This window comes from Salmo salar, chromosome ssa01 (assembly GCF_905237065.1).
Source record: "Salmo salar chromosome ssa01, Ssal_v3.1, whole genome shotgun sequence".
NCBI lineage: Eukaryota > Metazoa > Chordata > Actinopteri > Salmoniformes > Salmonidae > Salmo > Salmo salar.
In genome coordinates, this window is record NC_059442.1 from 166,824,318 (window position 1) to 166,896,406 (window position 72,089).

The window sequence follows — 72,089 nt, forward strand, 5'->3', positions numbered from 1 at the left end:
AGGTAGAGAGGGGTGGAGTCAATGTCATAGTATAGGTAGAGAGGGGGTGGAGTCAACGTCATAGTATAGGTAGAGATGGGGTGGAGTCAACGTCAGAGTATAGGTAGAGAGGGGGTGGAGTCAATGTCATAGTATAGGTAGAGAGGGGGTGGAGTCAATGTCATAGTATAGGTAGAGAGGGGGTGGAGTCAATGTTTTGTAAAGGTAGAGAGGGGTGGAGTCAATGTCATAGTATAGGCAGAGAGGGGTGGAGTCAACGTCATAGTATAGGTAGAGAGGGGGTGGAGTCAATGTCATAGTATAGGTAGAGAGGGGGTGGAGTCAATGTCATAGTACAGGTAGAGAGGGGTGGAGTCAACGTCATAATATAGGTAGCGAGGGGTGGAGTCAATGTCATAGTATAGGTAGAGAGGGGGTGGAGTCAACGTCATAGAATAGGGAGAGAGGGGTTGGAGTCAACGTCATAGTATAGGTAGAGAGGGGTGGAGTCAATGTCATAGTATAGGTAGAGAGGGGGTGGAGTCAATGTTTTGTATAGGTAGAGAGGGGTGGAGTCAATGTCATAGTATAGGCAGAGAGGGGTGGAGTCAACGTCATAGTATAGGTAGAGAGGGGGTGGAGTCAATGTCATAGTATAGGTAGAGAGGGGGTGGAGTCAATGTCATAGTACAGGTAGAGAGGGGTGGAGTCAACGTCATAATATAGGTAGCGAGGGGTGGAGTCAATGTCATAGTATAGGTAGAGAGGGGGTGGAGTCAACGTCATAGAATAGGGAGAGAGGGGTGGAGTCAACGTCAGAGTATAGGTAGAGAGGGGTGGAGTCAACGTCATAGAATAGGGAGAGAGGGGTGGAGTCAACGTCAGAGTATAGGTAGAGAGGGGTGGAGTCAACGTCAGAGTATAGGTAGAGAGGGGTGGAGTCAACGTCAGAGTATAGGTAGAGAGGGGTGGCGTCAACGTCAGAGTATAGGTAGAGAGGGGTGGAGTCAACGTCATAGTATAGGTAGAGAGGGGTGGAGTCAATGTCATAGTATAGGTAGAGAGGGGTGGAGTCAACGTCATAGTATAGGTAGAGAGGGGGTGGAGTCAATGTCATAGTATAGGTAGAGAGGGGGTGGAGTCAATGTCATAATATAGGTAGAGAGGGGTGGAGTCAATGTCATAGTATAGGTAGAGAGGGGTGGAGTCAACGTCATAGTATAGGGAGAGAGGGTGGAGTCAACGTCATAGTAGAAGGAGAGAGGGGTGGAGTCAACGTCATAGTATAGGTAGAGAGGGGTGGAGTCAACGTCATAGTAGAAGGAGAGAGGGGTGGAGTCAATGTCATAGTATAGGTAGAGAGGGGGTGGAGTCAACGTCATAGTATAGGTAGAGAGGGGTGGAGTCAATGTCATAGTATAGGTAGAGAGGGGGTGGAGTCAACGTCATAGTATAGGGAGAGAGGGGTGGAGTCAACGTCAGAGTATAGGTAGAGAGGGGTGGAGTCAATGTCATAGTAGAAGGAGAGAGGGGTGGAGTCAACGTCATAGTATAGGTAGAGAGGGGGTGGAGTCAACACCATAGTATAGGTAGAGAGGGGTGGAGTCAATGTCATAGTATAGGTAGAGAGGGGTGGAGTCAATGTCATAGTATAGGTAGAGAGGGGGTGGAGTCAACGTCATAGTATAGGGAGAGAGGGGTGGAGTCAATGTCATAGTAGAAGGAGAGAGGGGTGGAGTCAATGTCATAGTATAGGTAGAGAGGGGTGGAGTCAATGTCATAGTATAGGGAGAGAGGGGGTGGAGTCAACGTCATAATATAGGTAGAGAGGGGTGGAGTCAACGTCATAGTATAGGTAGAGAGGGGGTGGAGTCAACGTCATAGTATAGGTAGAGAGGGGGTGGAGTCAACTTCAGAGTATAGGTAGAGAGGGGTGGAGTCAACGTCATAGTATAGGTAGAGAGGGGGTGGAGTCAACGTCATAGTATAGGTAGAGAGGGGTGGAGTCAACGTCAGAGTATAGGTAGAGAGGGGTGGAGTCAACGTCATAATATAGGTAGAGAGGGGGTGGAGTCATCGTCATAGAATAGGGAGAGAAGGGTGGAGTCAACGTCATAGTATAGGTAAAGAGGGGTGGAGTCAACGTAATAGTAGAAGGAGAGAGGGGTGGAGTCAACGTCATAGAATAGGGAGAGAGGGGTGGAGTCAACGTCATAGAATAGGGAGAGAGGGGTGGAGTCAACGTCAGAGTATAGGTAGAGAGGGGTGGAGTCAACGTCAGAGTATAGGTAGAGAGGGTGGAGTCAATGTCAGAGTATAGGTAGAGAGGGGTGGAGTCAATGTCAGAGTATAGGTAGAGAGGGGTGGAGTCAACGTCATAGTATAGGTAGAGAGGGGTGGAGTCAATGTCATAGTATAGGTAGAGAGGGGTGGAGTCAATGTCATAGTATAGGTAGAGAGGGGGTGGAGTCAATGTCATAGTATAGGTAGAGAGGGGTGGAGTCAATGTCATAATATAGGTAGAGAGGGGTGGAGTCAATGTCATAGTATAGGTAGAGAGGGGTGGAGTCAACGTCATAGTATAGGGAGAGAGGGGTGGAGTCAACGTCATAGTAGAAGGAGAGAGGGGTGGAGTCAACGTCATAGTATAGGTAGAGAGGGGTGGAGTCAACGTCATAGTATAGGTAGAGAGGGGTGGAGTCAATGTCATAGTATAGGTAGAGAGGGGTGGAGTCAACGTCATAGTATAGGTAGAGAGGGGTGGAGTCAATGTCATAGTATAGGTAGAGAGGGGGTGGAGTCAATGTCATAATATAGGTAGAGAGGGGTGGAGTCAATGTCATAGTATAGGGAGAGAGGGGTGGAGTCAACGTCATAGAATAGGGAGAGAGGGGTGGAGTCAACGTCAGAGTATAGGTAGAGAGGGGTGGAGTCAACGTCAGAGTATAGGTAGAGAGGGGTGGAGTCAACGTCAGAGTATAGGAAGAGAGGGGTGGAGTCAATGTCATAGTATAGGTAGAGAGGGGGTGGAGTCAACGTCATAGAATAGGGAGAGAGGGGTGGAGTCAACATCAGAGTATAGGTAGAGAGGGGGTGGAGTCAACGTCAGAGTATAGGTAGAGAGGGGTGGAGTCAACGTCATAGTATAGGTAGAGAGGGGTGGAGTCAATGTCATAGTATAGGGAGAGAGGGGTGGAGTCAATGTCATACTATAGATAGAGAGGGGGTGGAGTCAACGTCATAGTATAGGTAGAGAGGGGTGGAGTCAATGTCATAGTATAGGTAGAGAGGGGTGGAGTCAACGTCATAGTATAGGGAGAGAGGGGTGGAGTCAACGTCAGAGTATAGGTAGAGAGGGGTGGAGTCAATGTCATAGTAGAAGGAGAGAGGGGTGGAGTCAATGTCATAGTATAGGTAGAGAGGGGGTGGAGTCAACACCATAGTATAGGTAGAGAGGGGTGGAGTCAATGTCATAGTATAGGTAGAGAGGGGTGGAGTCAATGTCATAGTATAGGTAGAGAGGGGTGGAGTCAACGTCATAGTATAGGGAGAGAGGGGTGGAGTCAACGTCATAATATAGGTAGAGAGGGGTGGAGTCAATGTCATAGTATAGGTAGAGAGGGGGTGGAGTCAACGTCATAGTATAGGGAGAGAGGGGTGGAGTCAATGTCATAGTAGAAGGAGAGAGGGGTGGAGTCAATGTCATAGTATAGGTAGAGAGGGGTGGAGTCAATGTCATAGTATAGGTAGAGAGGGGGTGGAGTCAACGTCATAGTATAGGGAGAGAGGGGTGGAGTCAATGTCATAGTAGAAGGAGAGAGGGGTGGAGTCAATGTCATAGTATAGGTAGAGAGGGGTGGAGTCAATGTCATAGTATAGGGAGAGAGGGGTGGAGTCAATGTCATAGTATAGGGAGAGAGGGGTGGAGTCAATGTCATAGTATAGGTAGAGAGGGGTGGAGTCAATGTCATAGTATAGGTAGAGAGGGGGTGGAGTCAACGTCATAGTATAGGGAGAGGGGTGGAGTCAATGTCATAGTATAGGTAGAGAGGGGGTGGAGTCAACGTCATAATATAGGTAGAGAGGGGTGGAGTCAACGTCATAGTATAGGTAGAGAGGGGGTGGAGTCAACATCATAGTATAGGTAGAGAGGGGTGGAGTCAACGTCAGAGTATAGGTAGAGAGGGGGTGGAGTCAACGTCATAATATAGGTAGAGAGGGGGTGGAGTCATCGTCATAGAATAGGGAGAGAGGGGTGGAGTCAACGTCATAGTATAGGTAGAGAGGGGTGGAGTCAACGTCAGAGTATAGGTAGAGAGGGGGTGGAGTCAACGTCATAATATAGGTAGAGAGGGGGTGGAGTCAACGTAATAGTAGAAGGAGAGAGGGGTGGAGTCAACGTCATAGAATAGGGAGAGAGGGGTGGAGTCAACGTCATAGAATAGGGAGAGAGGGGTGGAGTCAACGTCAGAGTATAGGTAGAGAGGGGTGGAGTCAACGTCATAGAATAGGGAGAGAGGGGTGGAGTCAACGTCAGAGTATAGGTAGAGAGGGGTGGAGTCAATGTCAGAGTATAGGTAGAGAGGGGTGGAGTCAACGTCAGAGTATAGGTAGAGAGGGGTGGAGTCAACGTCAGAGTATAGGTAGAGAGGGGTGGAGTCAACGTCATAGTATAGGTAGAGAGGGGTGGAGTCAATGTCATAGTATAGGTAGAGAGGGGTGGAGTCAACGTCATAGTATAGGTAGAGAGGGGGTGGAGTCAATGTCATAGTATAGGTAGAGAGGGGGTGGAGTCAATGTCATAATATAGGTAGAGAGGGGTGGAGTCAATGTCATAGTATAGGTAGAGAGGGGGTGGAGTCAACGTCATAGTATAGGGAGAGAGGGGTGGAGTCAACGTCATAGTAGAAGGAGAGAGGGGTGGAGTCAACGTCATAGTATAGGTAGAGAGGGGTGGAGTCAACGTCATAGTAGAAGGAGAGAGGGGTGGAGTCAATGTCATAGTATAGGTAGAGAGGGGTGGAGTCAACGTCATAGTATAGGTAGAGAGGGGGTGGAGTCAATGTCATAGTATAGGTAGAGAGGGGGTGGAGTCAATGTCATAATATAGGTAGAGAGGGGTGGAGTCAATGTCATAGTATAGGTAGAGAGGGGGTGGAGTCAACGTCATAATATAGGTAGAGAGGGGTGGAGTCAATGTCATAGTATAGGTAGAGAGGGGGTGGAGTCAACGTCATAGTATAGGGAGAGAGGGGTGGAGTCAATGTCATAGTAGAAGGAGAGAGGGGGTGGAGTCAATGTCATAGTATAGGTAGAGAGGGGTGGAGTCAATGTCATAGTATAGAGAGAGAGGGGGTGGAGTCAACGTCATAATATTGGTAGAGAGGGGTGGAGTCAACGTCATAGTATAGGTAGAGAGGGGTGGAGTCAATGTCATAATATAGGTAGAGAGGGGTGGAGTCAATGTCATAGTATAGGTAGAGAGGGGTGGAGTCAACGTCATAGTATAGGTAGATAGGGGGTGGAGTCAACGTCATAGTATAGGTAGAGAGGGGTGGAGTCAATGTCATAGTATAGGTTGAGAGGGGGTGGAGTCAACGTCATAGTATAGGTAGAGATGGGGTGGAGTCAACGTCAGAGTATAGGTAGAGAGGGGGTGGAGTCAATGTCATAGTATAGGTAGAGAGGGGGTGGAGTCAATGTCATAGTATAGGTAGAGAGGGGGTGGAGTCAATGTCATAGTATAGGTAGAGAGGGGGTGGAGTCAATGTCATAGTACAGGTAGAGAGGGGTGGAGTCAACGTCATAATATAGGTAGCGAGGGGTGGAGTCAATGTCATAGTATAGGTAGAGAGGGGTGGAGTCAACGTCATAATATAGGTAGAGAGGGGGTGGAGTCAACGTCATAGTAGAAGGAGAGAGGGGTGGAGTCAACGTCAGAGTATAGGTAGAGAGGGGTGGAGTCAACGTCAGAGTATAGGTAGAGAGGGGTGGAGTCAACGTCAGAGTATAGGTAGAGAGGGGTGGAGTCAACGTCATAGTATAGGTAGAGAGGGGTGGAGTCAATGTCATAGTATAGGGAGAGAGGGGTGGAGTCAACGTCATAGAATAGGGAAAGAGGGGTGGAGTCAACGTCAGAGTATAGGTAGAGAGGGGTGGAGTCAACGTCAGAGTATAGGTAGAGAGGGGTGGAGTCAACGTCAGAGTATAGGTAGAGAGGGGTGGAGTCAATGTCATAGTATAGGTAGAGAGGGGGTGGAGTCAACGTCATAGAATAGGGAGAGAGGGGTGGAGTCAACATCAGAGTATAGGTAGAGAGGGGGTGGAGTCAACGTCAGAGTATAGGTAGAGAGGGGTGGAGTCAACGTCATAGTATAGGTAGAGAGGGGTGGAGTCAATGTCATAGTATAGGGAGAGAGGGGTGGAGTCAATGTCATAGTATAGGTAGAGAGGGGATGGAGTCAACGTCATAGTATAGGTAGAGAGGGGGTGGAGTCAACGTCATAGTATAGGTAGAGAGGGGTGGAGTCAATGTCATAGTATAGGTAGAGAGGGGGTGGAGTCAACGTCATAGTATAGGGAGAGAGGGGTGGAGTCAACGTCAGAGTATAGGTAGAGAGGGGTGGAGTCAATGTCATAGTAGAAGGAGAGAGGGGTGGAGTCAATGTCATAGTATAGGTAGAGAGGGGGTGGAGTCAACACCATAGTATAGGTAGAGAGGGGTGGAGTCAATGTCATAGTATAGGTAGAGAGGGGTGGAGTCAATGTCATAGTATAGGTAGAGAGGGGGTGGAGTCAACGTCATAGTATAGGGAGAGAGGGGTGGAGTCAATGTCATAGTATAGGGAGAGAGGGGTGGAGTCAATGTCATAGTATAGGTAGAGAGGGGTGGAGTCAATGTCATAGTATAGGTAGAGAGGGGGTGGAGTCAACGTCATAGTATAGGGAGAGAGGGGTGGAGTCAATGTCATAGTAGAAGGAGAGAGGGGGTGGAGTCAATGTCATAGTATAGGGAGAGAGGGGTGGAGTCAATGTCATAGTATAGGGAGAGAGGGGTGGAGTCAATGTCATAGTATAGGTAGAGAGGGGTGGAGTCAATGTCATAGTATAGGTAGAGAGGGGTGGAGTCAACGTCATAGTATAGGGAGAGAGGGGTGGAGTCAATGTCATAGTAGAAGGAGAGAGGGGTGGAGTCAACGTCATAGTATAGGGAGAGAGGGGTGGAGTCAACGTCATAGTATAGGTAGAGAGGGGGTGGAGTCAACCCCATAGTATAGGTAGAGAGGGGTGGAGTCAACGTCAGAGTATAGGTAGAGAGGGGGTGGAGTCAATGTCATAGTATAGGTAGAGAGGGGTGGAGTCAATGTCATAGTAGAAGGAGAGAGGGGTGGAGTCAACGTCATAGTAGAAGGAGAGAGGGGGTGGAGTCAATGTCATAGTATAGGTAGAGAGGGGTGGAGTCAATGTCATAGTATAGGGAGAGAGGGGGTGGAGTCAACCCCATAGTATAGGTAGAGAGGGGGTGGAGTCAACACCATAGTATAGGTAGAGAGGGGGTGGAGTCAACACCATAGTATAGACAGATGAAAGCATGAGGCAGGGAAATGGAAAGACATGGAGGATGGAGAGAGAAATTGATTTAAGCCTGGGCTCAGTAAATGTGTCCTGTTGAGGGATTAGGTCTAAGTGACAAGCTAATATGGGTACCCGCATTCAGGGGTGTGTGACGGGTGTCATGATGTTTATTGTTTGGCCTATATTTCTGAATGGGGGGGGGATCATCCGTTGTGATTTGTGCGTGTCAGTCTTACTCCGCTTACAGGTGCATTGTTCTCCTGACACTATCCATCTCCCTCCATTCGTTTTATTGATCATGTTTCTATCAATCATTATAAAGGGTTTTACATTTCTGAAGGGCATGCAGTGTAGATGGATTGGGACATTTATGCATTCTATACTATAGCCTATCTATTCAACCATTGTCTCAGAGTAGGATGCATACTGTTAATAGTGCTGTAATTATAACAGTACCCAGCTAGCACATTTGATTCCTTGGAAGTTGTGGGAACGTACGTTTTTGGTTTCCCATTGGTATTGGGAACGAAGCCGTACGTTTTCTGACGGTTAAAACTTTCTATTTAATCTCTGGGATTGTACATTTCTAGGTTGCAGGAAGGTTCTGAGAATGATTTTCTATGGTTCCCTGAAAGTTTTCCTTGGAGGTCTTTAGTAACGTTCTGAGAAATGAAATTATAGGTTATTTGAAGGTAATTAAAATAACGTTCTGAGAACATGTTTCAATAAGACTTTCTATTACACTGCTAGCTTAAAAAACACTGCTAGATGGAAAAAGTACCCAATTGTCATACTTGAGTAAAAGTAAAGATAGAACAAGTAATTGGTTTTAAATATTTTTTATTTATATAACTAGGCAAGTCAGTTAAGAACAAATTCTTATTTTCAATGACGACCTAGGAACAGTGGGTTAACTGCCTTGTTCAGGAGCAGAACGACAGATTTTTACCTTGTCAGGTCAGGGATTCGATCTTGCAACCTTTTGGTTACTAGTCCAATGCTCTAACCACTAACCACTACATAATTTACAAACAAAACATGTGTTTAGTGTGTCCGCCAGATCAGAGGCAGTAGGGATGTAGGGTGTAGGGACCCAGGAGGGACCAATGATGTTCTCTTGATAAGTGTGTCTGTGTGCTGTTAGTGTTTTTGTTTTGTATTATGTTCCGTTTATTTTATTAAAACACTCACTCCCTGAACTTGCTTCCCGACTCTCATATCGTTACAGTATCTATTATTTGCAAACTTTGCCATTTGTAGGCCGTCATTGTAAATAAGAATTTGTTCCTAATTTGTTCCTAGCTGACTGCCACATTAGACAGCACATTACTCTCTCTGCTAGATGTGCAATTAAAGGGCCATATGTGCAATTAAAGGGGAATTACACTCAAATCAAAATGTGTTAGTTTTCTACAAGACCTATAAAAAAGGTATTCCGGTCTGATTTAAGCATTTACGTGGACTTGGAACAAGTGTCATTTTGAGAGCGAAAAACAAATCTAAAACCAGAAGAAAAAAATTACAGAGATTTTTTTTGAGGGGGAAAATATAAATTATATTGACAGAACATAGTGTACTACTTTCTCTTGTACACTAAGGACCTGGGGAAGAGTTGCAGGGAGAGGAGAAGAATGTGCCTATTTGAAAGTTAACTCACACTAGAAAAGGTTGGAGACCCCTGGCTTAGACAAACACATACATGTTTTATTGTGTCAGTGAGACTTCAAACTTCTGCTCTTCTGCTCTCTATCTAAGGAATTAGTCCACTTCGCCACCAGGATGGAGTTAGCCTGCCATGTTGTTTTTTTTAACAAACAACAAAGCTGTTAATTTCAGCCTATTCAAACAGACCCCATTTCAAAGCACACATTAAGATCGGGTGTGGCCAATAAGTGGGCGAGGCCAACACACTTAACAAGATAGAGGATACAGAGTGTTTTGTTGATGCTGACAACGGAAAGTTCATGTTTTAAAATAACATTAATAGAATGTAGAAACGTTATGTTGAAGTACTGAAATTCCCACAGAAGAACGTTGGTTCTTAACGTTCTCTGAACAATAAGTACATTACTTTAAATAGAACAAATGACGAAACGTTACAGGAAGGTTGTATGTAAAATAACCATAGGACAGCCACACTCTCGCCAAGCTCTAAGAAACATATGTTTCTCAGAACATATGTGCTTGCTGGGTATAGTCTTGTAATAATTACTCTATTGGTAGACTAAACTACAAATTATAGAATAGCTCCATCATCATCATACCTGTGTGTGTTTAGGTCTAATGCATTGCATTGGAGTTGTCGGTTTGTGTTTTTCATTCAACCAACCAGTCAAGCAGCCAACCATTTTAGTTTGTTCTACCTTAGCTCAATATATACACGTTATATATATATAAAACTCTATCTAAACATGAATCGATTCTCAATTGCGGTATGGTTCTAGAAACACAAATCTCTTTACTTTCATATCACATCAAAATCTGCTGAACAGTAATATAAATGCAACAATTTCAAAGATTTTACTGAGTTACAGTCAACTGACATAAATTAACTAGGCCTTAATCTATGGATTTCACATGACTGGGTAGGAGTGCAGCCATGGGTGGGCCTGGGAGGGCATAGGCCCACCCACTTAGCATCCAGGCCCAACCACTAGGGAGCCAGGCCCAGCCAATCAGAATTAGTTTTTCTCCACAAAAGGGCTTTATTAAAGACAGAAATACCCTTTAGCACCCCTCCTTAGATGATCCCGCAGGTGAAGAAGCCGGATGTGGAGGTCCTGGGCTGGCGTGGTTACAGGTGGTCTGCGTTTGGGAGGCCTGTTGGATGTACTGTCAAATTCTCTAAAATGACAATGGAGTCAACTTATGGTAGAGAAATAAACATTAAATTCTCTGGCAAAAGCTCTGGTAGACATTCCTGCAGTAAGCATGCCAATTGCACGCTCCCTCAAAACTTGAGACATCTGCGGAATTGTGTCGTGAGACAAAACTGCACATTTTAAAGTGGCCTTTTATTGTCCCCAGCACAAGGTGCACCTGTGTATTGATCATGCTATTTAATGAGCTTCTTGATATGCCACACCTGTCAGGTGGATGGATTATCTTAGCAAAGGAGAAATGCTCACTAATAGGGATGTAAACAAATTTGTGCACAACATTTTAGAGAAATAAGCTTTTTGTGAATATGGAACATTTTCTGGGATATTTCATTACAGCTCATAAAACAAGGGACCAACACTTTACATGTTGCATTAATACTTTGTTAAGTAGTAGTAGTTGCAGGCAACAGTATTTTTCAGTGACAAAACATTTGTGATGTGAATCTTCCGTTTACAGACAGGTGTTCGGAGACACAGATTGCTAATTAGCACAGGTAGTCCCTTCTGTCTTCCGTAAAAACAAGCGTCGTAACATGCCAATATGGCCGTGTGGGAACCCTAACCCTATGAACCAAATCAAATGTTATTGGTCACATACACATATTTAGCAGATGTTATTGCGGGTGTAGCGAAATGCTTGTGTTCCTAGCTCCAACAGTGCAACATCTACAGTAAAATAATGTAATTAAGAAATATATAAATATTAGGACGAGCAATGTCGGAGTGGCACTGACTAAAATACAGTAGAATAGAATACAGTATATACATATGAGATGAGTAAAGCAGTAAATAAACAATATTAAAGTGACTAGTGTTCCATAATTAAAGTGGCCAGTGATTCTGTGTCTATGTCTATAGGGCAGCAGCCTCTAAGGTGCAGGGTTGAGTAACCGGGTGTTAGCCGGCTAGTTGGCTGTTTAACAGTCTGATGGCCTTGAGATAAAAGCTGTTTTCCAGTTTCTCGGTCCCAGCTTTGATGCACCTGTACTGACCTCGCCTTCTGGATGATAGCGGGGTGAACAGGCAGTGGCTCGGGTGGTTGATGTCCTTGACTATCTTTTTGGCCTTTCTCGCTGATATGAAAGAAAAGGTATGCTTCCAAAACCGTACCACAGGTGATGCATGTTAATGTTCAGATCGAGTGTCGCGGCTCTTAACAAAACGTTGGGTTATGGATGTAACCTTGGTTCTCTGAGTAATGGGTCGCCAAACAACCTATGGGAACTCCTTCCCACTGACAAGATGTGATTGAGATGCTTAATATCAAAGATGTTCACAGTCACGCCACAACCTTACTGTACCCATGTGACCTGTCACTATAAAAGGCTGTGTGGCGTGGCATACTGTCTATTACTTCACTCGATCCCCACGGAGGTGGAAGAACAACATGAAAGCTTGGCGACTTGTTACTCTTCTCAGAGAACTAAGGTTACATACGTAACCCAACGTTCTCTTTCATTCTTGTAACCAAACAACCTATGAAAGAGGTTGTTCGGACAACAGAGTGTGATAACTCACCATTTAAATCCAGTCCAGATGAGTCCCTGGGACGTCCTTGTACCCACCACAGGATGCAACAGAATATAATTACCCAAGAGTAACACAAAATTAACACAACATTTCAACTGTGGTATACAACCGTATACACACGGCAAGCTGAAAGCTAGAACTTACAACACGAGGTGCAACGGCACCAAGAGTGGAAAGCCATTGTATAGAACATCCATCTCACTGATGGTTGATAAGTAAGTACAAGATTCACGGTACGCTCACTTATCTGAGTTGAGAGAGTGTGCCAGAACCACTGATCCCACTAATGGTGTGAACATAACATTGAGTCTGTAGTACCTCATGAAAGTCATGGGTGTTGCCCAACTTGCAGCAGCACAGATAGAGTCCCAGGGGAGGCCCCTCTGAACGAGGCCCATGAAGTGGCCATACCCCTGGTGGAGTGTGCTACCATGCCATGTGGAGTTGGTCTACCTGCTGCAGCATATGATTTTGACACTGCGTTGGTAATCCAATGTGCCAGTCTCTGCTTCGAGACAGCGCACCCTTTTGGTGTTATCCCCATGAAAGCTTTTCTGTTTGACAAACAGTTCTTGTTGCAGCAAGAAAAGGCACTCAACGCCCTACCCGGGCAAGGTGTATGCAACTCAAGACTTTCCTGTGAGGAGTAGGGAGGCAAGTGAAATGTTGCTATGATTAAGGGCTGGTTAGCATGTGATGATGAAAGCACCTTACGCCGAAGGGTAGAACGCAAAACAAAAGAAACATGTTTTTTTATAGTAATCTTGTAATGTAAAACACCATAAACATGAGTGAAGAAAAGACAGTATGACACGCCACACTGCCTTTTATAGACAGGTTGGTTGTTTAGCAACAACCGACACGTGCAACTATGGGGAAAAACAGATGGATGGCATTGAATGTTGACAACATGTAAACTTGTCTCTCAAATACATTGTTACAGTTGTTGGTTAGCTAGCTAGCGAATTTTTGCATGTTAGCATTGACATGAAATCAGCCAAAACACCTCATAACAAGACATGGTATCAAGAACAAGATTAAACTAGCTGAAACTAGTCACTTACGATTCCCCACATGGCAATTTCTTATCATTGTTGGTAGCTATCTAGCCATCCAGAATTACAACTCCAGCAGACGTTAGGGCTCTCGAGTGGCACAGTGGTCTAAGGCACTGCATCTCAGTGCTAGAGGTGTCACTACAGACACCTTGGTTCAAATCCAGGCTGTATCATAACCGGCTGTGATTTGGAGTCCCATAGGGCGGCGCACAATTGGCCCAGCGTCGTCCGGTTTGGCAGGTGTAGGCCGTCATTGTAAATAAGAATTTGTTCTGAACTGACTTGCCTGGTTAAATAAAAATAAAAGACTTCTGCTCCCATTGAAGCTGTTCATTCATGTTTGGATATTGTACGGTTGTGATGTGACTGTAAAGATATTTGATATTAAGCATCTCAATCACATCATGTGAAAGGGATGTTTCCATAGGTTGTTTGGTGACCTTTTACAAAACACAGTAACTCCCCCATACAGAAAATGCCTTTGTCCAACGACTCTTATGTGTAATGGAACTGAGTCATGATCAAAGGCTAGGTCTAACTCAGATTGTAGCTGAATATGCACATAAACGAATCATGGGGAAGGAAATGATAAGGACTCATCTCTTCAGTAGGTCCTATGATTGAGTGTAGTCTGGCCCAGGAGTGTGAAGGTGAATGGAAAGGCACTGGAGCAACGAACCGTCCCTTGCTGTCTCTGCCTGGCTGGTTCCCCTCTCTCTACTGGGATTCTCTGCCTCTAACCCTATTACAGGGGCTGAGTCACTGGCTTACTGGTGCTCTTCCATGCCGTCCCTAGGAGGGCTGCGTCACTTGAGTGGGTTGAGTCACTGACGTGATCTTCCTGTCCGGGTTGGCGCCCCCCCTTAGGTTGTGCAGTGGCGGAGAGCTTTGTGGGCTATACTCTGCCTTTTCTCAGGATGGTAAGTTGGTGTTTGAAGATATCCCTCTAGTGGTGTGGGGGCTGTGCTTTGGCACTATGGAGTATTTCTCCTGTCTTATCCGTTGTCCTGTGTGAATTTAAGTATGCTCTCTCTAATTCTCTCTCTCTTTCTCTCTCTCGGAGGACCTGAGCCCTAGGACCATGCCTCAGGACTACCTGGCCTGATGACTCCTTGCTGTCCCCAGTCCACTTGGCCGTGCTGCTGCTCCAGTTTCAACTGTTCTGCCTGCGGCTATGGAACCCTGACCTGTTCACCGGACGTGCTACCTGTCCCAGACCTGCTGTTTTCAACTCTCTAGAGACAGCAGGAGTGGTAGAGATACTCTGAATGATCGGCTATGAAAAGCCAACTGACATTTACTCCTGAGGTCCTGACCTGTTGCACCCTCGACAACCACTGTGATTATTATTATTTGACCGTGCTGGTCATCTATGAACATTTTAACATCTTGGCCATGTTCTGTTATAATCTCCACCTGGCACAGCCAGAAGAGGACTGGCCACCCCTCATGGCCTGGTTCCTCTCTATGTTTCTTCCTAGATTTTGGCCTTTCTAGGGAGTTTTTCCTAGCCACCGTGCTTCTACACCTGCATTGTTTGCTGTTCTGGGTTTTTAGGCTGGGTTTCTGTACAGCACTTTGTGACATCAGCTGATGTAAGAAGGGCTTTGTAAATACATTTGCTTTGATTTGATTTGGAAATTAAAAGGAAAACAATATGACGGTACATTTTTCATCAGAAGCAAAGAATTCATAGCGGGCTCATGTATAGTTCTTAACTACATGCACTGTTGATATGTCAGTCACAAAACAAAACAAACATGAGCAGGGAGGGGGGCATTACCATATCACTTCTGCCTTGGTACACTCCCTCATTCTCTCACTGCAATGTCCACAAATGGCAGCTATTAGAATCCGCTAGCTATAATCTCAGTCACCTAAATGCTCAGTAAATCAACTCGTTGGGGATTAGCTAACATCCCAGAAAGGATGCATTTCTTGCGGCTGTAACTCCGAAAAAGGGGAGAAGAGGAAAAGAAGATAAGAAGTCTAAACCAAGATTGTTTTTAAAAAAAAATCATAATTGTTGGCCTCACTAGGTAAGAAATCGATTAGTTAGCATGCAAACTAGCTCGTTAGCTTAGCTACCAAACTAGCTAGAATCTGCTTTCCTCTCTGTGCGAAGGTTGCATCTCGCCTCTGTCGATTCTCTCTCCGCGGTGGCCTCAAACGAGTCCGCGGCTTGTAGTACTACTACTAGCCCCTGCTGCTTCTGTGGTCATGAAAAGCTGTTTTTGTCTGAAAAGGAGGGACACTGTGCCGCGAGTAACAGTTAAGTCTATACGAGATTTAACGAGATGATGACACATTTGGAATAATAGATATGGATTGTATTGTTGTTGCTCATTTCCTTTGCATAATTAACCTGCTAACGTAACTAGCTATTGATGGTGCATGCTAACTACCAAGAATTCGTTGTCTTTCTTTTTGGAGCGAAAGATGCTAACGTTCGTTAGCTTGCTAGCTTTGTTTACTAACTTAATTGCCAGTTCTACTGTTACCATACTATGGCAAGCCGTTTTGTTATTTAATCGACTTTAGTTACCTAGTTACGTTAGAAATATGATTGCAACGTTAGCTAAGTAGCTAGCATGCCAGAGCACTGGCTGTGTTCGTTAGCTGCCTGCCGATGTTTTGCTAACGTTAGCTATGTGGCAATGTCAAGGACTCACATAATCAGCTAGCTACCATTATCTTACCAACGCTAAACCAAAGAGTAACTTAGCTGCTAGTTAGTAGCGTATGTCTTTCCCACAGCCGCATATTTACTAACGTTACCTAGCTAATGAACTTAACTATTTAGTTGGAGGAAGCTAGCTAGCTAGGTTTGTAGGTAGGCTAGGTCCCAGTCAACACAGCAGGCCACTTATTTAGCTAGTTTCCTACACAGTCCATTCAGTCATACAACATTAGTTTTTTTTTATCCAAGGAAATTGTGCTGGTTACACCCAATGGAGATATTTACTCTCATGAACACCAGGCAAGGTATTCTGCAATCTTGTGCCTATTTGTTGGCAAGAAAGTGTATATATATATTAGCTATAATGGTATTCCTTTGCATGGTATTCGGTCACTCAGAATATTGTTTAGAGGCTTCAGATAAAGTATTAAACAGCCAAGAGACTCAGGCATTTACTCTAACGTGAGTCTACAGCTAAGTATAATTGCAGTTTAGTCTCAAACTCTTTGTACCAGCCACCTAACTTTAAAACAGAAATGCATACTTCTTCCTATCTAGGCCTATTGAATGTGATTGTCACATTTTGTAAACAGTTTTGTAAGCATTAAAATGTAATAGCCAAATTGGAGTCATTAAATTCGCAAAATGCAGGGATAGTTGGTAAATTCGTTTTTGGCCTGGTTTCTGTAGTCAGTGCTTGGTGCTCTGCCAATGCCAAGGCGTACAGAAGGCCTAGTTACATACTGTGGGTAGTAGTAAGCTACTGTAACTTTCTTACTATATTAATTTGTTCTGGGATGTTGTTGCTGGATTTGTTTGGCTTGAAAGGTTTGATCATCATTTGATCATCTTTACTGGGGTGTAGGTGTTAACTTGTCCTACATGAGGTAGGCAAGGCTAAATGCTTGAGAACCATCTCTGTGCAGAAAAGTAATTAAAATCTGATGATGGAACTTGTTAATTTTAGCTGACACTTGTTCAGCAATTCATTGGATTTAGCCTCAGACATGGTTCTTACATGAAGAGAGAGGAAGTTGTGCGTCTGGTCTGTCATTGTCCGGGATTACAAATGGGTAAATAAATGAGTTACAAATTGAAAGACCTCAATATACAGATTTTAAACAAAGTAGCCACTACCTTCAATTAAGATGTGTTGGTAGCCTAGGCCTTTTCGTTTGGAATGCTGAGACATTTTGGTATGCCTCCCCTTCCATCTTGCGTGCGGTAGTTTTCTTTATGTTAATTTCAGTAAGATGAGAGAGGAGGGAAGCTAAAGGAGGACCTGGTTCTTGAGGAAGTGACCCATGATTTCACATACCTGCTTTGAGCTAAATGAGAACCTGTGTATTTAGGAAGTGACCCATGATTTCACATACCCACTTTGATCTAAATGAGGAACTGGTTCTTGAGGAAGTGACCCATGATTTCACATACCTGCTGTGGGAGCATAACATTTGGGTAGTTTCCTTTTACTACATTTGCCCAAGCAGTTGACTTAACACTTAAATTGATGTTTGTTTGAGTTTCTCTTCAGAAAAGGGGGCAAGGAAGCCAATTGTTGGGGAAAGTCCTACTGTATTAGGGTATGTAGACTGTTTTGTTTTCTTCATGTGAGGACCAAAGCTAGCCTAATGCAAGCTGACTAACTTGCTACCTACTCTGTTTTAACTGTCCTTGCCCTCAAACTAATCAAGGCCTGTTAATGACACATTCCAGGCTCTCTGTCAGTGTGTCTGTGTGAGTCAAGTGTGTTCACTTGCTGTTCAGCTCATGTTACTGTAAGCAGAGATACAGCGCCTGGATGGTCTCTGCGATCTTGGCAGTCGTGTTCATCTCTGTCTCCTTAGCAATGTCTTTTTTCACAAGAGGAATTCAGATAGGACTCTGCTCGGTGTGGACCTGCTTCGCCCCATTAGCAGCCACGCATGTGAGTGGTATGTACATAGTGAACAACAGTGTAATGTGTGGCGACCCTAGCCGGACCACCCTGCTTGTGCATGTATGGGTGAGTTGTGCATTTGTGCTTCTTGGCTAGCCCAGCGACCCACCTAACCTCTGCTGTTGACAAATGCTGGATTCCTACATGCTATACCAGGCACTATGCATTTGTTCTCACTGTTTAGGCACATGCTTGTGTGTACGACTATGATGTCCGGCTTCTCCTGGTTCTGTGAATGAGTGAGTTAACTGGTTGTACAGTAGTCTAATATATCTGTGTCACTGTCAGGTTGCTCTGACTCCAGCCTGTCATCATCAGCTGCTTCAACTCCAGTGACTTGGGGGGGGGGGTTCTGTCCCCTCCTAAACCTGTGGTATACATTTCACATCAGTCATTCCCTTTGCCTCAAACTGCTTCTGTTTACCTCACCGAGTTGACACAGCCCTTTTATGTCAGTTGTTTTGGCAAGGGAGCCGGGTAGCCAAGGAGATGCCAGGCGGGAGGGCCCGGTTGCCAAGGTAGCCTCCAGAGTGTTGCCTGCTCCGTGCAAACTCCAAAGAGTTCAGCTCTCATTAATATGCTGCTATGTTTTGATGTCCCCCAAGTCTCAATATTCAGCCCACTTAAAAAGAGAGGACAAAGGGGAAAATCCAACATAAATAAAGTATGTGAAATCCTATTGCCTGGAATGACAGCTGGGGGGGGGGGTGTGAAGTACTACCATAGTCATACAGTAGGCTTGTGCATCTGGAAACTGCTTTGACAACTGACATAAAATAAACCTAGCCAAGTGATCACAGTTCTTCTCCCTACATTCTCTTTTCCCTCCGTTACGTGTCAGTTTGGATCTGACCACTCCCTCTACAAACCCAAGCTCCCATTAGGTCTACAGAAACAAAACTGTAGACGAGCTACATTTCTACCAAGTCACCACAGCTTTAACTCCAATTAAGAATGTACTGCTTGATAAAAGTAGGGAAATATGTGTTTCAACTAAGAGCTGCAGTTTGAGTATTTTAGGCTTTTTTTTGTGGCAAACTGCTCTAGTGTGGCGTTTTCAGAGTAGGTGACAACCCCCCCCCCCCTCCAAACCTAGACAGGTTCCAGACTGAAATATGCAGCAAAAATGTTTTGAAGGCAAATACCGTTTTCATTGGTCAAGGAGCCTACTTTGTTTCATGTTTAACAAAAGACTGCCCATCAAGACTAAACTCACAAACCAAACACAGGGCAAAAGAAACCACCAAATGTGGTTTATCTGCTGATTTTAAAAGGGGATGAATTTTTGCTTTCTAATACTGTTTCTCAACTCTCATTTATGAAGGCTAATAACAACCTGTTGAAAAGAGAGTAAACGGTGCACAGTGATATTGATGAGGAAGACACACTTGTTTCAGTAGTGCGAGTCGCAGCTCAAATGGCACATGCAGTCCTTTCATTTAGCAAATGACCTCAACTCACAATGGCTGCATATCAACTGCAATGATTTCTGTAATCAGTGTACCCCCCCCCCCAGTTAACAGTTAACCACAATGCACACAGATAACTAGAAAGATGCATATCCCCTCTTACTAACGTTACAGTGTTGTTGCGTTAGGTAGACCTGTTTGTTGATATTTTTTCCCTTTACGATGATGATGATGATGATCGGGACCTGTTCGCAGGGCTTTAAATGAAAAATAAATATTGGGAGCAATGATGCTCCTAACTTAGTTATGAAAACCACATGAAATTTAGGAGAAACAGAAAATATATTTTTTAATTGATTGAGATACAGCATATATGAATTCGATCTAGGCTACTTTTTACAGCACGTGTTGTGCCCCAAAAACTAATATGTAACACTTAAAAAAAATATTAGTTTACTATAAAAGCTTGCCCACCAAGATTAAACTCACAAAAAGTATATTAGTTTACTATAAAAGCTAAAATGTTGATACGAATGTCTGTCATTGAAATGTCATATTAGGTTTCTACATTGTATAAAAACACTATTTTTCCTATTGTGATGCAGATCATTGAAAATTGAACACTGTCCCTTTTTTTAAAAAGCTTGTTTGAGTGATGACATGCAAGAGATCATTCATTCATCGCTATGATCATTGATCTCCTGAAGAAGCAATCCCCTTTCCCTTCTCTCTGTGCCCCCAGATGTTTGGATACACTGCTAAAGTAGCTAGGTTGTTAGCTAGCTAGCCAATGAGGTAACGTGACTGAACAAAGTTTAAATAAATGGTTAACAAAGTCGATGGGGCGAGTAGCTTTTCTTAACTGCATTGTTGGTTAAGGGCTTGTAAGTACGCATTTCACTGTAACCTGTTGGATTCGGCTCATGTGACAAATACAATTAGATTTTTTAGAAAGGCCCATGACATGGTTTATGAATGTAAAATAAACTTAAACGGGAGGCAATGGCCAGTATAATTGGCTGAACGGCCAATGTGTATTATTTTTAACATTACTATTAAAATACACTAGTACTCGTATAGGAATGGGTAACTGTTTACAAGTTGCTAGCTATCCTGTAAAGCCATCACCGAAAACCACATTTTGTTTTCTTCTGTGGTATGTACCTGTTCTTCAAAGCGCTCTGGCTGGACTGAAGATGAAGGGAACAAAATGTAAGTATGCAGCGTCCGTCTCGCAACGCAGCCTCCAACCGCCGTGGCGTTTCCGCTCAGTTGTGGACGTCGCTATTGAAATGCAGGACATCCGACGCAACGAAATGGAGTGCCTACGGGCGTCAGTACTCCCAAAAATAAAACTCCTGGTCGCCCAGGAACATATTTTATCGTACTTTAGAGCCCTGTCTGTTAGTGGTAGTTGTGTGATAACGGCACTGTTTTAAATGTGGGGAGAGATGAAACGTTTTAACGTTTAAACCGTCACACCCAGACTGCCAGGTCAGGTTCTCCATTCCATGTCCTATCTGGGAATCAGTGGAACCCTTTTTTTGCTGCGCTGTTCCGAGGCAGTGTTCTTTGCAATCTCTAATTCTTTACAAAGCAATCTGATTCTGTTTGTTATTAAGGAGGCCAGGTTAGGCTTTTTACCTCTGAATCATTTCTGTCCAATTCCATTGGAATCAGCTTTTCCTTAATACATGTCATGACCAATGTTGTTTCTCCAACAATCCGTGTAGCCTAACATTTTTGTCTTGTTTGTTAACTAGCATTTTGATCACGTTTGCTTTCAGGTAGACATCAGTGAAATCCTGCTGGTCTTGTCTATTAGGCAGTGGTAAATAGTCATAATCACGTCACATCTTCTCTGTGAAACTGAGCTCTTCTCTGCTGACAAGGTCAAAACTAGTATCCTATCCCCTCCTACTCATATTTGTTGCACTGTTGTGTCTGCAACTGGTGAGATGTTCAAACATGTTCAGGTGCTGTTTGGCTCTAGTGGATTAGGTACCTGTCTGGAACAGGGGATTTATTGTTCTATTCGTTGTTTCTGAGGTGCTGTCGTGAAGCTTTGTTTTGTTGTATGAGGTCAGATTAGGAATGAGTTTGTGGGATTCTGTGGTCTGCACAGAGGAAGGGCGCAGTTTGTGTAAGGGCCTCAGTGATCTATTTGTCAGTGCGGACTGTTGAGGCCAAAGATTTATATGATTTTTTTGATCAAATTTCTCTCGGTGTGATACCTGTCTTTTGCAGTCTGCTGAATTGAGGAGAAGCAGAGAGAATAGTGTGATCCAAATATTTTTTTGTAGTTTTTATCGTTTCAGAATGCTTTCGAAGTGACTTCAGAAAGTATGCACAGCACACCCATTGACTGTTTCTACATTTTGTTGTTTTACAGGCTGAATTTAAAATTGATTACATTTAGATTTGTCACTGGCTGGCCTACACACAATACCCCCATAACGTCAAAGTAGAGGTTTTCAAAATTCGTACAAATTAATTTGAAATTAAAAGCCTTTGTCAATAAGTATTCAATCCCTTTGTTATGGCAAGCCTAAATAAGTTGAGGAGTAAAAATGTGCTTACCAAGTGATATAAGTAGATATTAGTAGATTAGTATATTAGTAGATTTGGATAGAAAACATTGAAGTTTCTAAAACTGTTTGAATGACGTCTGTGAGTATAACAGAACTCATATGGCAGGCAAAAACCTGAGAAAAATCCAACCAGGAAGTGGAAAATCTGAGGCAAGTATTTCTGTAAATTGATGTGGCTCTCTGCAAAATCACCGGTGGTTTTGGAGGCAAAACATTACTGAACATTACGCGCCAGTGTAAACTGAGATTTTTGGATATAAATATGAACTTTATCGAACAAAACATGCATGTATTGTGTAACATGAAGTCCTATGAGTGCCATCTGATGAAGATAATCAAAGGTTAGTGATTCATTTTAGCTGTATTTCTGGTTTTTGTGACGCCTCTCCTTGCTTGGAAAATGGCTGTTTTTTCTTGTCTAGGTGCTGTCCTAACATAATCTAATGCTATGCTTTCGCCGTAAAGCCTTTTTGAAATCGGACACGGTGGTTGGATAAAGGAGACTCTTATCTTTAAAATGGTGTATAATACTTGTATGTGTGAGAAATTTGAATTATGAGATTTTTGTTGTTTTGAATTTGGCGCTCTGCTATTTCACTGGCTGTTGTCAAATCCATCCCGCTAATGGGATTCGCGTGTTAAGGGGTCTCTATAAGAGGTTTTAATGTAAGATGGGATCATCATTCTATGAACCTGCTGGCTCAACACTCCAAAAGTAGGCTATTTTGGTTTAGTTTTATTAACTTTCCTCTTGGTAATTTATTCTGGGGTTGATCTTCATAATGGTAATGGCAGGTAGCTTTCTTTCACACTGACTCGGGCCATGTTTCAGCTTCCTGGGCCCAGATTCACAAAACCTTCTTAAGAAGAAATGTATTTTTTATAATTTTATTAAAAAATTGTCTTTGGATGTGATTTAATTATTGACATGGACGTCGCATTTTAGTTCTCTATGAATAATTGTAAAATTGAGAGTAGAAACAGAAGGTAATTCTGGAAAATACAAATACTGGCTATTTTAAAAGCTAGGAAAACATTTTATGAGTAGCTCGTGACATGTTTCATAATTTTTAAAGTAGCCCTCATGCTAGAAAAGGTTGGAGATCCCCTGCTATAATCTTTAACCACAGACAGTGTGTCTTGCTATCAGTCATTAGCACTGGGTCTGTAACCATAGATCTGTGCTTAGGGGCAACTTTTACATTAGACCTGTTTTCGCTTAACTTTTTCAACCCAATCAGACAGTTCTAGAGGCACTGAACCCTAGCTGTGTTTCTTCCTTCCCCAGAACTCTCCCATGATGCCTGAGGTTCGGGAACTTTCAGACGCACTGCCGGAGTTGCCCATGGACCCCATCACTGGCGTGGGGGTGGTGGCCTCGCGAAACAGAGCGCCTACTGGCTATGATGTGGTGAGTACATCAAGGAGGTGCAGGACTGAGGAAAGATGTGTTAATTAAAAAAAATATCAAATCAGCCTGTTTGATGAAGGATTAGCCGCACAAGCTATTCTTGATGTTGGCATGTGATGTTAATCACACATTTATTGCGTTGAATCTTACACTGATGTAGGCTTATACAGTTGAAGTCAGAAGTTTACATACACTTAGGTTGGAGACATTAAAACTTGTTTTTCAACCACTCCACAAATTTCTCGTTAACAAACTATAGTTTTGGCAAGTTGGGTAGGACATGTACTTTGTGCATGACACAAGTCATTTTTCCAACAATTGTTTACAGACAGATTATTTCACTTATAATTCACTGTATCACAATTCCAGTGGGTCAGAAGTTTACATACACTAAGTTGACTGTGCCTTTAAACCGCTTAGAAAATTCCAGAAAATGATGTCATGGCTTTAGAAGCTTCTGATAGGCCAATTGACATCATTTGAGTCAATTGGAGGTGTACCTGTGGATGTATTTCAAGGCCTACCTTCAAACTCTGCCTCTGCTTGACATCATGGGAAAATCAAAAGAAATCAGACAAGACCTCAGAAAAAAAATTGTAGACCTCCACAAGTCTGGTTCATCCTTGGGAGCAATTTCCAAACACCTGAAGGTACCACGTTCATCTGTACAAACAATAGTACGCAAGTATAAATACCATGGGACCACGCAGCCGTCATACCGCTCAGGAAGGAGACACGTTCTGTCTCCTAGAGATGAACATACTTTAGTGCGAAAAGTGCAAATCAATCCCAGAACAACAGCAAAGGACCTTGTGAAGATGCTGGTGGAAACAGGTACAAAAGTATCTATATCCACAGTAAAATGAGTTCTATATCGACATAACCTGAAAGGCCGCTCAGCAAGGAAGAAGCCACTGCACCAAAACCGCCATAAAAAAGTCAAGACTACGGTTTGCAACTGCACATGGGGACAAAGATCGTACTTTTTGGAGAAATGTCCTCTGGTTTGATGAAACAAAAATAGAACTGTTTGGCCATAATGACCATCGTTATGTTTGGAGGAAAAAGGGGGAGGCTTGCAAGCCGAAAAACACCATCCCAACCGTGAAGGACGGGGGTGGCAGCATCATGTTATGGGGGTGCTTTGCTGCAGGAGGGACTGTTGCACTTCACAAAATTGATGGCATCATAAGGAAGGGAAATTATGTGGATATATTGAAGCAACATCTCAAGACATCAGTCAGGAAGTTAAAGCTTGGTCGCAAATGGGTCTTCCAAATGGACAATGACCCCAAGCATACTTCCAAAGTTGTAGCAAAATGGCTTAAGGACAACAAAGTCAAGGTATTGGAGTGGCCATCACAAAGCCCTGACCTGTGGGCAGAACTGAAAAAGCGTGTGTGAGCAAGGAGCTCTACAAACCTGACTCTGTTACACCAGCTCTGTCAGGAGGAATGAGCCAAAATTCACCGACCTTATTATAGGAAGCTTGTGGAAGGCTTCCCGAAATGTTTGACCCAAGTTAAGCAATTTTAAGGCAATGCTACCAAACACTCAATTAGTATATGTAAACTTCTGACCCACTGGGAATGTGATGAAAGAAATAAAAGCTGAAATAAATCATTCTCTCTACTATTATTCTGACATTTCACATTCTTAAAATAAAGTGGTGTTCCTAATTGACCTAAGACAGGGAATTTTTACTGGGATTAAATGTCAGGAATTGTGAAAAATGTAGTTTAAATGTATTTGGCTAAGGTGTATGTAAACTTCTGACTTCAACTGTAGGTAGGGATGTAACAATTCACAGATTCCCCCCAATGTTTAAGATGCAAGTGCATCGGATCCCAAACCAATGCAAATGTAGAATGCATTGGTCAGAAATTAGATTCAAACTTAATGGCACCGGATTTGATGGCTGACATTTTACGTGCTCCAAAACAAAATAGCACGTAAATTTGGATTGTTTTTTTGAGTTGTTTGTAACTTATTTTGTATTGTCATTTTATTTTAACCTGTTGGGTCTAGGGGGCAGCATTTGCACGTCTGGATAAAAAAAATGTACCCGATTTAATCTGGTTACTAATCCTACCCAGTAACTAGAATATGCATATACTTATTATATATGGATAGAAAACACTCTAAAGTTTCCAAAACTGTTTGAATGGTGTCTGTGAGTATAACAGAACTCATTTGGCAGGCAAAACCCTGAGACATTTTCTGACAGGAAGTGGATACCTGATGTGTTGTATTGACTTTAAACCTATCCCATTGAAAAACACAGGGGTTTAGGAATATTTTGGCACTTCCTATTGCTTCCACTAGATGTCACCAGCCTTTACAAAGTGTTTTGAGTCTTCTGGAGGGAGATCTGACCGAACAAGAGCCATGGAACGGTGATGTCCCATTAGACACCTGGCGCGCTACTTCATGTTGGGTACCCTCGTTCCAATACGTTATAAAAGACTATGCATTCGTCCACCTTGAATATTATTCATGTTCTGGTTAAAAAAGGCCCTAATGATTTATGCTATACAACGTTTGACATGTTTGAACGAACGGAAATATATTTTTTCCCCTCGTTCATGACGAGAAGTCCGGCTGGCTTACATCATGTGCTAACGAGACGGAGATTTTTGGACATAAATGATGAGCTTTTTTGAACAAAACTACATTCGTTATGGACCTGTGATACCTGGAAGTGACATCTGATGAAGAGAATCAAAGGTAATGGATTATTTACATAGTATTTTCGATTTTAGATCTCCCCAACATGACGTCTAGTCTGTATCGCAACGCGTATTTTTCTGGGCACAGTGCTCAGATTATTGCAAAGTGTGATTTCCCAGTAAGGTTATTTTTAAATCTGGCAAGTTGATTGCGTTCAAAAGATGTAAATCTATAATTCTTTAAATGACAATATAATATTTTACCAATGTTTTCTAATTTTAATTATTTAATTTGTGACGCTGACTTGACTGCCGGTTATTGGAGGGAAACGATTTCCTCAACATCAATGCCATAGTAAAACGCTGTTTTTGGATATAAATATCAACTTGATAGAACTAAAAATGCATGCATTGTCTAACATAATGTCCTAGGAGTGTCATCTGATGGAGATTGTAAAAGGTTAGTGTATCATTTTAGCTGGTTTTATGGTTTTGGTGACCCTGTCTTTGACTTGACAAAACATTACACACAACTCTTGTAAATGTACTGTCCTAACATACTCTAAATTTATGCTTTCGCCGTAAAACCTTTTTGAAATCGTAAAACGTGGTTAGATTAAGGAGATGTTTATCTTTCAAATGGTGTAACATAGTTGTATTTTTGAAAAATTTGAATTTTGACATTTATTTGGATTCAAATTTGCCGCTCTTGAAATGCACCTGCTGTTGATGGAGTGCACCACGGGTGGCACGCTAGCGTCCCACCTAGCCCCAAGAGGTTTTAATGAAAAATTTTTACTTTTAGTTTATTTGGTAAATATTTTCTTAACTCTTCTTGAACTGCACTGTTGGTTAAGGACTTGTAGTAAGTAAGCATTTCACGTTAAGGTCTACACTTGTTGTATTTGGCGTCTGTGGCAAAGTTTGATTTATCTTTTTTATTTTTTAGCAATTATATTCTTTCTGGCTTGTGAAAATACGTAATATTTTGTGACAACTGATGCGTCCTCTCTCCTTCGGTGTCAAACTGCATGTACCTGTCTTAAGTCATTAGTCTACAAATAGTTTTACATGCTGAACGACCACAGGCAATATCAGTAGCCTTGTCAAACTGCGCACTGGGCCCAGCTTCGTGCTGACCAGACTGAGGTAATATCAGTAGCCTTGTCAAACTGCTGCACTGGGCCCAGCTTCGTGCTGACCAGACTGAGGTAATATCAGTAGCCTTGTCAAACTGCGCACTGGGCCCAGCTTTGCACGCTGACCAACACGAGGTAGCAGTCTGTTCCTGATCCTGCACATCTTCTAATGGCTTGTGTGGTATTGGGCTTTATTAGTTGAGTGACAACCTTTTTTGTGATTTGCTAGGTTGTTATCTATGCGCTGTTGAATTTGTTCAAAGTAAGGTACCGGAGACAGCTCTCATCTGGCTATACCTGCTGAACGTTGCATACAATTGCCTGATGACGACAGACGGGGGTGAATTCCAAAGTTGTGGCTTTGTCATAGCTAATTTGTAAACAATAAATATTGCTACATTACTATCCTAAACACTTAATCTGAAAAAATTACAAGTTAATTAGTGAGTGATGGTGATTTCAGAAACAAATATGCTACATTTGCCCCCCTTTAATCTGATAGTGGTAGTGGGGTGGTAGATGTCTAGTCTCCATTAGGGCTCTAATCTGATAGTGGTAGTGGGGTGGTAGATGTCTAGTCTCCATTATAGCTCTAATCTGATAGTGGTAGTGGGGTGGTAGATGTCTCCATTATGGCTCTAATCTGATAGTGGTAGTGGGGTGGTAGATGTCTAGTCTCCATTATGGCTCTAATCTGATAGTGGTGGATGTCTAGTCTCCATTATGGCTCAGCTCAGGTGCCCACACACACACACACACACACACACACACACACACACACACACAGAGAAGTCAGCTCAGATGATCCAGCTCATGAGCTCCATCAGCAACAAATGTTAGTGTGTCGAATTGCACCGACTCGTTTCAAACTAAAATGTATGGTTCCTGTATTGTATCTAGATACGTATTGAATCATCTGGAAAGGGAAAGATGCACATCCCTAGGCCTAGTTGTACTTTTGAATGTGAAACAACATCCTGCAGTTTGAGTCTCCTTGAGTGTTGTAGCCTTATGTTTATGATTCAGAAGGTGACCATCTTGTTAGCCTGTTGAAGTCCTCTAGGCCTCCACACGGCAGTAACCTCTCGGCTGTGCCTCATCCTTTCTGCTGGCACCCAGAGGACCTAGGCCTAACTCATAGTGTGCCCAAGTTGAACTTTGCAGGTGCAAGTTTACATGGACACAGGCTCACAGTGCAGGTTGGATGGGCTGCAGAAGGTCTAGCCCTGTGCCACTGGCACTTGGAAAGGCAGGAGTTCAAGCTCAAACCAAACACCGGACTAGCGTAGGCTGGAGGGGATCTCCATCGCGTGCCTTCCTTCACCAACACCAACGATATCTCCTTCTCCCTGGGTATGGAGAAATTTATAAGAAAATTGACTGTTAGTTTTCAGTGCAGCCTTTGATATTATTGACCATAACCTGTTGGGAAAAAAACGTATGACTTTTCAACCTCTGCCATATCGTGGATTCAGAGCTATCTATCCAATAGAACTGTTTTTTTTTGTAATGGAAGCTTCTCTAATGTCAAACATGTAAAGTGTGGTGTACCGCAGGGCAGCTCTCTAGGCCCTCTATTCTGTGTGTCCATGTATTCTGATGATGCAACCATATACGCATCAGCAACCACAGCTAATGAAGTCACTGAAACCCTTAACAAAGAGTTGCAGTCTGTTTTGGAATGGGTGGCCATAATAAACTGGTCCTAAACATTTCTAAAACTAATAGCATTGTATTTGGTACAAATCATTCCTTAGGTGCGAGACCTCAGCTGAATCTGGTAATGAATGGTGTGGCTTTTGAACAAGTTGAGGAGACTAAATTACTTGGCATTACCTTAGATAGTAAACTGTCATGGTCAAATATAGATTCAATGGTTGTAAAGATGGGGAGTCTGTCGGTACTAAAGAGATGCTCAACTTTTGACACCACGTTCCGAAAAGCAAGTCCTGCAGGCTCTAGTGTTGTCTTATCTTGATTATTGTCCAGTCATGTGGTCTAGTGCTGCAAGGAAAGACCGACATTAGTTAACCTCTCTAGGGTAGGGGGCAGTGTTTTCACGGCCGGGTGAAAAACGTACCCAAATTAAACGGCCTACTACTCGGGCCCAGGAACTATAATATGCATATTGGTGTAGATTTGGATAGAAAACACTCTGAAGTTTCTAAAACTGTTTGAATGATGTCTGTGAGTATAACAGAACTCATATGGCAGGCAAAAACCTGAGAAAAATCGAACCAGGAAGTGAGAATTCTGGTGCTTGTAGTCCTTTCAAGTCATTGCCTATCGAACACACAGTGACTTAGGGTTAATTTTGCACTTCCTAAGGCTTCCACTAGATGTCAACAGTCTTTAGAAAGTTGTTTGAGGCGTCTATGATGAACAGAGAGCGAACAGAGGAAGTTGGAAGTTGTTGACTCAGGAAGGTACTGGCGTTCATTGGCGCACATTCACGTGAGAGTTAGCTGTGTTCCAAAACGTTTTTCAAGACATTGCAATCGTCCCGATGGAATATTATTGAAGTTCTAAGTGATAAAGGCCCTAAAGATTGATGCTATACAATGTTTGACATGTTTGAACGAACGTAAATATAACTTTTTTTACTTTTCGTCGTGACATTTTCTGCGTGCTTCCTACACTTGGAGTAGCTTACTGAACGCGCTAACAACAAGGAGCTATTTGGACATAAATTATGGACTTTATCGAACAAAGCAACATTTATTGTGGACCTGGGATTCCTGGAAGTGCCTTCTGATGAAGATCATCAAAGGTAAGTGAATATTTCTAATGCTATTTATGATTTTAGATGACTCCAAAATGGCGGGTATCTGTATTGCCTAGTGTATTTTTATGAGCGCAGTACTCAGATTATTGCAAAGTGTGCTTTCCTCGTGAAGCTTTTTTGAAATCTGTCACAGCGTTTGCATAAAGGAGATGTTCATCTATAATTCTTTGAATAACAGTTTAATATTTTATCAACGTTTATGGTGAGTATTTTTGTAAATTGTTGTGCTGATTCACCGGCAGTATTGGAGGAAAAATATTTTCTGAACATCACGCGCCAATGTAAAATGGGGTTTATGGATATAAATATGAACTTGATCGAACAAAAAATGCATGTATTGTGTAACATGATGTCCTAGGAGTGTCATCTGATGAAGATCGTCAAAGGTTAGTGCATCAATTTAGCTGGTTTTCTGTTTTTTGTGACGCCTGTCCATGCTAGGAAAATGGCTGTGTGCTTTTTCTTGTATTGGAACTGTCCTAACATAATCTAACTTTGTTTTCGCCATAAAGCCTTTTTGAAATCGGACAATGTGGTTACATTAAGGAGACGTGTACCTTTTTTAAATGGTGTAAAATAGTCCTTTCTTTGAGAACTTTGAATTATGACATTTTGTGGTTTTGAATTTGGCGCTCTGATTTTTCACTGGCTGTTGAATAGTGTGAACCGTGGCTAGCGTCCCACCTGCTCAAGAGAGGTTAAGCTGCAGCTGGCCCAGAACAGAGTGGCACGTTTTGCTCTTCATTGTAATCAGAGGGCTGATATAAATACTATGTATGCCAGTCTCTCTTGGCTAAGAGTTGAGGAGAGACTGACTGCATCACTTCATTTTATAAGAAACATTGTGTTGAAAATCCCTAATTGTTTGCATAGTCAACTTACACACAGCTCTGACACACACACTTATCCCACCAGACATGCCACCAGGGGTCTTTTCACAGTCCCCAAATCCAGAACAAATTCAAGAAAATGTACAGTATTATATAGAGCCCTTATTGCATGGAACTTCCTTCCATCTTATATTGCTCAGATGAACAGCAAACATGTTTTTTTTAAAAACAGATAAAGCAACACCTCACGGCACAACGCCTCTCCCCTATTTGACCTAGATAGTTTGTGTGTATACATTGATATGCAGGCTACGTGTGCCTTTAAAAAAAAAAATTGTATGTAGTTCTGTTCTTGTCTATTAATTATCTGTATTATGTCATGTTTTGTGTGGATCCCAGGAAGAGTAGCTGCTACTTTTGCAACCGGTAATGGGGATCCAAATAAAATACCAATATGGAAAATTAAATTCGGCGTTCTGCACTTCTGTAACTATTGACAAGTTAGTTTCTGTTCTGAATACATATGAAAGTCACATCGTCAAACATTTCTTATACTCCTTGAGTGCTCCCCAGCCTCGTTCCTTGAGTGCTCCCCAGCCTCGTTCCTTGAGTGCTCCCCAGCCTCGTTCCTTGAGTGCTCCCCAGCCTCGTTCCTTGAGTGCTCCCCAGCCTCGTTCCTTTAGTGCTCCCCAGCCTCGTTCCTTTAGTGCTCCCCAGCCTCGTTCCTTGAGTGCTCCCCAGCCTCGTTCCTTGAGTGCTCCCCAGCCTCGTTCCTTGAGTGCTCCCCAGCCTCGTTCCATGAGTGTAGTCGTTGACTCAGGCTTGTCGTTGATGGTCACGCTCTCATTCTCACCGTCTCAAAAGGAAAGGCACCAGCTGACTCATTGCCATGGAGAAGAGACGCATTTCTGTGTGCGGGCAGATGGCGCAAAGCCACGACCTGATGTCACGAAAGTCTGGGAGTGGCGCAGGGATCCAATATCCCCCAAGATTCTAACAGCTTGTGATTGGCTGTTGGCCATCGTTACCAGCTGCCACAGTGAATCCTTCCCTATTAACAGTTCTTCTCAGCCTGGTCCTCTGCTGCTTGGGATTTCCATAAGGGCTGGTATAAGTGATAATGACGCATTGGGATTGAAACACGTATTCCTTATGTGCTGTAGCACATTGGGGGGGGGGGGGGGGTTGCACAATTGACAAGGTAAAATGTAACTGCGAGTAACGGCACCAAGTAGTTTTATACTAGAAAGTGATGAAGTTCTCCCACACTTTGTTCTGATGTTTGCAGCTATGGGAATACTGGGAAGAGCAAGACTTCACTACTCATTTCAGCAGAGGTAGTTATCATGTCTTTTTAGTCCAGGGGAATGTGGCATAAGTTTCTTCTCGACAACATGTGTTCACAGGAAGCTGATTTGATCATAATCGATTATCATAGTCCCTGAGAGGACGTAAGCAGAGAGAACTCGTCTGGTCCCTGACGGACTTAAATACTTCATTCTATTTCCATTACTTCGAAATTGTCTTTAAAAGTAAGTATTTGGATATTATTGTTAAAATATTGGAATGTATTTGGAAATATACTTGGAAAGTATTGGCATGTATTTAAAAAAATACTCATACACAGACGGGTGTATTTTCAAATACAAATATTTACATCTTCCATGCATTTTTGTTTACTCAAGTCTGTTTGGTCCTAGGGGTATTTGAGATGTGGGCTATTTGTACCCAGGTCTGTTTGGTCCAAGGGGGTATTTCAGATGTAGGGATAGGATTAAGTAATCCTTCTAACCCTACCACCCCCCCCCCCCCCCACAAAAATATATAGATGTACTATTGTAAAGTGGTTGTTCCACTGGATATCATAAGGTGAATGCACCAATTTGTAAGTCGCTCTGGATAAGAGCGTCTGCTAAATGATGTAAATGTACAGTGTCTATACATTTTTATCTACAAATAGGTGCCCTTCTTTGCGAGGCATTGGAAAACCTCCCTGGTCTTTTTGTTTGAAATTCACTGCTCGACTGAGGAACCTTACAGATAATTGCATGTGTGGGGTAAAGAGATGAGGTAGTCATTAAAAAATCATGCAGAAATCTATTATTGCACACAGAGTGAGTCCTTACATCTTATTATGTGACTGACTCGTTTAGCAAGGTTTTACTCCTAGGCGTGCCATAATAAAGGGGTTGAATACTTAATGACTCAAGACATTTCAGATTTTACATTTTTTATTTGTAAAAATTATGGGGTATTGTGTGTAGGGCCAGTGACATCTCAATTTAATCCATTTTAAATTCAGGCTGTCAATTATCAATTATTATTAAAGTCAATTATCTGTAATGTTCCTCAGTCAAGCTGTGAATAATTGTTTTTTTATTTTTACCCCCTTTTCTCCCCAATTTCAATTTTTTTCTCATCGCTGTAACTCCCCAATGGGCTCGGGAAGCGGAGGTCGAGTCATGCGTCGTCCGAAACATGACCCGCCAAACCGCTCTTCTTATCACCCGCCTGCTTAACCGGAAGCCAACTACACCAATGTGTCGGAGGAAACACTGCTCAACTGAGCCTGCAGACGCCCGGCCTGCCACAAGGAGTCGCTAGAGCGCGATGAGCCAAGCAAGTAAAACCCCACCGGCCAAACCCTCCCCTAACCCGGATGACGCTGGACCAATTGTGCGCCACCCTATGGTGCATCTTATTTGCAACAAGGCATTAAAGTAATACTGCAAAAAATTTGGCAAATCAATGGTTGTCTAGCTATGATCAACAATCAATTTGACAGAACTTGAAGAATTTTGAAAATAATTGCAAATGTTGCTGAATCCAGGTGTGGAAAGCTCTTAAACTTACCCAGAAAGACTCTCAGCTGTAATCGCTGCCAAAGTTGCTTCTACAAAGTATTGACTCAGGGGTGTGAATACTTATGTAAATTCGATTTAAAAAATAATAATAAATGAAATACAAATTTGTTTACATTCTTGTTAATGAGCATTTCTCCTTTGCCAAGATAATCCATCCACCTGACAGGTGTGGCATATCAAGAAGCTGATTAAGCAGCATGATCATTACACAGGTGCGCCTTGTGCTGGGGGAAAATAAAAGGCCACTCTAAAATGTGCAGTTTTGTCACACTGCTACAGATGTCTCAAGTTTTGAGGGAGGGTGCAATTGGCATGCTGGCTGATGATGTCCACCAGAGTTGTTGCCAGATAATTTAATGTTCATTTAACCACCAACGTTGTTTTAGAAACTTTGGCAGTATGTCCATCCGGCTGGACAACCACAGACTACGTGTGTATGCCGTCGTGTGGGTGAGCAGTTTGCTGATGTCAACGTTGTGAACAGAGTGCCCCATGGTGGAGGTGGGGTTATGGTATTGGCAGGCATAAACTACGGACAACGAACACAATTGCATTTTATCGATGGCAATTTGAATGCACAGAAATACCATGACGTGATCCTGAGGCCGTTGTGAGACCTTCAGTTTGTGACCAACAGATGCATAGCTGTATTTCCAGTCATGTGAAATCCATAGATTAGGGCCTAATTAATTCATTTCAATTGACTGATTTCCTCATAACTCAGTATAATCTTTGAAATTGTTGCATGTTGTGTTTTTTTTGTTCAGCATATTCGAAGATACTTTAAAATATGCATACTTAAAATACATTTTTGATTTGGCCACATTTTTCGAAAATAGTCAGACAAAGTACAAATACTTAAGCTAAATATGCTGGTTTAGTGCCTAATGGTAAACAGTAGGCCTAGAAATTCCTGTCATGTGACAGGATATACAGTAGCCTAGATATTGAGAGGGACTGAGAAACATGGAGAAGACCACACTTTGAATGAAATGCCTTATCCTGAAATATTCCTCAGTTGTCAGTTCTGATCCATTCTTTGAATATTGTGATTGTTGTTTTGTTTGGCCTTCCGGCTCTCCATACCTGGGCAGAGATCTAACAAAGCTCCTAGTCTCGGAAGCTGGCATTTGGCTAGCGCTTTTAGTGTGGACTCTTCACCTAGATAGTCCAGTCATGTTGTCTTTTTATTGACTTTTCAACTTCCTTCCACCGAGCTTCTTTGAAAGCAGCTGGATGAATTTGCATACAGCTAGTCTATTGCATTCCAGTCATAGTTGTGAACGTCGCCTGTGTACAATGGGATTGGCATAGTCTCTACTTCACTCATAGTGTCTGCGGCTACAGCTCTGCAAAACACCACACTAGTGAAGTTGTTCAGGGTTGGATTTTACCTCTGAATACCCACAATTCTATCTAATTATATTATCAGGACTACAGGAATTTGTTATTTCTGTATTGGCGCGTTTGCCCCCATCAAACTTACTTTTTAGCAGCACAGGCTATTTGTTCAAGGGCACACACACCATACTTGTTCAGCATGTTCCTTCAGGCGTGCTCATTCCAAACTGCTCAATGACCCTTCCATGACCCCTGAACAGAGGTTACATTTCCAGCACAACAGAGGGCCGGCTTAGCATATCAACCCCCCCCCCCCCAAATATACACAGACACACAGGGTGGCGTCTCTCCAGACTAGTGCCCAGTCCGTGTCAGGGTGGTGTGCCCAGTCCGTGTCAGGGTGGTGTGCCCAGCCCGTGTCAGGGTGGTGTCCCTCCAGACTAGTGCCCAGTCCGTGTCAGGGTGGTGTGCCCAGCCCGTGTCAGGGTGGTGTCCAGATAGTGCCCAGCCCGTGTCAGGGGTGGTGTGCCCAGTCCGGTCAGGGTGGTGTGCCCAGCCCGTGTCAGGGTGGTGTCCCTCCAGACTAGTGCCCAGTCCGTGTCAGGGTGGTGTGCCCAGCCCGTGTCAGGGTGGTGTCCCTCCAGACTAGTGCCCAGCCCGTGTCAGGGTGGTGTCCCTCCAGACTAGTGTCCAGCCCGTGTCAGGGTGGTGTCCCTCCAGACTAGTGCCCAGCCCGTGTCAGGGTGGTGTCCCTCCAGACTAGTGCCCAGTCCGTGTCAGGGTGGTGTCCCTCCAGACTAGTGCCCAGTCCGTGTCAGGGTGGTGTGACCCCCACTTCTCTTTGTCACGAGTACCCCTCATCCTTAATCTTACACTGGATCTCTCCCATGGGCCTTCAACAGGATGTGGTGTGCACTGACCCTGGAAAAGAGGCTGAGAAAATGTCTCCTACGTTTCCTAAACCCCAGGCACTTTCTCTATCCACACCCTACCTTCAAACCCCAGGCACTTTCTCTATCCACACCCTACCTTCAAACCCCAGGCACTTTCTCTATCCACACCCTACCTTCAAACCCCAGGCACATTTATGGTCTTTGCCAGTTGGGGTTGGTAGGATTTCATCCATAACTGTCTCTCTCCATCAAACTCATTTTAGGAAGAGGAGTTCCCACATAAGGAACATTCAAAGCTAAGCACAACCCCCCCCCAACTCCCCAACCAACGTTTTTTTTTATCTCTCTGTGGTAGAGAAAATATCATTGTAGAGGCTTTGCTGACTTCTGGTCAGACAGGGAATCTACATTCTCACTGATAGCCAAGTATAGATGTTACGCCCCTGAAAAGGGGGAGAAATAATCACGAGAGTGATACGGTATTGTTTCCTCAATTAGAACTTTAGTGCAATGAGGAAAAGACCACGATTTCCCCGGGAACTTGGGTGGAGACCAGAGCAATCGATCTCAGGCTCATAGATTAAGAGCATTTAGTAGATCACAGATTAACTTTTTAACACAATTATATGAATTTTATCAATCTCTATTAACTAGTACTGAATGCATGATCTTTTTAACCTTAGATGTTTTACTAATACTTTTTAATGTATAACAGGCTATGAGTATTTCCTTTAACCTGTCACATAGACACTTCCCTCTTAACTCAATTATACCTCAGTGGGATGGAAGTGTCTTCCAAACCAGCCTTGGTGGACCACAGAATTCCTGTTGCCACGGAGAAACCCAAGAATGTGTTGCTTTGCATGAGGGTCGCTTATCCTGCAGTTTTTTTCCTTCTCTCTATCAAGTGAACAGGCACTGCTGGATTGGCCGGATACAGGCATTAAATGGAGAGGACTACTCACATGACTAGTGGTGTAACACCCCAATATCCCACAGGTTCAAATGTCCTCGGAGTTAATGAGCGGTGGATCCCTCAATTCCTGTTTGCTTAATCCATCTTTTTTTTGTTGCACGAGTTTAATGTCACTGTTTAGTATTGTGTTCACGTCTTTTCAAGTGTTGTGTTTCAGTCTAGAACTTTTAGTAGAAAACTGTAATTGCCTGTCTCCAAGCTTGACCTGACCTTGTGTCAATCAGCCAGTAAAATCCTTTTTATTTGCCAGCATCAACAGATTCATCACTATCTCCCTCAATGTTGATAGGTTCACACTGACTAGCGACGCCCCTCTAAATGTCTATCCCTCTCAACCAACAGGTGTCCCAAACAACAGATGGCCTTGACGCTGACTTGTGGAAAGACGGTCTGTTCAAATCCAAGGTGACACGCTACCTCTGTTTCACCAGGGTCTTCTCTAAAGAAAACGTAAGTGATGAAAGTCGATGTACATTAATGATACCACACTGCCACTCTAATGCCCACTGTGATGAAAATCTGTGTTCCTGAATGATTTGTCTACTAAATCAAATCACATTGTATTGGTCACATACACATATTTAGCAGATGTTATTGCGGGTGTAGTGAAATGCTTGTGTTCCTAGTTCCAACAGTGCAGTAGAATCTAACAATTCACAACAATACACACAAATCTAAAAGTAAAATAATGGAATTAAGAAATATATAAAATGTCAGGACGAGCGATGTCGGAGTGGCATTGACTAAAATACAGTAAAATAGAATACAGTATATACAGTATACTGTATATATGAGATGAGATGAGTAAAGCAGTATGTAAACATGATTAATGTTACTAGTTTTACATTTATTAAAGTGACCAGTGATTCTGTGTCTGTCTATAGGGCAGCAGCCTCTAAGGTGCAGGGTTGAGTAACCGGCTGCTAGCTGAATAGGGATGTCTGTTTAACAGTCTGATGGCCTTGAGATAGAAGCTGTTATTCAGTCTCTCGGTCCCAGCTTTGATGCACCTGTACTGACCTCGCCTTCTGGATGATAGCGGGGTGAACAGGAAGTGGCTCGGGTGGTTGATGTCCTTGATGATCTTTTTGGCCTTCCTGTGACATCAGGTGCTGTAGGTGTCCTGGAGGGCAGGTAGTATGCCCCCGGTGATGCGTCGGGCAAACCACGCCACCCTCTGGAGAGCCCTGATGTTCAAATAATTACTGTAGGGAGGAGGAACCTGTTTCTCAACACAACAATACAATAAGCCTCTCTAATCAGAAACTCCATGCATGACTCACTCTCTGTGATGGGAAAGAGACCAAAATATCTAATCTGAAGCACCTTGTTTTCTGGCAGCTTTTTTTGTGCCATAATTTATGTTACTTGACAAACACATTCTGCAAGAGTCACCAGTTTCTTTGCTTAGACTAATTAGCCCCAAAAATTAAGAATTTGATTTATATAGCGCTTCACCAGGTGCTTTAACATATGCCAAGCAGCCTTTATCCAAAGCCACTTAACCATGTGTGCGTATATTTTCCATACGGGTAGCCCCGGGTATCGAACCCACAACCCTGGCATTGCAAGCGTCATGCTCTACCAACTGATCCATACAGGACCACTATGGTTGGAAACTTGCCAAATATTAATTAGGTAATAACCCAATAAAAAATATCTGACTAAACTAGTCGTGAATACAGTGTTTGTCTTCTTAAATGGTATAGCCAATATATCCACTGTCGATGAATAGAGTAATACAGTGGGTTAGGGTAATGGGCTAACTAAATTCACTTCAGATGGAGTAATAAAGGTAAAATCTACCCTGGTGGATCCTGGAACTGTGATACCGATGACCTTATTTAGGCGTAGAGCCTGTTGGTAGAGAACTGTGATACTGATGACCTTATTTAGACGTAGAGCCTGTTGGTAGAGAACTGTGATACTGATGACCTTATTTAGACGTAGAGCCTGTTGGTAGAGAACTGTGATACTGATGACCTTATTTAGGCGTAGAGCCTGTTGGTAGAGAACTGTGATACCGATGACCTTATTTAGGCGTAGAGCCTGTTTGTAGGGAACTGTGATACTGATGACCTTATTTAGACGTAGAGCCTGTTTGTAGGGAACTATGATACTGATGACCTTATTTAGGCGTAGAGCCTGTTGGTAGGGAACTATGATACTGATGACCTTATTTAGGCGTAGAGCCTGTTGGTAGAGAACTGTGATACCGATGACCTTATTTAGGCGTAGAGCCTGTTGGTAGAGAACTGTGATACCGATGACCTTATTTAGGCGTAGAGCCTGTTTGTAGGGAAATGAGAAATGAGTTTGACCATGAGTTTATTTAGCACATCTCCATGGAGAACATTGGACAGAGGTCCTTAAGCATAGAGTACAGGCGTTCTCACAAAGGCTTTCCCAAACAAACATCACCGAGTTACAAAAGATTTTCTCCTTCGCCGCGGGGATGTTATTCTGAAATGATTCCAGGGCTCCATTGACTCTTTGCCCTTGCTCAGGATTGTTTAAACAACAGGGTCTATAGCGCTGTTATCAAATCAGGAATTCCCTACGAATACTGATGTTCTTTTGTTATACTTACAGTATGATAGTTTTGAGATGATGGCTGCTTTGTGAGGTCTGTTTTTAAGTAAGTCTAGTTTGAACAATTCCTGTACGAACTTGGTCTGTAGAGTTGCTGTGAAAAGAATAGGTCTGTAACATACAACTTGATCTGATAACTTGATGGGGCCAGTTGATACACATCCTGGCCAAGGTAGAAACCAATGTACTGATTATATTCATCCTTGACAGAAACACAATTGAAGTCCGAAATAAATAGCCGCGTAGCAAACAATTACTCCCCCCCCCCACCCCAACGTCTGTCCATCAGACCCAGACTAACTTCCGTTTAGTTTCCTGCCAGTTTGAGGTGTGATCAGATGTGACCGTGCCATCAACAGAAGCTATTTTGTCTGCCAATCAATACGGCCCGCAGCGTAATTGTCTGTGACAAAAACAGATACTGTGAAATTAGTCCGCAAAGTGTGCAACGGACCCACAGGCGTTAGTGATTTATAACCCTCTATGGAGGTAGGGAGACGTCTTCTCAGTCGGGGAAGAATCCACATTTTGTTTCCCTCCACTGCTAACACTTCTCGCACATACACAAACATTCTGCTGCCACTGTCAAGGCTTTGGAATGAACTGTTGACTGATCATTAGCTAACGTGGATGTGGTTTCTCTCTCTGTCTCTCTGTCTCTCTGTCTCTCTGTCTCTCTGTCTGTCGCTGTCTGTCTCTGCAGAGTCATTTAGGTAATGTGCTGGTGGACATGAAGCTTATCGACATCAAGGACACTCTGCCTGTAGGTTTTATTCCCATCCAGGAGACGGTGGACACACGTAAGCACTGATCTTCTCCTCTCATATCCTAAAGCTCTCCTTCTTTACCCCCCCCTGGATCTATTATAAGCCTCTCTGACTAACCATCGAGGTAGTCAGTGCTACATGACAGCATGTGATTTATTTTCTTTTTTTTCAAATTTGCCTACAAATGTGAAAAGCAAATCAGATGTTTTTATGAGTCAGACTTTGTGGACTCTGGGAGGTAGGATACTGGTTACATGGTTAGTTTTTATTATTTATAGACTGTAACATGATCAGAGACAGTGCACTGACTCTCTCTCTTCTCTCCTCTTTTCTCTCTCCTCTTTTCTCTCTCTGCGTTCTCTTTTCCCCTTTTCTCTGTATTTTCTCTTCTCTTTGTCTGTCACCCTCCTGCTTCCTCTTTGTCTGGCTGTCTGTCTCTTTTTTTGTCTGTCTCTCTGTCTGCTGGCCACACACAGAGGAACAGGCCTTCCGGAAGAGGAGGCTCTGTATCAAGTTCATCCCGCGGGACTCCACAGAGGCAGCCATCTGTGACATCAGAATCCTGGGCAGGTCCAAGCAGGCCCCACCGCAGTACACCTTCATAGGGTTAGCAGCTGTGATGTTATTAACATGCCCTGCCTTTAGACATCATAGAGCTAGTGTTTTTCTGAATGAATAAGCCAGCCACCAGGAAATGGGTTTAGTTTTTTACTTGTAAAATGGGAGGGGAAATTGGGGTTTCACACAATTTGAGTTCCTTCAACAGGTTATGAATTGAGGTGAACGGGCACCATTTTGAGTCGTCAGAATGTTGTACTTCTAGTCAGCCTACGTGGTGTGACTGTATGCAGGGAAATGGATGACGATGCTAAAAGAGGCTGTGGTTGTGTTCCAGAGAGCTCAACAACATGGGGATCTGGTATCGCATGGGTAAGGTCCCGCGTGCCCAGGAATCTTCGCCAACTCCAACCACCAATAACATCCAGAACGTCAACTCGACGGCCAACACCACACCAACCCCAGCAGCCCCCCTGCCCAAGTATGCTACATTTTCTATATTCTCTCATTTTATTTATTTGACCTTTTTATTTAACTAGGCAAGTCAGTTAACCTCTATGGGCTAGGTGGGACGCTAGCGTGCCACCCGTGGTGCACTCCATCAACAGCAGGTGCATTTCAAGAGCGGCAAATTTGAATCCAAATAAATGTCAAAATTCAAATTTTTCAAACATACAACTATTTTACACCCTTTGTAAGATAAACATCTCCTTAATCTAACCACGTTTTACGATTTCAAAAAGGTTTTACGGCGAAAGCATAAATTTAGAGTATGTTAGGACAGTACATTTACAAGAGTTGTGTGTAATGTTTTGTCAAGTCAAAGACAGGGTCACCAAAACCATAAAACCAGCTAAAATGATGCACTAACCTTTTACAATCTCCATCAGATGACACTCCTAGGACATTATGTTAGACAATGCATGCATTTTTAGTTCTATCAAGTTCATATTTATATCCAAAAACAGCGTTTTACTATGGCATTGATGTTGAGGAAATCGTTTCCCTCCAATAACCGGCAGTCAAGTCAGCGTCACAAATTAAATAATTAAAATTAGAAAACATTGGTAAAATATTATATTGTCATTTAAAGAATTATAGATTTACATCTCTTGAACGCAATCAACTTGCCAGATTTAAAAATAACCTTACTGGGAATTCACACTTTGCAATAATCTGAGCACTGCGCCCAGAAAAATACGCGTTGCGATACAGACTAGACGTCATGTTGGGGAGATCTAAAATCGAAAATACTATGTAAATAATCCATTACCTTTGATTCTCTTCATCAGATGTCACTTCCAGGTATCACAGGTCCATAACGAATGTAGTTTTGTTCAAAAAAGCTCATCATTTATGTCCAAAAATCTCCGTCTTGTTAGCACATGATCTAAGCCAGCCGGACTTCTCGTCATGAACGAGGGGAAAAAAATATATTTACGTTCGTTCAAACATGTCAAACGTTGTATAGCATAAATCATTAGGGCCTTTTTTAACCAGAACATGAATAATATTCAAGGTGGACGAATGCATACTCTTTTATAACGTATTGGAACGAGGGTACCCAACATGAACTCGCGCGCCAGGTGTCTAATGGGCCATCATCGTTCCATGGCTCTTGTTCGGTCAGATCTCCCTCCAGAAGACTCAAAACACTTTGTAAAGGCTGGTGACATCTAGTGGAAGCAATAGGAAGTGCCAAAATATTCCTCAGCCCCTGTGTTTTTCAATGGGATAGGTTTAAAGGTAATACAACACATCAGGTATCCACTTCCTGTCAGAAAATGTCTCAGGGTTTTGCCTGCCAAATGAGTTCTGTTATACTCACAGACACCATTCAAACAGTTTTAGAAAATTTAGGGTGTTTTCTATCCATATGTAATAAGTATATGCATATTCTAGTTACTGGGTAGGAGTGGTAACCAGATTAAATCGGGTATGTTTTTTTATCCAGCCGTGTCAATACTGCCCCCTAGCCCTAACAGGTTAAAGAATAGGCGTTTACTAAAGAGAATGCGAAGATGAACTGACTGTAGCCTGTGGCTAAAGAGTAAAACAAAGGGAAACTGTATCTATATGCTTCTGCAAGAGAAGGAGAGGAACACTAGCCTGCAGAGAGAATAGTGAGCTTTCCTCACATCTGAGGTGTACACTTATCTTCTCCGGACTGCCATCAGGACTCGTCTTGGTGGTTTTCTCCGGACTGCCATCAGGACTCGTCTTGGTGGTTTTCTCCGGACTGCCATCAGGACTCGTCTTGGTGGTTTTCTCCGGACTGCCATCAGGACTCGTCTTGGTGGTTTTCTCCGGACTGCCATCAGGACTCGTCTTGGTGGTTTTCTCCGGACTGCCATCAGGACTCGTCTTGGTGGTTTTCTCCGGACTGCCATCAGGACTCGTCTTGGTGGTTTTCTCCGGACTGCCATCAGGACTCGTCTTGGTGGTTTTCTCCGGACTGCCATCAGGACTCGTCCTGGTGGTTTTCTCCGGACTGCCATCAGGACTCGTCCTGGTGGTTCTCTCTAACAATGGTTAACCACTGGAGTTGATCTCTCTGAGGGTGGTTTAGTGTCGACATCAAACCCTCAAAGAGAGAAAGGGCCAGCATTGTTAGTAGTGCTGAAATGTCTGAACCAGGCCCTAATGGTTTAGATGGAACCTGTTATTGTAACAAAGCTCCACATTTAATGAAAAACAATGTACACTTGAAATCTTAACTTCTTTTTTTTTTATGCCTTTCTCTAAGTTAATCAAGTTAAAATAGTTTAGTATAATTATTTTCAACAATGGCTTTGCACTGTTGTTTTGTGTATTATCATACCAATAAAGTTTACTATCAAAAAGGCTTTACAGCGAAAGCAAACAATGCTATTATGTGAGGACAGCACCCCATCAAACAACACAGACAATCATATTTCATCCCGCTAGGCGCGACACAAAACTCAGAAATAACGATATAATTCTTGCCTTTGACGAGCTTCTTCTGTTGGCACTCCAATATGTCCCATAAACATCACAAATGGTTATTTTTGTTCGATTAATTCCGTCGTTATACATCCAAAATGTCCATTTATTTGGCGCGTTTGATCCAGAAAAACACCAGTTCCAACTCGCGCAACATGACTACAAAATATCTCAAGTTACCTGTAATCTTTGTCCAAACATTTCAATTTCAAACAACTTTCCTAATACAACTTTAGGTATTTTTTTTTACGTAAATAATCGATAACATTTAAGACGGGATAAACTGCGTTCGATACCGGAGGAAAACAAAGTGGAGAGTGCTTTTCAGGTCACGCGCCTCTATCAAAGAGTACACTTCCATCGAGCCTCATTCTGAACAGGGTTACTTCTTCATTACTCAAAGGAAAAACATCAACCAATTTCTAAAGACTGTTGACATCCAGTGGAAGCGATAGGAACTGCAGGCAACTCCCTTAGAATTATGGATTCTCAATGAAAACCCATTGAAAAGAGTGACCTTAAATAAATAAAAATCCTGGATGGTTTGTCCTCGGGGTTTCGCCTGCCAAATAAGTTCTGTTATACTCAGACATCATTCAAACAGTTTTAGAAACCTTAGTGTTTTCTATCCAAATCTACCAATTATAAACATATCCTAGCTTCTGGGTCTGAATAGCAGGCAGTATACTTTGGGCGCACTTTTCATCCGGATGTGAAAATAGCTCCCTCAAGCCATAAGAAGTTAACCACAGGAACACATAGAGACCATTGGGATTCCTCTCACACTGTTGCTCTCGGACAATGCTCCACTGGACTAGCAGCGCTACCCCAGCCAGGCTAGCGTGTAATTCCACTGGACTGGATGGATGCTCTGTATGCATTAAGCACTGGAGTGAGCGGCACAGGCAGCGTAGCCTCCTACTGCTGCCAACAACAGTGTTGTGTATTTGTGGGGGCTGGATTCAGGATCGTTAGGATCGTTATCCTAAGCGACAAAGTTGGTAGCATTTATAAACTAGGTAGTTAGAGCCCTGAATGCTTATTGCTTGAAAGACGTGAGACAATATATCATGGGTATGTTGCAAAACTACTTGTTTACTGTTATAATTATATGTTGGTAACCAGTTTAATAGCAATAAGGCACCTCGGGTTTGTTGTATATAACCAATATACCACGGCTAAGGGCTGTATCCAGGTACTCCATGTTGCATAAGAACAGCCCTTAGCTATGATGTATTGGTCATATACCACACCTCCTCGGGCCTTATTGCTTAAGTATACTTTACCTGTGAAAGACAAATTAAATGCGTTTTTGTGCAATGCTTTCCAGCAATTTTTAAAGAGACAGGAAGCTGCTTCCTCTCCCAGAGTCTGTCCCCCTTTTCTTTCAGCCCTCTTCTCTCCAGGGGTTGGAACCAATCATTTAGTTCTGAACCAGTTCGAAGTCCTTTGTTCCCTTTAAAAGCTTTGAAATCTAAAAAAATAAAATACATTTAGCTCTACATTAATATCCGGTGAAATTGCAGAGTGCGAAATTCAAACGACAGAATTATAAATATTTAACTTTCATAAAATCAGAAGTGTAATACATCAAAATAAAGCTTAACTTCTTGTTAATCCAGCCACTGTGTCAGATTTCAAAAAGGCTTTACGGCGAAAGCACACCATGCGATTATCTGACGACAGTGCCCCGCATACAAAAGCATGAAAACATATTTCAGCCAGGCAGGTGCGCCACGAAAGTCAGAAATAGCGATATAATAAATGCCTTACCTTTGATCTTCTTCTGTTGGCTCTCCAAAAGGTCCCAGATGCATCACAAATGGTCCTTTTGTTTGATAATGTCCTTCTTTATATCCATAAAAACTCAGTTTAGCTGGAGTGCTTCAGTCAATAATCCACCCAGTTTCCCTCCATCAAAATGCATTCAAAATGAATCCCAAACGTTACTAATAAACTTTTACAAACAAGTCAAACAACGTTTATAGTCAAACCTTAGGTACCCTAATACGTAAATAAACGATAAAATTTAAGACGGAGAAGCGTTGTCTATACCAGAGAAAAATACCAAAGAATGCGCTCTCTTCCACGCGCTTGGAAACACTACAGCCAAAATGGGAGCCACCTAGAAAAACTATAATTTCTGGCTCATTTTTCCAAAAACCAGCATGAAACTCTTTCTAAAGACTGTTGACATCTAGTGGAAGCTCTGGGAACTGCAATCTGGGAGGATTTCACCTTATAATAAAAGTGATTGCCATTGAAAACAGTGGTAGGCTGTTTTTGTTTTGGGGGGGGGTTTGTCCGCTGGGTTTTGCCTGCCATTTCAGTTCTGTTATACTCAGACATTATTTTAACGGTTTTAGAAACTTTTGTGTTTTCTATCCAAATCTACCAATTATATGCATATCCTAGCTTCTGGGCCTGAGTAGCAGGCAGTTTACTTTGGGCACACTTTTCATCCGGACGTCAATACCGCCCCCTATCCCAAAGAAGTTAACCAATCATGCAGTGCGGGTAGAGCAGCTTGCTATGGAGCAGGCAGGCTAAAGCTCAGCGAGTTGTTTACATGCTTGATGGGAAGACAAGTGTCAGGCGTCGAGATGCAACTGAAACTTTGCAGGTGGCGAAAGAGGGTGGAGGAGCATTGGGCATCTTGTGATGACATGCATTATCTGAATTAGGCTCACAGAATTATACCTACGGAGGTACGGCTTCTATGGAGGAACTTTCAATGTCTTTGAACTTGAGTTAGCTAACAAAGCTTGTGTGTGCGCAGAGCGTCACCAGAATTAAAAACACGTCTAGCTTTTTGTAGTTAATAAATCCAATGTGAACTAAAGTATCCCTAACTAACATTTGGAAAAGTTCATCCATTCTTTAATTAAAATTCTCTCTCCCCATCTTCTGATTCACACTTGTAACATCAGTAGGCTACAGCTATGTTTCGGAGGGGGAGAATGTTTTTTTCAAGTTTTTCAAGGCATCTGCCTGCCTGCTGAACATCTTTGCCAGTGTGTGTGTGCATGGTCTAAGGCACTGCATCGCAGTGCGTGAGACGTCACTACAGACCCGGTTCGGGTCTGTAGTGACCAAGAACCTGATGGTCACTCTGACAGAGCTCCAGAGTTCCTCTGTGGAGATGGGAGAACCTTCCAGAAGGACAACCATCTCTGCAGCACTCCACCAATCAGGCCTTTATGGTAGAGTGGCCAGACGGAAGCCACTCCTCAGTAAAAGGCAATTGTCAGCCTGCTTGGAGTTTGCCAAAAGGCACCTAAAGGACTCTGACCATGAGAAACAAGATTCTCTGGTCTGATGAAACCAAGATTGAACTCTTTGGCCTGAATGCCAAGCGTCACGTCTGAAGGAAAGCTGGCACCATCCCTACGGTGAAGCATGGTGGTGGCAGCATCATGCTGTGGGGGTGTTTTTCAGGGACTGGGAGACTAGTCAGGATCGAGGCAAAGATTAACAGAGCAAAGTACAGAGAGCTCCATGATGAAAACCTGCTCCAGAGCACTCAGGACACTCAGTTCACCTTCCAACAGGACAACGACCCTAAGCACACAGCCAAGACAGTGCAGGAGTGGCTTTTGGGATAAGTCTCTGAATGTCATTGAGTGGCCCAGCCAGAGCCCCAACTTGAACCCGAATGAACATCTCTGCAGCAACGCTCCCATCCAACCTGACAGAGCTTGAGAGGATCTGCAGAGAAGAATGGGAGAAACTCCCCAAATACAGATGTGCCAAGCTTTGTAGTATCATTTCCAAGAAGACTCTAGGCTGTAATCGCTGCCAAAGGTGCTTCAAGTACTGAGTAAAGGGTCTGAATACTTACGCTATTGTGATTTTTATATATATTACATTTATAAACCTGTTTTTGCTTTATCATTATTGTGTGTAGATTGATGGGGGGAACTATTTAATTAATTTTAGAATAAGGCTGTAACGTGACAAAATGTGGAAAATGTCAAGGGGTCTGAAAACTTCCCAAATGCACTGTATGTATATCTGAAATGTCAGATGTTAACAGAATGTGTAATTAAAAACAAAAACAATGTTTTTAAGTGAGAATTAGGCTGTAGTGGGGGAAAAAGTGCTGGAGTTCCAGTAGTTAGCTACACCACTGCATTGCAAAAAAAGTAATTAACTACTGTAAACACTACCTAGATTTTAATTTAGTTCAATGACCACCAAGCTAGTGCAAAATGGAGTTGAATTACTAGTTGACCCCAGCACTGGCTCCAACATACTTACAAAGTGGTAGCGAAGGTTAAAACATATTTTCTTTTCTGTGTGCCTGACAAAATTACTTAAATTCGCTCCAAAAGACTGGATTGTTACGATGCATAATTGTTTCAGTCCCTTTGCCGCCCCACAATGTTCTCTTCTGTAATTTACTAAAGAATTTCAGCACACCGCAGTCAGAACCTCGGCAGAGAAACAAGAGGAGTGGCATCTTGTTCCCCACAACGATGATAAATTGGATTCCAAACTCATGGACACTGTAATCCAATCCCTAACCACCGCAGTCAGTTTTTCTGTGCTTTGTTTACTGAGTAACTTATTGCCTATATGTCAATTGAGTCACCAGTCTAAAGCCTTGGAGCTTCTCTGAGATGTGGCTGATTTTCTGAGTTTAATAAATACCGTTTTTCATTTGAGAAAAGTTTGACAGCCACAGAAGGACCATGGATGCTTGTTAGTGTAACATCTTGCCTGTGAAGTGTCTCTGCAGCAGGGTTCTCGAACCCTGTTCCAGGGGAGCTACCGTACCATCCAGGGCCCGGTTTCCAAAAGGCATCTTAAGGCTAAGTTCGTCGTAAGAACCTTCACAGGAGTATCGTTACATCTCTGAGCTGTTTACCCAAAAACCATCGTTACCAAATTTGCACTGAAACACTTATTTTACTAATTTCCTCAGACCACTCAAACAGCTAAGTGCTTCGTTTGATTCGTTTTTTGTACCTACTGCGTCACTTTATACACAGAAGATCTCCACTAAACATAGAATCAATCTGTCTCTCTGTGACCACCGATAATTTCACAGTGAAGTTGACTACAAATACAAAGTTACCAATGTCTTTGCTGTTTTGTTACAAACAAGTGAAGGAGGGGGAAAAAAGGCTGTTTTTTTCAAGATAAATAGGCTACAGTATAGGCCTAATATAATTAAATATTTAAATACATTTCTTGTTCATTCAATTGAGTTCTGTTTTGCTAATTGCAGGCTGGCTGTAATTATTATAATTATAAATGTCAAGGTAAGATTTGAATGGCGAAATCTGATCCGAGAACAGTGCTGCCTTTCGATCCTGTCAGTATCGACACTATGCTCCAACGCACTTAGCGAACGTTCTCACTGCGTGGTGTTTTAGGAAAGCCATTGTAGGAAAGATGCATCGTTAAAACACTTGTAAGCTTATAAATTCCATCGCTATCGGGAAACCGAGACCTGTAGGTGTTCGTTCCATCTCTAATCTAGCACACCTGATTCTAATAATGAACTGGTTGATAAACTGAATCAGGTTAGTTTCAGCTGGGGGGTTGGAGCGAAACCCTACATGAGGGTAGCTCTCTGGGAACAGGGTTGGAGAGCCCTGCTATACAGTATTCAAAAGCTTTTCATTAAAAGCGACTGTTCTTGTTTCTGATTTGACTCTAGACGCAACTCCTGAGTACGCTGGTCGTTCTGGCCGAGAGAGTAGTTCTCTCAAAAGCAGCTTATTTACTGTATTCATTTCTGGATATTAATGGATGTTTGGTCTAGTGCGGCCAAAGGCAGGCATACTCAGAAAGAGCACCCAAACAATATCTGTCAGGTCAATCTGAGTTTGTGAAATATCACACCGCCGTCGGAATCCTATCACCGACATAATTCCCCTCCACTTCCTCAGTCAACCTTTTGAGATGAGCTGGAAAGGAGATCTTCATTAAAGCTGTCCGTGGCCAATGCCTAGATTGACGATTGTCGTCAACCTTTTAAAAATAAATAATAATAATCCTCCGCTGTCCTGTCTGAGAGGAGCATGTCCACACGCTGATGGAATTGATGATGTTAAAAGGTCGACCCCCATCATGGCAGAATAAACCCGAGAACCAGACTGTCTGTTTGTAAATATCGCTGACTGTTTTGGGGCAACGAGGAAGTCTCGAGGTCTTGTTTTGGTATCAATCGCTTCTAACTGATTTTTATCTGTAAAATCTTTGACATCAAAATACTTTGAATATTCTTCTAGATTTCATAGTATAAACTTTCAATTTAGGACTGTTTTTTTTTTTTAATTCTTAACTAAATTGATGAAAGCTTTATTAGAGATTGAGAAGTTTCTTGTGGGCCGTTTTCCCCTGGCTAGATTAAAATTACACGTTGTTTCTTGATGTGGAAGCTTGTACAAGATAAGAAATCATGGTACATGTAACATTCTATATATCATTTTTTTTTATGATACATTGATAACTAAACATGGCTTTTTTTTTTAATTCTGTTTGTCCCCTACAGACATATATCCATGACACTCCCTGCCAGTTTCAAAAGGCAAACTACTACTAGACCAGATTTTGAACACCAGAACTCCAACCTGTATGCCATATCAGGTGAGCTACTGTCTACGTTTCTTCCCTGTCCCAATAGCAAAAATCTTTTGGAATATGCATATATTCAATGTTTTTGTGTGTTTTTTTTTTTCACCCATTGCATAATATTCATTTGAATTTAGTGTTATCCCTCAGTTTACTCTGAAGTCACTTGTGGTAGCTACCCCTCAAGGAGTCCAGGGCTTCGGATGTAGTGAGATAGATATGTTACGAATTCAAAGAGAGACATCGTGTGGTGAGCCAGAGAGATGGACCCCCCCTGGTACTGGGCGACTCAATTTCTTCCATACTCTCTCTTACTCTATTTTACATGTAATTTTCACTTAATGAGCTATGCATTACCACTCCCAGTACAATCTAATAGGGGTTTCTTTGTACTCTATCATTGGCACATCAAAATAAACAAAACTAATGCTGGAGTAGACACAACACTGACACAGGAAATATCTCCTGGAGTTGAGTGTAGGAAACCCTTTGGGTAAAGCAGGACATTTTGTGCTTTACCCAAAAGTTTTCCTTCTGTTCTATCAACTCCGGGTGACCCCTACACAGTTGGGAAAGGCTGCGAAACCAACATGACCGCCCCACTCATCAACACTGCAGTAGACATCAGTTCGCTTCGACGGATCGCTTTCATTACTCCCACGTTGTTTGAACGGCCACGATGTCAGTCGGGAGAGAAGTCTAGTAACCAATTAAGACGAGACAAAAACCGTCAGTCAGATGCCGGCGACGGTACCCTTTTTGATATCCGCTGAAACAAATATCAGATATCAGCCATTTTAAGGAGCTGCACCTGCCCTTTTTTTTTTTAATTTGCCCCTAATAATTGTAGCTCCGAGAACTCAGCGGCGCTTTCCAATTAAAACCTACGCTAGCTCCTTGACGGAGGTCGCAATAATGACACCCCCTGCAGCATTAGAGGCTGAAACTGACAGGTGAGTCCCCGAATGAATTAAACATGAGGTGGGTGGTGGCGGGGTGGGTGGGTGGGGGTACAATGAGAAGCGGAAAAGCCTCAGACAGAAGTTGTCTTTTGAGGGGAGGAAGGGGAAGGGTATTCGAGGCTTGTAAAATGCTCAATGTAATTTACATATTAATCTCTTTGCCGTTCAGCCTTATCGAGCGCTCACCCCACTCTTGGTGACGTCTCTAAAGCTAAAATAGCAGTGACAGGCGAGGGTGCGCTTCATTTTCCCCAGGATTTATGACTTGTGTAATTTAGGATATTTTATTAATACGCTCAGACGATTGATCCCTCCCCCACACCCCCTCGTCGCTCTGTGTGTGGAATAGGCTTAATAGTTCCAGATGACGTCTGGCTCACTGATTATGGAAAGGACTTTTCTTCTACTTTTCATTTCCTCCCATTTATTTTTTGCTATTTTTTTTAAATTGAATTTCATCCTATCGACACCCAAGTTTTAGTTCACTATTAATACAGTGAAAAGGATGGCCTTTTGACAGTTGAGGTTTTCAGTCAAATCCATCCAGATATTTGGGATCATTAGAATGGAGAAATAAAAACAAATGACATAGTAAAAAGTATACATTTGAAGCACCATGGGCTCTATGCTTCTTATCCAAACACATCCCCAACTCTGGGTCTCAAATCCTCCTCTTGGTTTTACACTTTATTAGTCAAAGAGCACAAGTAGTCAACAAGCTACATGACACAACCCAGATGTGGTCCCTGTCACCTTCAGGTCAGTAGATGTAGTACCACTACAGGTCTCCTTCAGTTCAGTAGATGTAGTATCACTACAGGTCTCCTTCAGTTCAGTAGATGTAGTACCACTACAGGTCTCCTTCAGTTCAGTAGATGTAGTACCACTACAGGTCTCCTTCAGTTCAGTAGATGTAGTACCACTACAGGTCTCCTTCAGTTCAGTAGATGTAGTACCACTACAGGTCTCCTTCAGTTCAGTAGATGTAGTACCACTACAGGTCTCCTTCAGTTCAGTAGATGTAGTACCACTACAGGTCTCCTTCAGGTCAGTAGATAGACCACTACAGGTCTCCTTCAGTTCAGTAGATGTAGTACCACTACAGGTCTCCTTCAGGTCAGTAGATGTAGTACCACTACAGGTCTCCTTCAGGTCAGTAGATGTAGTACCACTACAGGTCTCCTTCAGTTCAGTAGATGTAGTACCACTACAGGTCTCCTTCAGTTCAGTAGATGTAGTACCACTACAGGTCTCCTTCAGTTCAGTAGATGTAGTACCACTACAGGTCTCCTTCAGTTCAGTAGATGTAGTACCACTACAGGTCTCCTTCAGTTCAGTAGATGTAGTACCACTACAGGTCTCCTTCAGTTCAGTATGCCCCATCGGCCCTCACTACATCTCCCATAACCCCCTGTCTCAGGTTGCAAAATTCTGCTTACTTTCCCAAAATTCTGGTTTACCAGAAATCCTGGTTTGGGTTGGAGAATTTCTGTATTCCTTGCTTATTCTCTCATCATTTCAGTTATCTTCCAACCCGAATTTCTGGAAAACTGTGGAATTGTGGGACAGATAGCGGAATTTTGAAACCCTACCCGTCGCAACACATGGCCTGAGGAGACAGCGACATACTGTCCATCCATCCCACGGAGGAGTGTGGCCATGCTTTATACCCCAGCTAATTACAGCCAGATGAAATTATGCCTTCCAAATCCAAGCCATTTAAAGACAATTTATAAAGATTCATCATCCTAATGTCCCTTAAAAGATCTTCCACGGGTTATTTAAGTAAGTTATTAATGAGCTTCTAATGCTCTGCTTGAAGGAAGCGGCCTTCCCTTGTCTCCTCTCCTTGGTTGATCTGAAGGGGGTGGGTTCTGTGCCCTACAGAGTTTAAGGTTAGTTAGGAAAGACGAGGCACTAGACATGGAGGTTGAAGGACAAATCTGTTTTTGTTTGGATGAGGTTTATTTACATTTGTATTATATTTGGAGGAGTAACACGGTACGAATTAACAATTGACCTGTGCCAGCTTTTCACGGGTCAACAGGTTTAAAAGGGATTGTTGAATGCATTTGGGCTCTTTCATTGGATAATTCTCTCTGTCTTCACCCCATCCTCACCTCTAACCCCTGGCCTACACCCCATGTCATCTGTACAGGATTTTAAATAAGATTTACATTTCGGAAGTGTGACAAATGCAATCGTTGACATAGTTGGTCAGAAAGGCCTGTCATTTTAAATGTGGTAAAGGCTACATAGTACATTTGGGAGGTTGTAATTAACACTTTACTCCGACGTCTTCAATTTAAACACATACCCTGTTTTGTACTCATTCGGCTGAACCAAAAGCCATACACTGGGGTCAAACTGAAACTTTGGTCAAACTATGCAGGCCCGAGGTTTTTTGTTATTGAACGATCATCATGGTTCCACATTATAGCTAAGCCATCACGCCTCAAGACCAGGAATTTGACCTTGGAGCTAAAGAGCTATTTATATAGAGTTTGAATCAAGTGTGTATATATTTGGTTTCTTTGGAGATATATTGGGACTTGAGGGAGGTTGATTAGCAATAAGGCAACAGACCCAGTGGCCTTGACGGAACCTTCTGACAGAGGGTTTTAGGTATTATTACATAATTTAGGGGCTGCTTATATTTGTCCTGTAACACGTTTTTAATGGAAATGTATTTTTTGAATATCCCAATTCCCCCTGATACTTCACTCCCTGAGGGTGTAACATGCAAGGTCAACATTATACAGCGCCCCTGGAAGAAATTGAGGTTAAGTGCCTTGGTCAAGGGCACAGCGACAGATTTTTCACGTAGTCAGCGCCTCGCTCTAACCTCGAGGCCAGCCATTATGTATCTTGTGGTGTAATGAGTCTTCTTTGTCTCTTTCAGCAATGGATGGAGTGCCTTTCATGATCTCTGAAAAGTTTGCCTGCGCTTCCGATGATGTGAGTCTGTCTTTCGGTTGGTTCACTCACAAAATGTAATCTTGACTGTTTTAATTTATTTTTATTTTACCTTTATTTAACTAGGTAAGTCAGTTAAGAACAAATTCTTATTTTCAATGACGGCCTAGGAACAGTGGGTTAACTGCCTTGTTCAGGGGCAGAACGACAGATTTGTACCTTGTCAGCTCGGGATTCGAACTTGCAACCTTTCGGTTCAACGCTCTAACCACTAGGCTACGCTGCCGCCCCAGCGGCTACAATCCCCGTCTGTCTGCCTCCCTCCACTCCTGCCCGTCATAGTTGTGAAAAAACAAAATGCAACGGGGCAATATTCTTGCCTCTGATGTAGATATAAGCTTGATTAGATTGTGTGTGAAACTGGTTGATCAAGAATAGGTACAGACTGAGAGAAGTCTGTTAACCTTACATGCATTCAACATGCTCGCCCAGCCTGTCAACTTCATGTCCTGTCGGCCATCTGTATTGTTAACCTTACATACATTCAACTTCATGTCCTGTCGGCCATCTGTATTGTTAACCTTACATACATTCAACTTCATGTCCTGTCGACCATCTGTATTGTTAACCTTACATACATTCAACTTCATGTCCTGTCGGCCATCTGTATTGTTAACCTTACATACATTCAACTTCATGTCCTGTTGACCATCTGTATTGCAGCTGCAGCAGGTGGATCTGATGGGCATCACAATCAAGTCGCTGACGGAGATTGAGAAAGAGGTGAGTTCACCGTCTCACCCCAGGCTAACTCGTATTAGCCTGGTTCCAGATCTGTTTGTGCCGTCATGCCGAACACCATAGGAGTTGGCAAGACTCCACAAACCGAGCCTGGGGACCAGGCTAAACTCGTAACACCATGTACACCGAGACATATGACATCATCGACTGCCTTCAAAAACGGGTTCCAGCATTTGATAGAGGCCCAGGTGAGCACAGTTCTGGTCTTGTGTTGATTATGTAAAAGGGCTTTACACGTGGAGTTTAGAGGGGCCTTTCAGGCAGAGATGAGCCCTCTCTGAATTAAACCACACCCAAGCCTCTCTTGGGTCAGAGCACTGAGCATTGCCACGGGTGTGTATGTCTCTCTTAAAAGAATAAACGAGCAGACGTTACCCCTACCTAGTGTGCGAGGGGACAAAATAAGTCGTAGTGTCTAATCCACATGATCAGTGGAGTGGAAGGAACCCAGAGAAAATGAGTTAAATAATTATGGAGATGAGGTACATAGCTTATTGGTTAGTGCTTTGTGAAGGCAGCATTTTCACTTACTGTTGTAATGGCAGGACGCAATGTTGTGTGAAGTGCCTCTGTGTTTCTCCATCTGTCCACTAGAGGCCTGTATTTGATCTATTTCGCCCTCTACTCTGTGACGTTTGCCCGTCGAAGGGTTGCATATTAATGTGCTGATGCTATTCAAAATCCAGTAATTAAGGGAAGACATTGAGTAAATTAAAAGGCATGTTCCAGTGATGAGAATGAATCCTGTAATCATATACAGCAGCCAATAATATTTGTTGGGACGGGTGCTACATGCTTTTCTCCCCTCATTGCTTCAGATGGTGTCGGTTCCAGCCATTAGGCTCCCATTTCCCCAATGACTAGAGGAACTTGCCAACATAAGTAATTGGTGTCTCTTTTAAGTGTTGATTAGCCCACAATTTGAGTTGACGTCTTCATCCTGTGGGGAGCTGCAACGGGAGAGATGAGGGAGAGATGGACAAGGGGTGAGGAAGCTGGTGATAGGGATGAGGGAGAGATGGAAAGGGGAACAGACATACCAAAAAAAAAAAAATGTCTTAAAACCTGGAATGTTGACGAATGAACATGGCAGAAAAACAATATTGTCTCAACCACATACCCATCGGACCAGGTGAGGCTCTGGTGAGACAATAGATCAGACCAGGTGAGACAATAGATCAGACCAGGTGAGACAATAGATCAGACCAGGTGAGTCTCAGTTGAGACAATAGATCAGACCAGGTGAGACAATAGATCAGACCAGGTGAGACAATACATCAGACCAGGTGAGTCTCAGTTCAGACTAATCCTTGATTAAGGTAATAAATAAAGGTTTAGGGTTAAGACCAATACAAGATACTTTGTTGAATCTTGCTCATCTGGCAGGTCTGTACCATAGTGTGTGTGTGTGTGTGTGTGTGTGTGTGTGTCCTCTGCAATTGCTTTTCAAGCCACGAATTGGTGCGGTGGGAATCCCGTTAACGTCTGCTTGTTTAATCGTAATCCTGTGGTATGGAGAAGATCTGTCAACTAGTAGTGACATCATCGCCTAGTGCCCTGGTTTCTTACCACACAGCAAATCAACTGAAATCATTTCATTGAAAACTTTGATTGTAATCTCTTAGTTGAATTGTTTAGTTCAGTTTGTTGTAATAGATATTTTTTTTTGGGGGGGGGGGGGGTCATTCAGATATTACAACAAACGGTTGGCAGTCCTCTTAACCCAAAACACTATTGTTCTCTCTTAATTCAGCATTTTAATAAGCGTTTGTTTGGTTTTAAATGAGTTAGATCTTGAGTTCCAGACATCAAGATCAATCAGTGGGGAACTACCTTCTATTTTTGTGCAGGATAGAATTTGTTTTGGCTTGTGCTGGGCTTGGCCACAAGGGGGAATACTTTGACCAAAAATCCAGTCAGAGACTGGTAACTGTATGAGACTAATGGGTGGCCCTAACAGTTTTCAAAGGTGTGTTAAAGAAATGCACTAAATATGCTTTATTATTTGTAATGTAGTCCTGATAATATCTTTCTTTCCATCTCTCTCCATCTACCTTCTCTCAGTACGAGTATAGTTTCCGCACGGAGCACAGCGCAGCAGCGAGGCTGCCCCCCAGTCCCACACGGATCTCCCTGGGCTCTGAGGCCTGAGCCCCCCAGTCCCCCCCCCGTCCCCCCCCCAGTCCCACACGGATCTCCCTGGGCTCTGAGGCCTGAGCCCCCCAGTCCCCCCCCCCAGTCCCACACGGATCTCCCTGGGCTCTGAGGCCTGAGCCCCCCAGTCCCCCCCCAGTCCCACACGGATCTGAGCCTCCCCCTCCTCCCCTACAGAGAGTACAGAGACCTGAGCCTCCTCCCCTACAGAGAGGTCTGAGCCTCCTCCCCTACAGAGAGGTCTGAGCCTCCTCCCCTACAGAGAGGTCTGAGCCTCCTCCCCTACAGAGAGGTCTGAGCCTCCTCCCCTACAGAGAGGTCTGAGCCTCCTCCCCTACAGAGAGGTCTGAGCCTCCTCCCCTACAGAGAGGTCTGAGCCTCCTCCCCTACAGAGAGGTCTGAGCCTCCCCCAGTCCTACAGCAGGAGAGGAGGAGAGGAGGAGAGACTCGCACTACTACTACTGAGAACCATCCCACACAAACCAAGCCAGGGAGACAGAGCGAAAGAGGAAACTAGGTCTCCCTCTCTCCCTTCGGCCTCCCTTCCTCCCTCCCTCCCTGCCTCCCTCCCTCCCTCCCTGCCTCCCTTCCTCACTCCCTCCCTCCTTGCCTCCCTTCCTCCCTCCTTGTCTCCCTCCTTGCCTTCCTTTCCTTCCTCCTTTCCTCCCTTCCTCCCTCCTTGCCTCCCTTCCTCCCTCCTTGCCTCCCTTGCTTCCCTTCCTCACTCCCTCCCTCCTTGCTTCCCTTCCTCCCTCCTTGCCTCCTTGTCTCCCTCCTTGCCTCCCTCCACTCCACTCCTACCAAACAAAACAATACAGTCATTGGGACAGCTTGGTCCACTGTCCAATTGGATGGTCCTTTTCTTTCGAAAAGGAAACAAAATGAACAAACAGAAGTCCTTTGGTTACCCAGTTGTTTCTTGTTTGTTTTTAAAGTTCAGTACTGCTTATTGGAAGGAGGAGGGAAACGCTCCACGGCATTAAGACTTTCACAGGTGTGTGGTAGAGACGAGCTCCAGTGTGCATTCAGGATGGAAAGACCTGTGAACCTGATGGTTGTGTGATTTTTGGACCCTTGGTGGTTAAGGGAGGAGAGAGAGAGCAAGGCTTGCCCATTCACCCCATGAACCATCGTGGCAGAGGCACCAGTTTAGTCTAGAAATGCACATTTGATCATCCCTCCTTTCGGGAACTTTAAAGCACCCACAGAGTTGGGTTTGTTGGAACAAACAGTGATCTATAATACCCAATTGGATATAAGCAGTGTGCAACCCACTGGTCTCGCCTTCGTTCCATTGGTCGTCTGGATATTTCTGCATCAAAGAGCAGCTTAGCTACAGTCCCCCCCACCTCACCACCTCCCTGTACACTAGATGTAAGCCCAGGAAGAGGAGAAGCCAGCTTACATGTGTTACTGTAACATAAATGTCCCCCAACAATATTGATAAGGACAGTTCACAAACTGCTTTGAGAATGTTCTTGTCTCTCGTCATTCTTTGTGAGTTATTATTTAGTCATTTCAGTTGTTCTTACTCTTTGCCTCGGCTATTCTGTCACGTTTCAACGACGACTCCATCAATGTTCTTTCTGGTCTGAGACACTCCTTGGATTAAAATCAGAACCACTAGTAAATGGACTGTAAGAGTCGGTAAGGTCTTACCGTTAGCTGGACAACACGCCACTTTTTTATTTTATTTTTATTTTTTTTCAAAGCCAGATGTTTGCATCTGTTACCAGTTTCACTGTGGCTTACTCAGTCTTGTCATGATTTTAGTATTTCTTATCTTTAAAAGCTGTATTTTCTATTTCTCGCAGAATGAGTTTGACAGAAACCTACTGCTTTGTTTTTAAGGAGCCAGTTACCAATGAGAGTCTTTTCTTTCTCTAGTCAGGTCACAAGGGCCAGCATTGTGATAGTATTCATTTGCCACTTTCATTTTCTTAATGAACAAAATAGATCATGTTTTAATTATGTGTATAATATGTGTTTTGAACTAAATGTGATGTTCTTGTATCAAGAAGAACACACTTAATAATTTGGGCTCAAGTAACAGTCTGTAGATTCATTCATAATCTGATATGTGGTCTTCTAAACTGTCAAAAACGACTTATTGTAATTTAAGTGTTCCTGATGTTTTGCCTGTCCATTGGCATGGGGGGGTGCTATAACTAATAACACCCCCATCTCCTCAGCTTTCTCCAAACTCTGACACGATTCCCTCTAAACCTTGGGTTTTGTGTTCACCATATCAAAAATGTTTGGCAACAGGAAACTGAAAGCTGTGTTCAGTTTAGTACCTTCCGGTTTCAAAACATTGGCTCTGTTGAACACGACCCAGCTTACACACTCCCAAACTATCAGGAAACGCACGTCTTCTGCGATAGTATTTTTCCCAACACTGTAGTCTGTTCTTACATTTTTTTTGTCTTATTGCCTCAACTGTGCTACAACAAACTGTGATCAAACCACTCATTGATATGACTTTTAGTTTGTTTGCTGTTGCTTGTCATTCTTTTACCCACACATGCTTGATATTAAATGGTATTAATATTGAGATTTTTTTTTTATATATACAACAGTATTTGTCTTAAATGGCATCCAGGGTTGCTCCTTTTCAACATAAGCTTTTTAAACACTGCCTAGAAAATAATGTCAACTCTGGAGAACCTTTTCTTCTCCCCCCCCCTAGCATTCCTGGTACTGATGTATTCTAATCGCTGTAGTTTAAGCATCAAGTTTCAACATAATTTAGTTGAGCTTTCTATGCTTGGCAGAAGTTGTTTCCTTAGAGCAGCTCTTGGTGCCCTTTGGGGAAAAACATGAGTTAAATCGGCTCTTTATTTTCTCTTTGTCTAATCGCTCATTTAAGCTCTGAGGAGTATTCTGATCCTTCTCTCCCCAGAATAATTGACCAATACATGTCAGTGTTGTATTTTTCAGAAAATCAAAAAAAAAAAAAAATAATGGTCAAATCAATGTCAAAAAAGAGATCGATTGTGTTATTGCACTGCCTATATATTGTGATCACGCTAGTAGCTTAGCTAGTTTAACTAGACCAAACGTCCATTCAAAAACGATGCTTGTAAATGCTCCCATGCCCACGTTACGGCTTGTTTTGTTCTGCCTGCATCATGGTAAACCTACATCTGTACTTCTACATCTGAACTGTGGTGTGTAAATATCTTCAGATGGTCATGATAAAATACATTGTTGTTAAGTAATATGATTTGTCTGTGTATTTAACATTTTAATAATACTGTTGATTTCAGCGAGGTCAAGTTTTCAGTCCTGTATTGTTTTCAATATGGACTCCTTTTAAGACAGACGTGGAATCGTTCCAACTATGAGATACTGTCCAACAAGCTGTAGCTGAGCTGGGATTTGTAGATTTTTAATTGTTGTTTTGAATTGCAACTCTTCTCTCCTGGGATGGAGTTTGGGTTATCCTACTTCGAATGACTCTCATCCCACCAGTAAACAAAACTTAAATTGACAACGAGAAGCTTCCACAGTTTATATTATTAGTTAAATCCTCAAATGTATATTTTAGAGTGTTAACTAACAATCTAACCACCCAAACAACATGAAGCTCTGTACTACTGGAGTTACATACGATGATGTTTTGTTTGTCTTCCTGAGAACTCTTCATTTGTAAATGCTTGTGAATTCATTATGGCTCTGAGGATCCTGTGGTTGATAACTGATGTTTTAAAAAAGGTCAATTTTGGACCAAAAAAAAGCAATAAAAAAAAAAAAAAAAAACTGTATAACTGATCAATGCACGATCATACCAGGTAATTTACTGCTTAAACAAAACAGATAAATAAGATATTTGGCTACAGAAGTGCCATTTCTTACGGATCTCTACAGCTTCCGTCCAAAAACAAAATCCTGTGAAATGATGTCAACACATACTGAAGGAGTTACTGATTAGCTCCGAGTGGCTAGCTTAGATAACGAACTAGCTAAGTCTGTCACATTACCAGAATGACATGATGAACCAAAAGGCACACCCCAGTTGTGTTTGAAAATTGATAAAGAGGTGGTGTTAGAAGACAAACCTTGTATCCTAGTTTCAAAGCCTAATCTGTTAGGTATCAGATGGTTCAGATCAATATGGGCCTGTTGTTATTATTATTATTATGGCAGTCTTATGTTAAAGTGTTTACCCTGCGTGTCATTGAGGTGTGTTTGCACGTGTTTTTTGTTAATAAGTAATGGAGTAATCTTTTATTTACCGTTTCTCAGAAGCTTCCTACATTTTGATTTAATTTCAACCCACTGCTCTTCATTACTTCCGTCATTCTATAAATGTTATTTTTTTTTTTTTTGGTGGTCGGTTCGCTCCCTCAATCATTAGTTATCCGGCAGTGTGCAAACATGCGGGTTCTCTCATCTCAGTACCACCCCAGTCGTTTTTAATGATGACTAGTAAAACAACAGAGAGAGAGACCTCTTAACTAGCTACTTCAAAACCCACAAGTTACTTTCCTCTCAAGATGCGTCGGCAACAGAGAAATCTGGCACGCACAACCCACTGTCACCAAACTGTACCTGTAACGGAACCATTCGGGGAAGCAATTTATCCTTTCCATGGATATAGGTTACTTTTAATCCCATTTTTTAAATTCGATATTTACCATCTTAAAGACCTTTCATCAGAAACGCTGAGTGCCTGTCATAATGCCATATATCTGTCAAGGCTGCTTTTTTTTTTTAAACTTCTGATTCCTCTCCATTTTGTTTGTCACCAAAATAGAATCTTCTTTCATCTTATCCGAGTTTATGCAGAGAATGGACTAGGGTCCAAGTTTGTCAGGCAGACTTTTGCATGTTGCTTGTATGCCAGCGTACTGGGTTAAGGCTAATGGTACCATGGATTACTTTAGTCAATGTCAAGTTAGTGCATCTCTTCAAAATGATAACTAGTTATAAAGAAAAGTCATTGTATCATTTGTATTAATTTATTTAACATTGTCTTTTAATATTGACATAGGGACAAATCAGTGTGCTTGTTTGTCTGTCTGTATTAACACATTTTGAATAAAACTTTATTAAAATGGTGGCTGATTTGTCTCTGATTTTAAAACAAGACATATGTTGACTAAATTTAACAGTAAGATTAGTTATATCCAGTGCTGTGACCAGATTCAACCCGCCCCAGCACATTATGTACGCAGCCTGAGAGGTATGGTTTTTCTGTAATACGTGTTGTGGTCTTTCGTACACTTCTATAGAGAAAGGTCTTGGACGGATATCAAAACCATCTACAAAATACAAATGGCATCTCAACTTTTAATCTTGTTCCCTACTACTTAACCAGAAGGGTCCCCGTCTAGGTAAAAAAATATCCCCCTTTCATCCGCTGTTTCAGCTGGTGGCCATGTGAGGACGATTAGGACGATTGGGTTGTGATGACGCAAGGTGTGAGCTGATCCCTCCCTCTGATGGGCAGATGTTGAGGAGAGATGACCGGCCAGGCTCCGCCGTTGCCTTGCCTTGGGAATGGCATTTAAGTGGCCGGAGCAGGAAAACAAATGGATTCCTTTCTGGTGAGATCAAAGGAGCGGCCATCGCGCAGACTCATGGGGAACCTGCCTCGCTAACTACCCCCTGAGGAGGGTGGTTGTTTGATGGTTAGGGGGCGGGGTCAGGTTTTGGGGAAGGTTGTTTCTGGCTTGTTTTTTGCTCCCTCAGGACCAGGTTGTTGCCGGGCGTCGCTCCCTCAGGACCAGGTTGTTGCCGGGCGTCGCTCCCTCAGGACCAGGTTGTTGCCGGGCGTCGCTCCCTCAGGACCAGGTTGTTGCCGGGCGTCGCTCCCTCAGGACCAGGTTGTTGCCGGGCGTCGTCCTCGGGACCAGGTTGTTGCCGGCTCGCTCCTCGGGACCAGGTCCTCGGGACCAGGTTGTTGCCGGGCGTCGCTCCCTCAGGACCAGAAAATGAGGGATCCGTGATGAAGTGGCGTTCTGTCTGAAACGACAGTTGAGGGCCAGCAGGTGGAGTTCTTCCCTCTGAGCCACTGTGATGGAAGGTGTAATCCCTTCTCCGTCAAAAGGTTTAATAACTAACTTTTGACTGACATAGTCGGACTAGTTGCATAAGTAATGGAGAAAACAACAGCATAGAAAATAAGTAATTGTATGAATGTTTTAAACCTTCAAGCCGTTATTCTGTGTGTATTTCAGTGACATCAATGATTAATTGATGAACCCACTGAGAGGTTATTGAGTCATGATACCTTAGATCATTTGAGGCGATGCCATTCTTAGTTTGGGGGGGGTGTGTTAGAGCAGGGCTGTCTGTACATTTGCAAGAAAAGAGTGGACAGGATATGGCCAATTGAAAAGAGAAGGTCTTAAGACAGGTGCGCTAACACTGCACACTCTTGGAGGTGCTATGCTTTTTGGACATTTACAGCCGTCTTTCTCCTTTCATCAGAGCCAGATGTGCTCAGTAAAGGGCTGAGCATCCACAAGCAGCAATAACTTGCAACTCCCCAAGGGGAACTAGGGCTACCAACATGGAGAAGCTAACGGTTCAAGGGGGACAGGAGCCAACAGCCTTGTTATTAATGAAAAAGTCAGCGTTGCACAAAGTAAAAACGGCAATATCTGGCCAGCTTCCACAACTAAGAGCGCGAAGTGTGAGGCCAAACTTCTCTACTGTTTTTTGTCCCACTGCTATCATGCTGCACGTCCGTGCAGATGTTTTTCGCTGTAATGTTTTGCATGGTGCTGTATATCTGCAATGTATGCGGTTCATCCTGCTGAGCGTGGCAACGTCATATCAATGAGCCTCACTTCAAACTTAAAGGGATAGTTTGAAAAAATATACAGTCTTTGGAAAGTTCAGACCCTTTGACTTTTTCCACTTTGTTACATTACAGCCTTATTCTAAAATTGATTGCTGAGTTGTTTTTTTTAAACAAATTTAATCTACACACAATACCCCATAATGACAAAGTGAAAACAGGTTTAGACATTTTTGCATATATATATATATATAAAATAACATACCTTATTTACATAAGTATTCAGGCCCTTTGCTATGAGCTCAGGTGCATCCTGTTTCCATTGATCATCCTTGATGTTTCTACAACTTGGAGTCCACCTGTGGTAAATTCAATTGATTGGACATGGTTTGGAAAGGCACACACCTGTCTATATAAGGTCCCACAGTTGACTGCATGTCAGAGCAAAAACCAAGCAATGAGGTCAAAGAAATTGTCTGTAGAGCGCCGAGACAGGATTGTGTTGAGGCATCTGGAGAAGGGCACCATTCTTAAATGAAAGACATTTGGAAACACTAAGACTCCTCTTAGAGCTGGACGCCCGGTCAAACTGAGCAATCGGGGGAGAAGGGCATCGGTCAGGGAGGTGACCAAGTACCTGATGGGGAGTTGGAGAGTTCCTCTGTGGAGATTGTTGTCCTTCTGGAAGGTTCTCCCATCTCTGCAGCACTCCACCAATCAGGCCTTTATGGTAGAGTGGCTAGATGGAAGTCACTCCTCAGTAAAAGGCACATGACAGCCCGCTTGGAGTTTGACAAAAGGCACCTAAAAGACTCTCTGCACTGATGAAAACAAGACCGAACTCTTCGGCCTGAAAGCCAAGCGTCACGTCTGGAGGAAACCTGTCACCATCCCTACGGTGAAGCATGGTGGTGGCAGCATCATGCTGTGGGGATGTTTTTCAGCGGCAGGGACTGGGAGACTAGTCAGGATCGAGGCAAAGATGAACGGAGCAAAGTACAGACGAAAACCTGCTCCAGAGCGCTCAGGACCTCAGACTGGGGTGAAGGTTCACCTTCCAACAGGACAACAACCTAAGCACACAGCCAAGACGGCAGGAGTGGCTTCAGGACAAATCTCTGAATGTCCTTGAGTAGCACAGCCAGAACCCGGACTTGAAACCGATCGAACATCTCTGGAGAGACCTGAAAATAGCTGTGCAGCAAATCTCCCTATCCAACCTGACAGAGCTTGAGAGGTTCTGCTGAGAGGAATGGGAGAAACTCCCCAAATACAGGTGTGCCAAGCTTGTAGCGTCATACCCAAAGTACTGAGTAAAGGGTCTCAATACTTGATATTTACATGTTTTATTTTTTAATTAGTAAACATTTCTATAAACCTGTTTTTTGCTTTGTCATCATGGGATATTGTGTGTAGATTGAGGGGGGGGAACTAATTTTAGAATTGTGGCTGGAACATAACAAAATGTGAAAAAAGTAAAGGGGTCTGAATACTTTCTGAAAGCACGGTAGGTACCATGACTTGCCTGGGATTTGTGCCACAACTGCTGAAATGTTAGCATTTGTAAACAATGCCAGGAAAACTAAACCAATGCATGGATATCTGTCATACCTTGTCCATAGACGGCTCACAGAGTAAGGAAACCAATATGTCATTTTGTCATCTGTGTGAACTAACTCTGAAATTTACATTTACATTTTAGTCATTTAGCAGACGCTCTTATCCAGAGCGACTTACAGTAGTGAATGCATATATTTTTTTTTTTTTTTTTTCCCCTGTGCTGGTCCCCCATGGGAATCGAACCCACAACCCTGGCGTTGCAAACACCATGCTCTACCAACTGAGCCACACGGGACCATCCTTGTATGTGTTAGGTACACATACAAGGATAGGTGGGAATAAAACGGGTGGAAAAATAAATTCACTGTGTATAATAGGATAGAAATATTACAGTAGTAGGCCTACAATAGTCCTCAGAGAGGTAGTGGGTCGGTTAGTTGGGAAACTACATTTTCCACAAAGAAAAGAGAAATGCTTGTATGCTGACATTTCATTTCCATGGCGAGGTGTGAGGGGTCTGTCACCTTCGAGTGAGTGACTCAAATAGTGTGTCCCTGTGTCTCTGTTTCTGTGTGTCTGTGTCTGTCTGTGTGCGTCTCTCTGTGTGGTCAGGATGAGTAAGACAGAAGAGATGGATTGTTATGTCTGTCTTTGTGTGTCTCTCTGTGTGGTCAGGATGAGTAAGACCGAAGAGATGGATTGTTAGGATGTTCTATTATCAGTAATTACTCTAAAACTAATGCAATGGTCATCTCAGTCTCTGGACTTGAACCCCATTGAAAACCTGTGGTTTGAATTGAAGAGGGCAGTTCATAGGTGCAGACGAAGGACATCAAGGATCTGGAAAGAGGATCTGTATGGAGGCCGTATTAAACGGGTACCAATAATTGTGACCCTTTTTTTAACTAAATCTCTTTCTCTGAGCAATTGTATTAGTAAAAACTAATACTTTTTTTTTTTGGAGCATACAATATAGCAGTATTTATTTATTTTTGCTCATTATTCAAGAGTGTCAATAATTATGGACCTGGCTGTACATCAACCAGGTTCGTGCAACATGTCACACTCACCTGGATGATGCATGTCAGTCATTCTGGGCCAAAATGTTCACCAAACATCTTAGCACAGTAGCAAGGTTAAGAGTGCATCTTGACAATAGGCAGGGATGGAAAGAAAAACGTTGTTATTAATCAAAAACATTAATGAGGTTTACTTGTTGGCTAGCGAGTTGACTAATTTACTCAATAAGTTATCTAACTAACCCTTTCTCAAATCGTACAATCAGGCCTGTAAGTAATTGTGATTCCTCGTTACCACTGTCATACCGTCGTCATGGAAAGAAAGTGGGTGAATTGCTGTCACAAGTTTACAATGAGCTCCAAAGACGTCAGAGTTCCATTAGCTTGTATCTTTTATGGTTGGTGGACTCTTTTGAAGCTTGCGTTTTTCTATTCGTTCCAGAACACAGCAAATCCCCTTAGTTTTCATAAAGAGCAGTCCGTTTAAAGCGAGCCAAGGGGTGTCTCATCACAAAACCAACAAAAGGGCTCGCTATAAGAACTAAGCTCATGCATACATCAGTGAAAAGCTACGGTAAATTTCTAGTTAGAGCCTAATGTTATGGACAGTTACCAAGGCTCCCGAGTGGCGCAGCAGTCTAAGGCACTACATCTCAGTGCTAGATGCGTCACTACAAACCCTGGTTCGATTCCAGGCTGTATCACAAACGGCCATGATTGGGGAGTCCCAAGGGCGGCGCACGATTGGCCCAGCGTCGTCTGGGTTTGGCCGAGGTAGGCCGTCATTGTAAATAAGAATTTATTCTTAACTGACTTTCCTAGTTAAATAAAAAACGTAGTTGTAAAATGAATGTAATTGCTCGCTAGATTGCATAATATATGGACATATTCAATAGTTTCTCTGTTATACTGCGAGGTAACTTTCTGGTATGTATAACTTAAGGCCAAAATGTTATGCGTTTGATCATACTTTTCTTCATGTTTATTTTACAATACTATATTTACGTAGTCTAGTACAGTGTTTCATCTGAGTTTATATATAATTTAAATAATGTTGTGAAAAGTCTTGCCTAGAGGCATACAGACGTTCAGGTGTTCGCTTTGTCTCTGCATGAAAGGTACGATGATTTGATAATTACCAGAGGATAGTGACAAATGACAGCATTCAATGCAAGTACAGAGGTACATGAGATCATTGGCGTGGCTCAGACAAGCACAGAGGTACATGAGAACATTGGCGTGGCTCAGACAAGCACAGAGGTACATGAGATCATTGGCGTGGCTCAGACAAGCACAGAGGTACATGAGATCATTGGCGTGGCTCAGACAAGCACAGAGGTACATGAGATCATTGGCGTGGCTCAGACAAGCACAGAGGTACATGAGAACATTGCCATTTTCAGAAAACCACCAAAGCTGAATTTATATATCTGGATAGTCCAACCAAATATCATATGGACAGAATATAGAGTTTGCTGACGTAGCCACTGCTTGTGCTATAGACATCTGCTAACTTGACTGCCATTTTCCAACTGAAAAAAAAAACAAGTTAATACCTGATATTAGCATTTTTCAATTTCATGCCCAATTCCTCCCAAAGTATTGTCTCCCCGTCAATATACTTTTGAAGTTACTTTGGGGTTTGGTTGGAAAATGCTAATGATAGTGGCAGTGTCTAGGTAAAAAAAAAAAAAAAAAATGTAATTAAAAATCAATCAAATAAAAAGCTGAACATAGAAAATGATTGCCTCTAGTAGCCAAAAGGGCCGTATTAGCATGGCAGCGCCACTGAGGGTTTCCACCATTTTAATATAGTCAACTGGGTGGAACTTCCAACTTCATTGGCTGATCGCTCCTGGTGACCATGTTGGAGTCATGTCCAACCCGGGTCATCAGGAGGGATCAGCCAATCGTGAAGAAAATGTACTACATTAAAATTGAGATCACAAACACTATAATGGCACAGATACAGTGCTGTTTTTGATTTTGTTATATGGTTTTTACCAGATTAATTGTAGTTTTTCATGTTGTTTGTCTGTAATTTTTGTAATGACTTGGCGCTGCCTATCTTGGCCAGGACGCTCTTGAAAAAGAGATTTTAAATCTCAATGAGCCCTTCCTGGTTAAATAAATAAAAATAAAAAAGTATTCAGACCCCTTTACTTTTTCTAGGTTTTGTTACGTTACAGCCTTATTCTGAAATGGATGACATTGTTTTGTTTTTTTTCTCATAAATCTACACACAATAACCCCATAATGACCAAAGCAAAAAACAGGTTTGTAGAAATGTTTGTAAATATCTTTAATATTTTTTTTTTACACTTAGTTGAAGTTGGAAGTTTACATACATCTTAGCCAAATACGTTTAAACTCAGTTTTTCACAATTCTTGACATTTAATCCTAGTAAAAATTCCCTGTCTTAGGTCAGTTAGGATCACCACTTTATTTTAAGAATGTGAAATGTCAGAATAATAGGAGAGAATTATTTATTTCAGCTTGTATTTCTTTCATCACATTCCTAGTGGGTCAGAAGTTTACATACACAATTAGTATTTGGTAGCATTGCCTTTAAATTGTTTAACTTTGGTCAAACGTGTCGGGTAGCCTTCCACAAGCTTCCCACAATAAGTTGGGAGGAATGGGTCAAAATTCACCCAAAAGAGCTGGTGTAAAGCCCACTTGCTCGCACACACTTTTTCAGTTCTGCCCACAAATGTTCTATAGGAATGAGATCAGGGCTTTGTGATGGCCACTCCAATACCTTGACTTTGTTGTCCTTAAGCCATTTTGCCACAACTTTGGAAGTATGCTTAAGGCCGTTGTCCATTTGGAAGACCCATTTGCGACCAAGCTTTAACTACCTGATTTGATGTCTTGAGATGTTGCTTCAATATAAAACGAGTCCTATATGGACATAACCTGAAAGGCCGCTCAGCAAGGAAGAAGCCACTGCTCCAAAACCGCCATAAAAAAGCCAGACTACGGTTTGCAACTGCACATGGGGACAAATCTCGTACTTTTTGGAGAAATGTCCTCTGGTCTGATGAAACAAAAATAGAACTGTTTGGCCATAATGACCATCGTTATGTTTGGAGGAAAAAGGGGGAGGCTTGCAAGCCAAAGAACACCATCCCAACCGTGAAGGACGGGGGTGGCAGCATCATGTTGTGGGGATGCTTTGCTGCAGGAGGGCCTGGTGCACTAAACAAAATAGATGGCATCATGAGGAAGGAAAATTATGTGTATATACTGAAGCAACATCCCAAGACATCAGTCAGGAAGTTAAAGCTGGGTCGCAAATGGGTCTTCCAAATGCACAATGACCCCAAGCATACTTCCAAAGTTATGGCAAAATGGCTTAAGGACAACAAAGTCAAGGTATTGGAGTGGCCATCACAAAGCCCTGACATCAATCCCATAGAAAATTTGTGGGCAGAACTGAAAATGCTTGTGCGAGCAAGGAGGCCTACAAACCTGACTCAGTTACGCAAGCTCTGTCAGGAGGAATGGGCCAAAATTCACCCAACTTTTTGTGGTAGCTTGTGGAAGGCTACCCAAAATGTTTGACCCAAGTTAAGCAATTTAAAGGCAATGCTACCAAATACTAATTGAGTGTATGTAAACTTCTGACCCACTGGGAATGTGATGAAAGAAATAAAAGCCGAGAAATAATTCTCTACTATTATTCTGACATTTCACATTCTTAAAATAAAGTGGTGATCCTAACTGACCTAAGACAGGGCATTTTTACTAGGATTAAATGTCAGAAATTGTGAAAAACTGAGTTTAAATGTATTTGGCTAAGGTGTATGTAAACTTCCGACTTCAACTGTAGATACTTTTGTACCCGTTTCCTCCAGCATCTTCACAAGGTCCTTTGCTGTTGTTCTGGGATTGATTTGCACTTTTCGCACCAAAGTACGTTAATCTCTAGGAGACAGAACGTGTCTCCTTCCTGAGCGGTATGACGGCTGTGTGGTCCCATGGTATTTATACTTGCGTACTATTGTTTGTACAGATGAATGTGGTACCTTCAGGTGTTTGGAAATTGCTCCCAAGGATGAACCAGACTTGTGGAGGTCTCCAATTTTTTTTCTGAGGTCTTGGCTGATTTCTTTTGATTTTCCCATGATGTCAAGCAAAGAGGCAGAGTTCGAAGGTAGGCCTTGAAATACATCCACAGGTACACCTCCAATTGACTCAAATGATGTCAATTAGCCTATCAGAATCTTCTGAAGCCATGACATCATTTTCTGGAATTGTCCAAGCTGTTTAAAGGCACAGTCAACTTAATGCATGTAAACTTCTGACCCACTGAAATTGTGATAGTGAATTATAAGTGAAATAATCTGTCTGTAAACAATTGTTGGAAAAATGACTTGTGTCATGCACAAAGTAGATGTCGTAACCGACTTGCCAAAACTATAGTTTGTTAACAAGAAATATGTGGAGTGGTTGAAAAACAAGTTTTAATGACTCCAACCTAAGTGTATGTAAAATTCCGACTGCAACTGTGTATTACATTTACATAAGTATTCAGACCCTTTACTCAGTACTTTGTTGAAGCACCTTTGGCAGCGATTACAGCATCGAGACTTCTTGGGTATGATGCTACAAGCTTGGCACACAGGTATTTGGGGAGTTTATCCCATTCTTCTCTGCAGAACCTCTCAAGCTCTATCAGGTTGGATAGGAAGATTTGCTGCAAAGCTATTTTCAGGTCTCTCCAGAGATGTTCGATCGGGTTCAAGTCTGGGCTCTGGCTGGGCCACTCAAGGACATTCAGAGACTTGTCCTGAAGCCACTCCTGCTGTGTCTTGGCTGTGTGCTTAGGGTCGTTGTCCTGTTGGAAGGTGAACCTTCGCCCCAGTGTGAGGTCCTGAGCGCTCTCGAGCAGGTTTTCATCAAGGAGCTCTCTGTACTTTGCTCCGTTCATCTTTCATCACCTGACTAGTCTCCCAGTCCCTGCCGCTGAAAAACATCCCCACAACATGATGCTGCCACCACCATGCTTCACCGTAGGGATGGTGACAGGTTTCCTCCAGACGTGATGCTTGGCTTTCAGGCCGAAGAGTTCGGTCTTGTTTTCATCAGTGCAGAGAGTCCTTTAGGTGCCTTTTGGAAAACTCTAAGTGGGCTGTCGTTTGCCTTTTTACTGATTTAGTGGCTTCCATCTGGCCACTCTACCATAAAGGCCTGATTTGGTGGAGTGCTGCAGAGATGGTTGTCCTTCTGGAAGGTTCTCCCATCTCCACAGAGGAGCTCTGTCAGAGTGACCATCGGGTTCTTGGTCACCTCCCTGACCAAGGCTCTTCCCGGGCGGTTCCAAAGAATGCTGCAGACTTATTTTGATACCCTTCCCTAGATCATTGCCTCGACACAATCCTATCTCGGAGCTCTACAGACAATTCCTTTGACCACATGGCTTGGTTTTTGCTCTGACATGCACTGTCATCTGTGGGACCTTATATAGACAGGCGTTTGCCTTTCCAAATCATGTCCAATCAATTGAATTTACCACATGTGAACTCCAAGTTGTAGAAACATCTTAAGGATGATCATTGGAAACAGGACACACCTGTGCTCAATTTATAGTCTTATAGCAAAGGGTCTGAATACTTATATAGCAAAGGGTCTGAATACTTATGTAAATAAGGTATCTGTTTTTTTACATAAATTAGCCACATTTTCTAAAAACATGTTTTCATTTAGTAATTTTGGGGTATTGTGTGTAAATTGAAGAGGCCAATTTTTTTTTATTTAATCCATTTTAGAATAAGGCTGTAATGTAACAAAATGTGGAAAAAGTCAAGTGGTCTGAATACTTTCCGAATGCACTGTACAACGATTAGTCCTCCATCTAGCTCTAGTAATAACAAGGTAGGAGAAAAATATTACATGTTGTAAA

General features: G+C 42.7%; 1 protein-coding gene across 4 annotated transcripts; it reads left to right on the top strand.

Annotated features, from left to right (window-relative positions):
- Positions 1-14,839: 14,839 nt before the first annotated feature.
- Positions 14,840-56,956, top strand: mvb12ba (multivesicular body subunit 12Ba). Of its 4 annotated transcripts, none has more exons than XM_014145659.2 (10): positions 14,840-15,063; positions 22,932-23,054; positions 36,894-37,001; positions 39,847-39,943; positions 40,387-40,516; positions 40,806-40,949; positions 49,938-50,032; positions 53,882-53,937; positions 54,619-54,678; positions 56,761-56,952. In XM_014145659.2, the coding sequence occupies exons 2-10, from the start codon at positions 22,941-22,943 to the stop codon at positions 56,845-56,847; spliced, it is 891 nt and encodes a 296-aa protein (XP_014001134.1). In that variant the 5' UTR covers positions 14,840-15,063; positions 22,932-22,940; the 3' UTR covers positions 56,848-56,952. The 4 variants fall into 4 exon arrangements, with proteins under 4 accessions (XP_014001134.1, XP_014001125.1, XP_045549805.1 ...); XM_014145650.2 differs by lacking the exon at positions 14,840-15,063 and adding an exon at positions 15,154-15,295 and having other exon boundaries at positions 56,761-56,956; XM_045693849.1 differs by lacking the exon at positions 14,840-15,063 and adding an exon at positions 17,146-17,287 and having other exon boundaries at positions 56,761-56,954.
- Positions 56,957-72,089: the final 15,133 nt, after the last annotated feature.

What these genes read in the sequence shown, in the direction of transcription:
- mvb12ba (XM_014145650.2), top strand. Translation starts at nt 15,245, where the DNA reads ATGAAAAGCTGTTTTTGTCTGAAAAGGAGGGACACTGTGCCGCGAGTA. An exon ending in CGCCTACTGGCTATGATGTG is followed by an intron (nt 23,055 to 36,893) that starts GTGAGTACATCA and finishes CTCAACCAACAG; the next exon opens with GTGTCCCAAACAACAGATGG. An exon ending in CCAGGAGACGGTGGACACAC is followed by an intron (nt 39,944 to 40,386) that starts GTAAGCACTGAT and finishes GGCCACACACAG; the next exon opens with AGGAACAGGCCTTCCGGAAG.